Source organism: Phocoena sinus, chromosome 15, assembly GCF_008692025.1.
Source record: "Phocoena sinus isolate mPhoSin1 chromosome 15, mPhoSin1.pri, whole genome shotgun sequence".
Taxonomy (NCBI): Eukaryota; Metazoa; Chordata; class Mammalia; order Artiodactyla; family Phocoenidae; genus Phocoena; species Phocoena sinus.
In genome coordinates this window covers 71,748,707-71,805,733 of record NC_045777.1, presented here as the reverse complement: position 1 = coordinate 71,805,733, position 57,027 = coordinate 71,748,707, and the positions used below count along the sequence as shown (strand labels likewise).

General features: G+C 53.2%; 7 protein-coding genes across 18 annotated transcripts in view; 3 read left to right on the top strand and 4 right to left on the bottom strand.

The window, feature by feature from the left end:
• Positions 1-16,830: 16,830 nt before the first annotated feature.
• Positions 16,831-23,791, top strand: LOC116740517 (keratin-associated protein 10-10). Of its 2 annotated transcripts, XM_032606160.1 has the most exons (6): positions 16,831-16,894; positions 17,134-17,169; positions 17,990-18,133; positions 18,387-18,542; positions 22,981-23,342; positions 23,661-23,791. In XM_032606160.1, exons 2-5 carry the CDS (start codon positions 17,164-17,166, stop codon positions 23,092-23,094), a joined length of 420 nt encoding a protein of 139 aa, XP_032462051.1. In that variant the 5' UTR covers positions 16,831-16,894; positions 17,134-17,163; the 3' UTR covers positions 23,095-23,342; positions 23,661-23,791. The 2 variants fall into 2 exon arrangements, with proteins under 2 accessions (XP_032462051.1, XP_032462052.1); XM_032606161.1 differs by lacking the exon at positions 17,990-18,133 and having other exon boundaries at positions 16,839-16,894.
• A 153-nt stretch (positions 23,792-23,944) lies between these two features.
• ALDOA (aldolase, fructose-bisphosphate A) lies at positions 23,945-29,187 on the top strand. 4 transcript variants are annotated; one of them, XM_032606548.1, is made up of 9 exons: positions 23,945-24,034; positions 26,468-26,594; positions 26,679-26,890; positions 27,363-27,417; positions 27,548-27,708; positions 28,056-28,139; positions 28,257-28,431; positions 28,596-28,795; positions 28,884-29,187. In XM_032606548.1, exons 2-9 carry the CDS (start codon positions 26,483-26,485, stop codon positions 28,977-28,979), a joined length of 1,095 nt encoding a protein of 364 aa, XP_032462439.1. In that variant the 5' UTR covers positions 23,945-24,034; positions 26,468-26,482; the 3' UTR covers positions 28,980-29,187. The 4 variants fall into 4 exon arrangements, with proteins under 4 accessions (XP_032462439.1, XP_032462440.1, XP_032462438.1 ...); XM_032606549.1 differs by having other exon boundaries at positions 23,992-24,107; XM_032606547.1 differs by lacking the exon at positions 23,945-24,034 and adding an exon at positions 24,866-25,134.
• Positions 29,188-31,508: 2,321 nt separating this feature from the next.
• Positions 31,509-39,006, top strand: PPP4C (protein phosphatase 4 catalytic subunit). 4 transcript variants are annotated; one of them, XM_032606384.1, is made up of 9 exons: positions 31,509-31,654; positions 31,886-32,047; positions 35,538-35,589; positions 36,120-36,170; positions 36,394-36,495; positions 37,110-37,283; positions 37,376-37,502; positions 38,289-38,478; positions 38,564-38,960. In XM_032606384.1, exons 2-9 carry the CDS (start codon positions 31,950-31,952, stop codon positions 38,691-38,693), a joined length of 924 nt encoding a protein of 307 aa, XP_032462275.1. In that variant the 5' UTR covers positions 31,509-31,654; positions 31,886-31,949; the 3' UTR covers positions 38,694-38,960. The 4 variants fall into 4 exon arrangements, with proteins under 4 accessions (XP_032462275.1, XP_032462279.1, XP_032462277.1 ...); XM_032606386.1 differs by lacking the exon at positions 31,509-31,654 and adding an exon at positions 34,390-34,494 and having other exon boundaries at positions 31,912-32,047; positions 38,564-39,006; XM_032606388.1 differs by lacking the exon at positions 36,394-36,495 and having other exon boundaries at positions 38,564-39,006.
• Positions 39,007-39,418: 412 nt separating this feature from the next.
• Positions 39,419-44,705, bottom strand: TBX6 (T-box transcription factor 6). Of its 4 annotated transcripts, none has more exons than XM_032606575.1 (8): positions 43,521-43,825; positions 43,204-43,438; positions 42,021-42,288; positions 41,793-41,939; positions 41,645-41,715; positions 40,422-40,495; positions 40,156-40,339; positions 39,419-40,058 (listed from the first exon to the last, which is right to left on the bottom strand). In XM_032606575.1, exons 1-8 carry the CDS (start codon positions 43,636-43,638, stop codon positions 39,845-39,847), a joined length of 1,311 nt encoding a protein of 436 aa, XP_032462466.1. In that variant the 5' UTR covers positions 43,639-43,825; the 3' UTR covers positions 39,419-39,844. The 4 variants fall into 4 exon arrangements, with proteins under 4 accessions (XP_032462466.1, XP_032462463.1, XP_032462464.1 ...); XM_032606572.1 differs by adding an exon at positions 44,144-44,705 and having other exon boundaries at positions 39,446-40,058; positions 41,793-42,288; positions 43,521-43,671; XM_032606573.1 differs by adding an exon at positions 44,177-44,204 and having other exon boundaries at positions 39,446-40,058; positions 41,793-42,288; positions 43,521-43,687.
• Positions 44,706-44,754: 49 nt separating this feature from the next.
• Positions 44,755-47,705, bottom strand: YPEL3 (yippee like 3). The gene is given in 5 exon segments (XM_032606576.1): positions 44,755-45,252; positions 46,995-47,103; positions 47,315-47,358; positions 47,464-47,660; positions 47,663-47,705. Coding segments are annotated over 5 exon segments (468 nt in total). The 5' UTR covers positions 47,691-47,705; the 3' UTR covers positions 44,755-45,162.
• Positions 47,706-49,744: 2,039 nt separating this feature from the next.
• Positions 49,745-55,882, bottom strand: GDPD3 (glycerophosphodiester phosphodiesterase domain containing 3). The gene is made up of 10 exons (XM_032606379.1): positions 55,209-55,882; positions 54,890-54,932; positions 54,519-54,654; positions 54,381-54,426; positions 54,100-54,218; positions 53,931-54,020; positions 53,478-53,611; positions 51,825-51,884; positions 51,673-51,724; positions 49,745-49,943 (listed from the first exon to the last, which is right to left on the bottom strand). The coding sequence occupies exons 1-10, from the start codon at positions 55,345-55,347 to the stop codon at positions 49,806-49,808; spliced, it is 957 nt and encodes a 318-aa protein (XP_032462270.1). The 5' UTR covers positions 55,348-55,882; the 3' UTR covers positions 49,745-49,805.
• Positions 55,883-56,024: 142 nt separating this feature from the next.
• The window catches only part of MAPK3 (mitogen-activated protein kinase 3), a 6,587-nt gene continuing 5,584 nt past the window's right edge, over positions 56,025-57,027 (bottom strand). For both annotated transcript variants that reach the window (XM_032606377.1, XM_032606378.1), the window contains exon 9: positions 56,025-56,616. The gene's annotated coding sequence lies outside the window, so the exon portion shown is untranslated. The remainder of the gene's footprint in view (positions 56,617-57,027) is intronic.

Below are 57,027 nucleotides of genomic sequence, written 5' to 3'. Positions count from 1 at the left end.
GGAGGGGAGGACGGGTGAGAGGACAGAGGAGGGGTACAGGACGAGGAGGATGCGGATGGGGGAGGGGAGGGAGAGAGGCAGGTGGGGGGGGGCTTACGTGGAGAGGCTGGGAGGGCCCGAGGAGGCGGGGTGGGAGGTGGGGGGTGGGACTGTGGTGCCAGCTCTGAAAGGGAGGGAGGGGAGACAGAGGAGCAGCCGGGCAAGTGGTCAGCGGTCAGCACGGCTCTCCCGCCTCTCGCTGCCGCCACAGTCTCCGCGGCCCGGCCGGGAGGCTGTACGGGGCATTATGGAGAGTTCGTGCCCAGCCCCCTGCCCCCTCGGTGGGGAGGGGGAGGGGGACGGGAGGTCACCGGCTTGGGGAGGGAGGGGGAGGGGGAGGGAAATGATGGCACCGACCCAGACACCAAGAAACCAGACCTGCAGCAGGCATCTCCCCATGCAGCTCTGAACCACAGCAGCGGCCTGCGACAGGAGGTGGGGGAGCGGAGAAAGAGGGAGGGGGAGGCCCTTAAAGAGACAGCCGCTTGCGGCAGGCACAGGGGCCTGCCTGGGAGGGTCGGCCTGGGAGGGCCAGGGGAGGGTCGTCTCTCCTCTTGGGGAGGGAGGTGGCCTGGGGCTCCTTGGCCAGCTGGGAGGAGGCCCTGGGCCCCCAGATGGGCCTGACCCCGTTTCCCACCAGTACTTTGCAAATGCCTGCCATTTCCTCCTCTGCCAAGGCCTCTCAACACATGTCCCTCAGCGGCCTTGGGGTCCCAGCTTAGGGGCACCCACCCCGGCAGAGAGAAAGAGGATTCCCTGGAGGGGGGAGCGGGAGAAGTTGGTGCATCTTGATGTCTCTGAAGGATGAGTTTAAGGAACAGATGGGAATAAAAACACCTCAACACAGTATCCTTTGGGCTCAGAGACCCCCACGTCCTTCACCCCAGTGGGAGGGAGGGAAACTCTGAGGTATATATACATGAGGTGCCTCTGGTCCCAACGCCGCCGCAAGACTGTCCTATGATCTCCTCTAACTATTGTAACAGCACTGAGGTAACGACATGTGTCCCCTTTTTACAGGTCAAGAAATGGTCCTGAGGCCTTCAGTGACCCTCCCCAAGGTCACATACTTCAGAAAACGCAAGAGACCACTCATACTAGGCGGCAGGGTTTGAAGAGGGTGGGGAAGTGCTGCTTCTCTGAAAACCCACTTCAAGCCCGGTGACGCCCCTGCCCGTGTCCTTCAGGCCTCCCCTAAGCCCTGGTCACTCTCTTTTTCTTCAGGTTTATTATGCTCCTGGCTCCCCTTCCTCTGCAACTTCACAGCCCAGTTTCCATGTGGGAAAGGACCCTGGGGATTGGCTGATTCAAGCCCCTCATTCCACTGCAAGGAAACCAAGGTCCAGTGACTTGACCAGGGTCCCACTGCAGGTCAGAAGCCCCACCAGAACCACACTGGCCTCTGAGCTGCTTCTCACCCTTTCATGCTGCCTCCCTGGAATTTGGCCTTCTCGTCCTGAAACCAACTGCCCTGTAGACTTCTGCATGACGTGGGGCCCTGCTACCCAAGCCATGCTTTGGTTTTCAAGCCTGTCTTAAGATACGCCTCAACAGTAACCCTACGATTTGCCTTTGCCTGTCCGAAGCCCATGCCATCACCTCCCCAAAGGACTGGGATTTGCAATTTTGTGCTGCCCTCTAGTGTCGTACTGCGGGAACAGACCCTGGCCTTAGGCAGCAAGAGTGAGGGACAATTTTAGAGACAATAGTGGACCTAGCTTCCTGACCTCAGCGCTTCACTTAAGGGGAAAAGGGACCCAACTTCCTGAGTGTTTACTATGTGCTGGGGACGGGGTGCGGTGGTTTATTTCATTCTTATTTAATCTTCCCAGATGGTAGTATCTTTGTTTTATAGACAGGAACCTGAGGCTTAGAGGTTCAAAAAAAAAAAGACAAAAAACCTGCCCAAGATAACCTAGCTAAGAGAATTGGCAAAGCTGGCTTTCAAACCCATGTTTGCATAGCTCCAGAGCCAAAGGTGAGCAAGGCCGCAGGGTGGTGCTGAGTTGTGGGGAGGGCCACAGACCTGGTGAAGGAGCTTTTTGGATAGTGGGCATTAAAGCAGATGGAGATGGGTTTTTTGTCTTCCAGACACCCAAGTAAGTTCTGCCTTCTGCCGGCTCCCTCTCCTCCCTAAGGTTTGGTGATAACTCACAGGTATATTACTAATCGTTGTCAAATAGGCCATAGATTTGCAGCACAAGGGCCCAGGCCAGTCCATAAACATGTTTCGTTTGGCCAGTATGGTGTTGCCAGTATAGTATTTTCTTAAATTCTAAGTTATTTGTCAGTGTTTAAAAATTAGATTTCACATAAAAGCTCAACTTCTTTTAAGAAAAAAATCAGAAGGTCAGACAACATTGGGCCCACGCTCTTAACTCCATGATGTCTGGCTGGAGCCGAGCAGCTGCTGCCCCCACTGGATGGGATGAAAGTAGTCTTCCAGCTCACACAGTCCCCACAGAGCCTACATCTCTTGTGTCACTTGCGGGAGTCTGCAACCCCTATTTTATTTTATTTTATTTTGGCCACATGGCTTGTGGGATCTTAGTTCTCCGACCAGGGATTGAACCCGGGCCCCTGGCAGTGAGAGCACGGAGTCCTAACCACTGGACTGCTAAGGAATTCCCTACCCCTATTCTACAGACGTGAATTCACCTGACCCTCACACAACATCTCCACGAAGAATGGAAGGTGAGTATTCTTATTAAACCCATGGGGTTTACATGGGGGCTCTGAAGTTCAGAGAGGTTAAATGACTTGCAAGAGATCCCATAGCCAGTGTCTTTTGATTCTATATCTCCCACCCACCCACGCTCACATACACACATAGTCTGCTTCTGCTCTTATCACTAGCTCTTCCTGAAAGTCGGAGATCAGCTCCACCAGCCCTGGCCCCAGGAAGGATGCCCTCACCCTGTCCTCTTACTTGGATGCCACCAGAACGGCCTCTGGTCTCTCCATCCGCAGGTTGGAGTGATTCTGCAGACCCCAGCAGAGGAGAGCAAAGCTCAGCGGGAAGAAGATGCAGCCCAGTACAAAGAGCAGGGTCATGCCTGTCTGGGGTAGAGAAGGTGAGAAAAGATGGCTGTGAGAACACCTCAACGCAGTGTCCCTCAGACCCTCCCTTCACCCAAAAACTCAAGGCCTATGGGATCCATCGTTCATAACTATCAAAAGCCATCAGGCGTAGCTCTTCCCCAATCGCTTCGAGATCCTTAATGCACTTTAAATATGCCTCATCCAGAGCAATTGGACATCCTAATTTTTGGTTATCAAGTCCATTTCCTACACTTTTATTCATTTTCGCTGTAATTCCTGAAGCTGGCCTACACCTCCCAGTCCATCTCACACCTTAAAATTCCCTCTTTCTCTTTCAGCTCTTAAGTATGTGCCTGCTCTTTCTTAACTCACCCCATCCCATCCTCTGTCCCCCCACCCCAAGCTCTTTGTGTCACCTCTCCCCTCTCCTAGGTCCTCACCTCGGAGGGGCAAGGTGGAGGCTAGAGAGGGAGGCTGGTGGTTCTCATCAGTGCCCAGAACTCAGAAAAAAAGGAAGCAGGGGTGTTCAAATTGTAAGATAACTGAAATTTTAAAAATAATATTTCTTTAAAAAGAAAAAGAAAACTCAAAGCATTATCCCATTAAAGAAACAAACAAAACATGGGAAAACCTCTGAAAACATATATAATTTACATATATGTTATTTTGTCTGGAAAAGCCTCCCCTCCCATCCACTCCAAGGAGGGGAGGTGTGAGGAAAGCCCAGGAGAGATGTAGGGAGTCAGGGCCTGCCATCCTGCACCCCTTAAGCAGCTTTGAGGGGACCTTCTCAGGATACAAGGAAAGCGTCAAACTTCAAGGGCATGAGGCGGAGGCAGCTCTACAGAGGCAGTTGGAGGGGGCAGGAACATCACCTTCCTATTGGTGGAATGGTGGACGGTTTGGAATATGCCATCTTCCCATTGGCCCACTTCTTGACACATGTGCTCTATCATATGCTTCCCGGAGAGTACCTGCGGGGGGGGGGGGGGGTGCGGGAGGTAGGGGGTACATTGTGGGGTAACCTTCTAACAACAGAATTGACTAATTAGCTTTCGTTGATGGCTTGAAGCACAGCTAGGATTCAGGGGTGGAGCTGAAGGAGGGGACCGGATGAGGAGGTGGGGGAAATAGCAGCTAAGCAGTCATTGCTTTAAAAGCAGTACAGGATAATAGTTAAGACGGCAGTTCCTAGGGTGGGACCATCTGGACTTCAAATTCAGACTCCACGGATAATAAAAGAAACATACTGTATGGCTCCATTTGGACGACGTTCAAAACAGGCAAAATATCTTCTGTGAAAAATCGGAACAGCATTTAACTTGGGGGAGGTATTGACGGAGAGGACACCCCAGGGAGCCTTCTGAGGGGTTGGGAATGCCCTTATATGGATCATGGGCATTTGCACAGGTACGCGTCCTCAAGGCGTACTCTTCTAATGTGTGGAAGTGCGGAGTCTTAACCACTGGACCGCTAGGGGATGCCCTGGAATCTTTAAAATGCTAAACCATCTTAGGCTCTTCCATTCCCTGAGCGGTGGTTGGCCAGTCTCTGTGGGCCTCAATTCTTCATCTGTGAAGTTGGATAATAATAATGCCAGCTCATTAAATGTTAACTATATAGCACTTACTATGGGCCAGACACTGATACGAGTGCTTAAAAATATCAAGTCATTTCCTCACAACAACTTTGTTAATGGGATTATTATTGTACCCATTTTACAGATGAGAAAACAGAGGCACGGAGAGGTTTGGTACCTTGTCCAAGGTTACACAGTCAGGGAGTTAATGAGGTGGGATTTTTTTTCAACCCCTATTTTCTGACTGTATTGGTCTCTCTAATATTAAACAGATATAGAAAACTCGTAAACTCATTTCCTAAAGAAAACTGAATGGTTAAGGAAAAAAAAGAGAAACGAACATTATTGACTACAATTTAGGACACGTCAGCGACATTTTCAGAGCTTATCTCTGTTAACTGTTTTACTTGTTTTCTCCATTTTCTCCCCTCTGGATAGGCCTTTTGAAAATGAAATTCAAGGTTAAATCAAGAGCGAGATAAGACTGTTGAAGATGAGGACTCTGGTTGCCTAACCGGTATCATCCTTATCACTTTCTTTATTTTGTTGGAGACTGAAATGTGCCTACTTAAAAAACTATATTTCCCAGCCTCCCTGGTAGTTAGAGGTCTGGCCAATGTGATGTAAGCCGAAGGACATTATTGTGGGGTTATGAGAAAGCACCTTTTTAAAAGGCAGACAATGCAGTCAGAAAGAAAGAACTATAGGCAGCCTGACTGGAGTCTGCCCTGTTTACCTTTCCTACTCCTGTGTAAGCTCATTTAGAGGACGAAATAGAGAAAACATGGATAAACTTCTTCACACAGCATTCAGGGCCTGTTAGCTGCTGTTATCATGAGCACCTTCAGTATACAGGCACTAAATACTAATATGCTTTCTCTACCTTCTCTCATTTAAGCACCACAACGATCTTACAAATAAGTTCCTCATTTATAGCTGAGAAGACTGAGGATCAGAGAAATTAAATGACTTGTCCTGGGATTTGCAGAGTAAATGGCAGAGCTGGGACTCAGACTCCGTCAACATGACTGCTGCCTTTCACATTGGGAGCAGAGGAGGGGAGGAAAGGGGAGGAAGAGGGAGGAATCTAAGAGGGGAGGTCCCTCTGGTGCTGAGGGCCAGTCATTTTCCTCCGTAGCTGTGGCTTACCCTGGAACAGAGAATGAGGAAGGGGAAGAGTCCTTGGCCATGAGCTGGTAAAGGTCAGGCCCTAGTTTTACTGGAATCTGGACACTCTCTTCTACATTTCTTTCTTTCCTTATCAGGTTCTTCCTGTTCAGAGTAAAATAGTTCGAGCTGCGTGGGCTTGTCTGAGAGGTAAATAATGAGGGGAGAAGAAGAAAATTGTGGTTTAGAGAAATGGCTTGCACCATTTTTTTTACAGTGAGCCTCAAGAGAGACTTTTATTTCGTGACTCTGCACAGGCATGCACGTGCCAAACTGAACCGAAACTTTCTCAGGATACTCTCTTATCCTGATTATGTGCAGCACACACCGTACTACATCATTGTTCCCCTTTATCATTTTTCCTCCCCAAATGCTTATCATGACCCATTAAGCCGATTTCATAATCCACTTATGAGTAACAACCCAAGTTGGAAAAATCTTGGTGAAGAGCAGTATTTCTCAGCTCTCAGCTTCTTTTTAACTATTGCTCCCCAAGCCTTTTTTAGACATTTTGTTTCCTAATCCCCATTTCTCATGAACTTATATTCTATATGTCTGTGCTTTGTATATCTAAAAGATATTTTTCACCCGCCAAGAACCAATTTCTGCCCTCCTGGGGGTGCTATTACCCCTGTTGAGAATTGTACTGGGGACATCATAGCAACTCATTTTCTGAGCCACCTTTACACGCAGCATCCCAGCATCCAATGAAACACAGTCAGTCCCATTCCTGCAGTGAATAAGCTGAGGCTGAGAGGTTATATTAATTACTGAAGACTGAAATGGCTGGTAAATGGATTGGGAATCCAGAGACCTACCAGATCCCAGCTCAGCTGCTTAATTTCTCTTCCCCCAAAGTTTCGTTCCCTCACATGGAAAATGGCGGAATTGGTGCAAAGAAGTGTTCTCTAAACCTCAGGGTTTTTTTCCCCCCCCTATTTGAGCTAATAATAGGAGACATTTTTACAGCATATATACTAGGTGTCAGGCACCAATCTACCCTTTTCACATACATTAATTAATGTAATCCTCACAATAACCCAAGAGGGAGATGCCTATTATTACTTTCTCTTTCCGGTTGAGGGAATTGAGGCACAGAGAGGTTGTGTGACTTGCCCAAGGTCATACGGGTAGTAAGTAGCAGAGCTGGGATTTGAACCTAATAATATGAATTCCAGAGTACCTGCTTTTAACCATGTACGTTAAAAGGAAACTTTTTATCAGTATGGAAAATAGAAAACCAGTATTATTTGTTGTAAATAGAAGGTAACAAAAATAAAATGAAAAAAAAAAAACTTGTTCTTACATTCTCACTAGATATTAGCACGTGCTCAGAATTCTGAGCTGGAGGCCGCCCTCTCTCTCTTTGTTAAAGACAAGATAAGAGAAGCATGGATAGAGAGGTGTCAAAGGGCTTCTGGCAGCGCAATGAGACTTTGTCCTGGAATAATCAGAAGCGTTGAAAGGGAGTTGGAAAAAGAATGGCTTTCAGGGGTGTGTGTGTGGTGTGTGTGTGTGTGTGTGCCCAGGGGCGCGCGGGTGCAGCGCTTTCTTGCTAATGGCTGTACCACCTGAAATAAACCAAGATGGGATGCATTCCACACACCGTGGTCCCTTGTCTGGGGCGTTCCAGGAGGGTCTGAACATCCCGCGGAGGAAGGGAGATGCCAGCCAGTTCTGGCGTGTGGGTGCAGCCCCTGGCTACACGCGCCTCTGGAAGGCAGCCGGCAGCGCCGCGTGGAGACGGGCAGCGTGGGGTGGCGCTGCCCCAGTGCCCGTCCAAGCTCCCACGACTTCGGCCGCCGCTTTCCCGCTCCAGCCTGGCTTCCCAGGTGGGTCTCTCACCCCCAAGTGGACCTCACAGACCTGTCACAACAATTCACCCCGGGCCTGGAGTTTACCGTTTCCTGCTCCTTCAGCCTCCGTTAGGTCCAAATGCTATCTTGCGCATCCTCTTTACCTGTGTGCCGTGCCGGCCGCGGCCCTGCGGAGGTGTGCAGGTGTGATATCATCGAAGCCTGTGAATAAGTAAACGATAAACAGCCAGAAGTGGCCTGTTTCCCACATGATACCCAGGGAAGGGTCCAATTCCCCCTCCCCGTGCTCTGGGGTGTGTCCCTGGACAGTGCGCCAGATCATTTATTATTTAGTGTTAGGTTCCAGGCAAGTTCAGTCACACCCTTCATCTCTACAATAGAAAAGGCCGCCGAGGGGGCACAACAGGTGAGTTGGAGTGAGAAAACTAAGCGTCCAGTCCCTTTTTCTCCCATACGTTGTCTGTGTGACCTCGATCAAGTGTCAGAACCTCTCTGAGCTTCAGCTGAATACACACAAAGTCCCATTGCCTGGACTTAAATCTTAGTTCCGTTACTCATTAGCCAGAAGAATTTGTGCTAGTGATTTAACTCCTCTGAGCCTCAGGCTTCTTATCTATAAAATAGGGACAAGAGCGGTACCTCTACATAGGACTGTGGGATGACTGAATGAGATGTATGTGAACACAGTTCCTATGTGGCCCATTGTAAGTATTCATTGTGACAGTCATTGATAGTTCTTGTTGTTCTATTTTTTAAATATTTATTTGTCTGCACTGGGTCTTAGTTGCAGCTCGTGGGATCTTCATTGTGGCATGTGGGCTCTTTAGCTGCAGCATGCAGGATCTTTAGTTGCAGTATGCAAACTCTTAGTTGTGGCATATGGCATCTAGTTCCCTGACCAGGGATCAAACCCGGACCCCCTGCATTGGGAGAGTGGAGTCAGCCACTGGACCACCAGGGACGTCCCATGTTGTTCTATTTTTTAATGACCCCTGTTCTGTGCCAGCAGCTCTGCATACATTTCCTCTAATCATCACAATGAACCCTGCCAGTCTCTTATGTAATCCCTACTTTCCAGGGGAAGACTGAGGGTCAGGGAGGTCAACCGACTTGCCCAAGGTCACACAGACACATGGTGGCAGAACTAGAATTCAAACCTAGATCTTGCCTGGTTCTAAAATTCCTTCTCAACTAGGTCCTAATTCATTTCTATCTGTAAGTGAAATGATGGCTTCTGCCACTGAGGTCTACTGTTAGGATGAAATAAGATAAAGTCTGTGCACTGATGAAAGAAATTAAAGATGATACAAACAAATGGAGAGATATACCATGTTCTTGGATTGGAAGAGTCAACATTGTGAAAATGACTATACTACCCAAAGCAATCTACAGATTCAATGCAATCCTTATCAAACTACCAATGGCATTTTTCACAGAGCTAGAACAAAAAAATTCACAATTTGTATGGAAACACAAAAGACCCCAAATAGCCAAAGCAATCTTGAGAAAGAAAAACGGAGCCGGAGGAATCAGGCTCCCTGACTTCAGACTATACTACAAAGCTACAGTAATCAAGACACTATGGCACTGGCACAAAAAACAGAAATATAGCTCAATGGAACAAGATAGAAAGCCCAGAGATAAAGCCATGCACATATGGTCACCTTATCTTTGATAAGGAGGCAAGGAATATACAATAGAGAAAAGACAGCCTTTTCAATAAGTGGTGCTGGGAAAACTGGACAGTTACATGTAAAAGAAGGAAACTAGAACACTCCCTAACACCATACACAAAAATAAACTCAAAATGGATTAAAGACCTAAATGTAAGGCCAGACACTATAAAACCCTTAGAGGAAAACATAGGCAGAACACTCTATGACATAAATCACAGCAAGGCCCTTTTTTGACCCACCTCCTAGAGAAATGGAAATAAAAGCAAAAATAAACAAATGGGGCCTAATGAAACTTAAAAGCTTTTGCACAGCAAAGGAAACCATAAGACGAAAAGACAACCCTCAGAATGGGAGAAAATATTTGCAAATGAAGCAACTGACAAAGGATTAATCTCCAAAATATACAAGCAGCTCATGCAGCTCAATATCAAAAAAACAAACTACCCAATCCAAAAATGGGGCAGAAGACCTAAATAGACATTTTCTCCAAAGAAGATATACAGATTGCCAACAAACACATGAAAGGATGCTCAACATCACTAATCATTAGAGAAATGCAAATCAAAACTACAATGAGCTATCACCTCACACTGGTCAGAATGGCTATCATCAAAAAATCTACAAGCCATAAATGCTGGAGAGGGTGTGGAGAAAAGGGAACCCTCTGCCCTGTTGGTGGGAATGTAAATTGATACAGCCACTATGGAGAACAGTATGGAGGTTCCTTAAAAAAACTAAAAGTAGAACTACCATACGACCCAGCAATCCCACTACTGGGCATATACCCTGAGAAAAACCATAATTCAAAAAGAGTCATGTACCACAGTGTTCACTGCAGCACTATTTACAATAGCCAGGGACATGGAAGCACCTAAGTGTCCATCGACAGATGAATGGATAAAGAAGATGTGGCACATATATACAACGGACTATTACTCAGCCATAAAAGGAAACGAAATTGAGTTATTTGTAGTGAGGTAGATGGACCTAGAGTCTGTCATACAGAGTGAAATAAGTCAGAAAGAGAAAAACAAATACCATATGCTAACACATATATATGGAATCCAAAAAAAAAAAAATGTTCTGTGGAACCTAGGGGCAGGACAGGAATAAAGATGCAGATGTAGAGAATGGACTTGAGGACACAGGGAGGGGGAAGGGGAAGCTGGGACGAAGTGAGAGAGTGGCATGGACATATATACACTACCAAATATAAAATAGATAGCTAGTGGGGAAGCAGCTGCATGGCACAGGGAGATCAGCTCGGTGCTTTGTGACCAACTAGAGGGGTGGGATAGGGAGGGTGGGAGGGAGACGCAAGTGGGAGGAGATATGGGGATATATGTATATATATAGCTGATTCACTTTGTTATAAAGCAAAAACTAACACAACATTGTAGAGCAATTATACTCCAATAAAGATGTTTTTAAAAAAAAGATAAAGTCTGTGAAGAGGCTTCTGCTGATGCTCAACTCAGCTCAGCTTCTTGTTCCCCCGGGGATAAGAAGTAATTATCTAAGCCTAGGCCTTTCATTTCATAATAAGGAGGCTGGTGAACCCCTCATTGTCTCTGGGAGGCAATATTATCTGATGTCCATAGGAGGGGGTTGAAAGTATCAGATCAAAATCAGAACTGCCAGGTTGCCTTCCCATATCCAAGCCCAGGTCTGCAGAGGTGTCTTTCATCTTCTTGGTTTTCTCTGCATCTCAGGCCTCCCACCCACCCCACGACGATTAGCACATCATCTTTTACTCTCTTTCCCAGGGGCAGTGTAAAACTACAGGTGAGAATATCTAACATCGCTGGCTTTGAACTTTAGAAAAAAAAAAAAAAAGAAAAAGGGAGATCTTATGGCTATTCAGCTATTGTGAAGTCAGTTTCTCCCTGCCTCCAGCAATTGGTGTGATGTGGGTAGGAGTGGGGCCCTGGCAAAGTGGGGCGCATAATCACCCCTCCTACTGGCTTGCCTTGCAGTGAGCAGACCTGGTGCCCTGTCCACCCTCCTGCATAATGTATGCACCCGTGGCAGGAACAGAATACCACCCGTGGTGAGTCTGGCCACTGCAGGCCCTGGACGTGTCCAGAGGTCTTGCCAAGGCTAATGTCTCTCCGTTGGCAGGAGCTGAAGAGAGGGAGGGGCCACGTGTCACTTGAAGCCTTTCCTGGGGCTGAGGTGGGAACTGGTTTCATCTTGGGTCTCAGGATTCTGCGAAGATAGGGGCAGACAACAGGACAGCCCTAAGCACGCAGTCTGACCCAGACTTCGACTCAACAGAGGTGTCACTGGGGACAGCTAGACTCCTGTTTTCTGGGCTTGAATCCCCCTCTGAGAGGGCTGGGGTGGCAGAGAAGGTGCCTGGGACCTTCTCAGTGTGGCTGCAGGGGAGAGGAGAGATTTGGGAACCAGGAACACAGACCTTGGCAATTTCTGTGGCTGCCTCATGGTGCAGAAAATCCCTGGGGCAGCAGCTGTGGCGAGGTGCACTGGGGTGGAGAATGTGGACAGAAGCAGGTGAACAGTGCTGCTTTCAGGGGAACATGCCAGAATGCAGAAACCATGGATGGAGTCTGAGGCCTCTGTGGGGGAGGTGTGCTTACCCGAGTGTGCGTGTGCGCGCGCGCGTGTGCGTGATCTTGTGTACAAGCGTGGGTGTGGAGAACCAAACAGGTCAGGAATGAAAGTGGGAGGTAGGAGTGCCTTAAGAGCCAAGGGAACCAGGGATCTAGATAACATTACTTCATCGGTTGGATTCTCTTCATTCACAGAATCAGTAAGCACTTAGTGGAGGCCCCCTCGAGGCCAGGCTAATTGCTAGGGCTTGGGATATGGAGATGATTTAGACGCAGGCACCTGTGGTCTAATTGAGGCGCCAGGCAGTGAAATGGAGAATTTAACGACCTTGTGAGAAGTGCTAGAACAGCTGTATGTATATGGTGACCAAAGCAGTCACCTCTGCCTAAGGCAGGCATGTGACTGAGCAGCGGCTCAAAGGATGAGGAAGGTGTTAGTTGGGGTGGAGGCAGTGGGGAGAGATAGGGGAAGGGTGTTCTACGCAGAGGGAACAGCAGTTGTGAAACCCTATGCACTGGTTCAGGAACCTTGAACAGATCCTACGGTGGAAACTTGAATGAGCTGATGGGGCACAAAACGATCTTATCTGTATACATATTATCTGATCCTCTTCCCCCAGTGGAATATAAGCAACACGAGGGCAGGAAATTTGTCTGCCTTAGTCTCTGCTAGAGTCCCAGAGCCTAGAGCAGTGCTTGACACGCTGTGGGATACCTTGTGAATGAATAAACCGAAGATAGGCCCAGGGTGGATGGTGTGGACAGTCAACTAAAGCATTTGGGCTTTATCCTGGAGTCAATGGCGAGCCCTTTGGCGTGGGGTGAAAAACTGAAAGGGCACAAGATCTGGGCTTCCCTGGTGGCGCAGTAGTTAAGAATCCGCCTGCCCATCCTTCTCAAACTCTTCCAAAAAATTGCGGAGGAAGGGGCTTCCCTGGTGGCACAGTGGTTGAGAGTCCGCCTGCCGATGCAGGGGACGCGGGTTCGTGCCCCGGTCCGGGAGGATCCCACATGCCGCGGAGCGGCTGGGCCCGTGAGCCACGGCCGCTGAGCCTGCGCGTCCGGAGCCTGTGCTCCGCAGCGGGAGAGGCCGCGACAGTCAGTGAGAGGCCCGCGTACCGCAAGAAAAAGAAAAAAATAATTGCAGAGGAAGGAACACTCCCAAAACTCATTCTATGAGGCCACCGTCACCCCAATACCAAAACCAGACAAAGATACTACAAAAAAAGAAAATTACAGACCAATATCACTGATGAATATAGATGCAAAAATCCTCAACAAAATACTAGCAGACAGAATCCAACAACACAGGAAAAGGGATCATACACCATGATCAAGTGGGATTTATCCCAGGGATGCAAGGATTCTTCAATATACGCAAATCAATCAATGTGATACACCATATTAACAAACTGAAGAATAAAAACCATATGAATCATCTCAATAGATGCAGAAAAAGCTTTTGACAAAATTCAACACCCGTTTATGATAAAAACTCTCCAGAAGTGGGCATAGAGGGAACCTACCTCAACATAATAAAGGCCATATACGACAAACCCACAGCAAACATTATTCTCAATGGTGAAAAACTGAAAGCATTTCCTCTAAGATCAGAACAAGACAAGGATGGTCCACTCTCACCACTATTATTCAATATAGTTTCGGAAGTCCTAGCCACGGCAATCAGAGAAGAAAAAGAAATAAAAGGAATACAAATTGGAAAAGAAGAAGTAAAAACTGTCACTCTTTGCAGATGACATGATACTATACATAGAGAATCCTAAAAATGCCACCAGAAAAACTACTAGAGCTAATCAATGAATTTGGTAAGTTGCAGGATACAAAATTAATGCACAGAAATCTCTTGCATTCCTATACACTAACAACAAAAGATCAGAAAGAGAAATAAAGGAAACACTCCCATTTACCATTGCAACAAAAAGAATAAAATACCTAGGAGTAAACCTACCTAGGGAGACAAAAGACCTGTATGCAGAAAACTATAAGACACTGATGAAAGAAATTAAAAATGATACCAACAGATGGAGAGATATACCATGTTCTTGGATTGGAAGAATTAATATTGTGAAAATGACTACACTACCCAAAGCAATCTACAGATTCAATGCAATCCCTATCAATTACCAATGGCACTTTTTACAGAACTAGAACAAGAAATTTTAAAAATTTGTATGGAGACACAAAAGACCCCGAATAGCCAAAGCAGTCTTGAAGGAAAAAAACGGAGCTGGAGGAATCAGACTCCCTGACTTCAGACTATACTACAAACCTACAGTAATCAAGACAATATGGTACTGGCACAAAAACAGAAACATAGATCAATGGAAACAAGATAGAAAGCCCAGAGATAAACCCACACACCTATGGTCAACTAATCTATGACAAAGGAGGCAAGGATATACAATGGAGAAAAGACAGTCTCTTCAATAAGTGGTGCTGGGAAACTGGACAGCTACATGTAAAAGAAGGAAATCAGAACACTCCCTAACACCATACATAAAAATAAACTCAAAATGGATTGGAGACCTAAATGTAAGACCGGACACTATAAAACTTTTAGAGGAAAACATAGGAAGAACACTCTTTGACATAAATCGCAGCAAGATCTTTTTTGATCCACCTCCTAGAGTAATGGAAATAAAACCAAAAATAAACAAATGGGACCTAATGAAACTTAAAAGCTTTTGCACAGGCAAAGGAAGCCATAAACAAGACAAAAAGACAACCCTCAGAATGGGAGAAAATATTTGCAAACGAATCAACGGACAAAGGATTAATCTCCAAAATATATAAACAACTCATGCAGCTCAATAGTAAAGAAAGAAAACAACCCAATCCAAAAATGGCAGAAGACCTAAATAGACATTTCTCCAAGGAAGACATACAGATGGCCAAGAAGCACATGAAAAGCTGCTCAACATCACTAAGTATTAGAGAAATGCAAATCAAAACTACAGTGAGGTATCACCTCACACCAGTTAGAATGGGCATCATCAGAAAATCTACAAACAACAAATGCTGGAGAGAGGGTGTGGAGAAAAGGGAACCCTCTTGCACTCTTGGTGGGAATGTAAATTGATACAGCCACTATGGAGAACAGTATGGAGGTTCCTTAAAAAACTAAAAATAGAATTACCACATGACTCAGCAATCCCACTACTGGGCGTATACCCAGAGAAAGCCATAATTCAAAAAGACACACACACCCCAATGTTCATGGCAGCACTATTTACAATAGCCAGGTCATGGAAGCAACCTAAATACCCATCGACAGATGAATGGATAAAGAAGATGTGGTACATGTATACAATGGAATATTACTCAGCCATAAAAAGGAATGAAATTGAGTCATTTGTTGAGACGTGGATGGATCTAGAGACTGTCATACGGAGTGAAGTAAGTCAGAAACAGAAAAACAAGTCTCGTATATTAACGCATGTATGTGGAACCTAGAAAAATGGTACAGATGAACCGGTTTGCAGGGCAGAAGTTGAGACACAGATGTAGAGAACAAACGTATGGACACCAAGGGGGGAAAGCCACGGGGGGGGGTGGGGGTGGGGATGGTGGTGTGCTGAATCGGGCGATTGGGATTGACATGTATACACTGATGTGTATAAAATTGATGACTGATAAGAACCTGCTGTATAAAAAAATAAATTAAATAAAATTCAAAAAAAAAAAAAAAAGAATCGGGCTTCCCTGGTGGCGCAGTGGTTGAGAATCTGCCTGCCAATGCAGGGGACACGGGTTCGAGCCCTGGTCTGGGAGGATCCCACATGCCGCGGAGCAACTAGGCCCGTGAGCCACAGCTACTGAGCCTGCGCGTCTGGAGCCTGTGCTCCGCAATAAGAGCGGTGCGGTAGTGAGAGGCCTGTGCACTGTGATGAAGAGTGGGCCCTGCTTGCCGCGACTAGAGAAAGCCCTCGCACAGAAACGAAGACCCAACACAGCCAAAACTAAATAAATAAATAATAAAAATAAAGGAATTCCCTTAAAAAAAAAAAAAAAAAAAAAGAATCGCTTGCCAATGCATGGGACACGGGTTTGAGCCCTGGTCCGGGAAGAACCACATGCCGCGGAGCAACTAAGCCCGTGAACCACAACTACTGAGCCTGCGCTCTAGAGCCCGCAAGCCACAACTACTGAGCCTGGGTGCCACAACTACTGAAGCCTGCGTGCCTAGAGCCCATGCTCCGCAACAAGAGAAGCCACCGCAATGAGAAGCCCGCGCACCGCAACGAAGAGTAGCCCCCGCTCACTGCAACCAGAGGAAACCCGCGCGCAGCAACGAAGACCCAATGCAGCCAAAAATAAGTAAATTAAATTAATAAACTTATTTTTTAAAAAAGAAAAAAGGCACAAGATCTGACGTGTGTGGGAGGAAATCACTTTGATAATGATGTGAAGGTTGAAGAGACCAGATGATGGCTCTTAAATTTGGGCACTGTCAATAAAAATGAGTGGGGGGTCAGCTTGAAAAATTATTGAGGATAATTCTATACAATTAAGAAGTGTCTCTGAGTTTTACAATATCCCTGGGAGGCAGGCGTTTCCCCGTTTTACAGAGGGGAAAATGGACTCAGTGAGGCGCAGTGATTTGGCCGAAGTCACACAGCCAGTTGGCGGTGTAGTCCGGGGGTTCAGGCTTGCTTTTGCTGCGCCGCAGGACCCAGCACACGATGAGGATCCGAGCCAGGCGGGTAGCGGCGGGAAGTCTCGCCATTTCTACTCGGTAACTGCCGGAAAGCCCAGCGGACATCGACTAGAAAGAAGAGCGGGCGTCCACAGACTGGAAAAGGGAAACGAGGGGCGCGTAGAAGGAGTTTTGGGTCTGAGCGGCCACCGTAGTAGCGGCGCTCTGATCCCCATGACAACAGGGAGAAGCAGCGGGAGGCTTCTGGGCGGTGCAGTAGCTGCGGCCGATTGGAGCAAACAAGGAGCGGAATCCGTGAACTGCCCCCGGCCCCGAGGGCGCAGGTGATGGGGATAGGTCGATGGAGGGAGCCCGGGGTTTGGGGACAACAGTAGGATGTGGCCAGGGTCGGGCTGGGGCCTTCGAAGGAGGCGCTGCCCCGAGTCCCCATCATCGCTGTCCGGACCAGGGACCGTCGTTGGGCCTCAGTTTCCCCAAACGGGAAATGGGAGGAGGAGAATGGGCATCCCAGGCCAATGGCCCCTCTCAGTGTCTGAGGCCCAGGACTTTCTCTCCTCTGCAGCTCCTGGACTGACTGGCGCTGTCCTGCCCAATGGACGTGAGTCCTACCCCTCTCTGGAGCGGCCCCCTCAGCGCCCTCCACTCACCCTGACTTTGCCTGCCTTGGAGCCTGGACCAGAGAGGGGGCTCTTTACCCAACATAGACCCTTCCAGCTCAGGACAAGAGCTGTGAGACAGAAAGAGAGTTGCAGGGACGGCCTTCCCATGGAAGGGCACATCCCACTCTGGCAAGATGAGGAGCTAGCCAAGCAACAGAGAAGAAAAGGCATCCCAGGCAGAAGGAACAGCATGGGCAGAGACGTGGGCGTGAGAGAGAGGCCAGGGCATTTGGGGAACTGCTAGGACTTCAGTATGGCTGGAGTGTAATGGGGGAGAGGGAGAGGTAAGCAGGGCCAGATTGAGGCCTTTGTCGCTGAGATAAGAAGTTTGGACTGAGTCGGTGGGAGCCATTGATGGACCGCAAGGGAGGTGGGGATACGCAGGACAGCTGGTGTGGAAAGGGTCACAACTGCAGGTTGCAAGACAGTTAGAGGCCAGTACTGTGGGCTGAGGGATGGTAAAGTAGTGCAGTGGAAGCAGAGACAATAGATCTGTTTGGAGAGGCATTCTGAAAGGAAAAGCAATAAATCTTGGAAAAGTCTAGAATGACCAACAGGTCCTCGATGGTGCTGAAATGGGGATGACAAGAGAAAAGGCAGGTTTGGGGACAAGACAGTGTAGTCCTATTCACTCTCCTCCCACCACCTGGTGGCTGTTCCTCCCCTTTTCCCAGCCACCTCCCGTGTCCCTCCTGGTATTTCTGTGTCCCTGCAGCCCCTCCGCGTCTCCTCATCACCCCTTCCTCCTGTGCTGTCCAGGCCTCCTCTAGCCCGTGGAATCCAACCCCGGCTCCCGCCAGCAGCCCCTCCCTGCTGCTCCCCATCCCTGCCATTGTCGTCCTCGCTGTGGGCATCTATTTGTTGCTGCTGGGCCTAGTGCTGCTGACTAGGCACTGCCTGCTGGTGAGGGGCCTGGTGGGGGCTGAACGGTGGGCCTGGGGGAGGAGGAACCTGGTCAATTTTTCCCCTCATTTGTAGGCCCTTACCCTGAGACACCTTTGCCATTTAGTCCCCGCATCTGTCCCTTTCGTGGGACCATGAGATCCTCTTCTCGTCCTCAGCTGAACCTTCTCCTGCCCCTCTCCCCAAAACTGAGTCTTGGCTGTACCTCCCCACCTGCCGCCTGGCCCAGAGCTTGAGCCCCGCCTTCTCTTAGGCCCAGGGCTGCTGCGCAGACTGCAGCTCCCCCTGCAGGAAGCAAGGCGCCTCCAGGCCCCAAGACTGTTGCTGGACCTGCGCAGAAGCCTGTGACTTCCCTCTGCCCAGACCAGCCCACTACCTGGATGCCTGCTGCCCCCAGCCCGCCGAATCTGTGAGTTCTCGTTCTGGCCCCTGAGTCCTGATCTTGGTACTCTCTGTGCATTCTTTTTTTTTTTTTTTTTTTTTTTTCGGTACGCGGGCCTCTCACTGTCGTGGCTTCTACTATTGCGGAGCACAGGCTCCGCACGCGCAGGCTTAGCCGCCATGGCTCACGGGCCCAGCCGCTCCGAGGCATGCGGGATCCTCCGGACCGGGGCACGAACCCGCGTCCCCTGCATCGGCAGGCGGACTCTGAACCACTGCGCCACCAGGAAAGCCCTGCATTCATTTTTTGGTTCAACAAAATGTATTACTGAGTACCTATTCTAGGCCAGGCACAGTTCCAGGTACTGGGTCAGGTGGAGACAGCCAAAAACAACATATCACATATTTTCTGGTAATGAAAGCTACTTGGAGAAAGGAAAATAGGGCAGCATCTGGAGAAAGGTAATGTATGTAACATGTAGGGCACATTTCTACTTCTGAAAATGGTAGTTAAAAGAAAAGACAGCCCCTCACAGAGCTTCTTCTGTTTGCAGAGTAAATACGATGTTCTAGATACTGTGCTACTTTATTAACAACCCCGAGAGCTGGATATTTTAAAAAACCTATCTATATGTATTTTTTTAATTACAAAGTGTGCATGTAGAAATACACAGAAAGTACAAGTCACTTTGTAAACTAGCTCTCTAACCAAGGTTGCTACATTTGGTGTATGTCCCTCATATACTAATACACATACAGTACTATCACTGTTGGATTTTACTATTGGTAAAAATGTAGTCATACCACATATACCACACAGACTATTTCCTCACATCTGCCACTTGCCCTTTTTAACGTGACAGCACACCTTGGTTACCTATCCATGTTTTTTTTTTTTTTTTTGTGGTACACAGGCCTCTCACTGTTGTGGCCTCTCCCGCTGTGGAGCACAGGCTCCGGACACGCAGGCTCAGCGGCCATGGCTCACGGGCCCAGCCACTCTGTGGCATGTGGGATCTTCCCGGACCGGGGCACGAACCCGTGTCCCCTACATCGGCAGGCGGCCCCTATCCATGTTTTTATCCTCCTTTTGCAGGGGAATAAATTGGCTCAGGGAAATTTAGTCACTTTTCCAGCATTCCACAGGAGAGTCTCGCACAGCAAATTGCTCCTTCATGTGTTGAAACAGACCCTTCAGGGAGAAGCCTGGCTCACAGAGGACAGGCCATTTTTGCATTTGTGGCTTTAAAGCCACATGTTAAGTGTAATTGACCACCTTCCTAGGCTCTGATGATTTTGGGCTCAGATGTAGACAGAAAAGCTCCTGCCCTTGAAGTGGGGACCTTCCCCAGGGAGGGAAGAGTGAGGGGAAAAGACCAAGCAAATTCATAACTCGGGCAGACTGCAGTTGCAAATCCCTGCAAGATGTTTTGAGTGTCAAAATAAATTATGGGGCAAGGAGTTCTCTTTCAGGTAATCTGCGTCTGGTTTCCCAGGGATAGCCTGGAGATGGGGCCCAGGGCTGGGGCTAGGGGGACAAAGGGGAAAAAGGAGAAGACCCTGGGTCCTCAAACCTCCTATTCTATAAGAAATGCTCAATTGCACAATGATTTCTGGCCCCCTCTCCTGGGACACCACTCCCTTCGCCTTCTGTCCGCGGGGAGGGAAGAGTCAGAGGCCTGCCTTCCTCCTTGAAAGTGAGGTGCGCTGTCAGGAGGGACTGGCTCCTCCCACTGCCGCCTCCAGGGCTGCAGGGCGTCCAAGCTGGAGACCTCAGGTCCTGATCCTACCCGGCTTCTGCCAGAGCCAGGAAGGATTCTAGAATGACGAATGGTCATTCTTTCCTTGAGCTGTCTTTCCACAAAGCACAGTAAGGCCTCGTGTTCTTCAGTTTCCTTATAGTAACAATAGCCACCACAAATATTCCAAAGCTCTTGGCTTCTTCACAGCTGTAGAAACTGAGGCTCACAGAGGCCTAAAGCCTGGGTGGAGACACAAACCCAGGCTTCTCTTTCTCTCAGGGAGAAACCTGCCTATGTTACTTCTTTCACAGGTATGTCATGAGGACCTAATTCATTCATTCATTTATTTATTCACTTACGGAAGGTTTATGGAGTCACTGTTGAGGCACTGTGCTGACCCTTGGGGGCGCAGTGGAAACAAGGTAGACACGGCCACCATGGGGCTTACATTCCCGCAAAGGACAGAGAAATAAGTAGGCAATGTGAGAAATTGCCTCACATTCTGAATCGAGGGTGAGAAATGATGCAATCCAGGGCAGTGGTTGGTTCTCAGCCCCTTGAGTGATCAGAAGCTGGAACGAGGCTTAAATGGGAAGCCAGGCGTCCAGGCCCCATGCCCAGCAGATCTGGAATGGGATCGGAATTTGCGAATCTTTAACAAGTTCTTACACGACTGACACATACCACCAGGGTTAAGAGCTATTGCTAAGGGAAAAGCGCTGTGACAGAAGAGCTCCCTTTTGCTGAGAGCGCCCTCCCTACCAGGCACTGTGCTTCGTGCCTTCCACTGATTCCCCACAGTGACCCTGTGAAGTAGGTGTTATATTTAAAATATATTTCAGAGATGAGGAAACTGAAGCGCAGATCATGAATTAGCCACACCTGGGCCTGAACTAGATTCAAACTCTGAGCTCCAAACAGTAACGATGGCTGGCCTTCACAACCTCAAAGTGACAGAAATCAGAGTGAAAAACTACAGGCCTAGAGAAACACGGGGCTTAACAGTCATGTGGAGCCCTTGTTTAATGTACTTAAAAAGCAGATTCCTTCCAGAAGCCACAAGGCTGCCTGTGAGAGTCGAGATATCCATTAGCTAGTTATTAATTAACAACTAGAGCCAAACCCTTCCAGGGGGCAGAGCCAAAAAATGCTTTTAATACCCTCTTCTCTGAAGTGAGAGCGGTGGGACCTCTCTCAGCCCCCAATTCTGCGCACAGAATGACGGTGCAAGTCCTCCAAAAACCCACAGAGTTGACTTCAGCCCAGACTGGGACTCCCCAGAGACACCCCAAACCACACCCCCATCAAACACAAGGAAGCCACCTCGCTCTCTCCCCTCCACCATGATATACTTCTACCTCTTTCTAGAGAGACAATTCTTTTAGCAGGAACAGATGCCCTCCCCTCACTGGAGCCCCTGGTGATATCTGATCTCACCAGTCATCGGACACTGCACCCCGAAACCTCAGCTCTTCTAAAGGTCATTCCCCTATTCCTGGCTTGGCCCGGTGTCTGATTGAGCTGTGCAACTGTGACTGTCACTAACTCTGCCTCAGGCCTCAAGGAGCCAGCCTTGTCACACATCCTGGGTGGGTCCTATTCCAGCCACTTGGCCTGACTCCAGTCCCTGCCTGCAGCGGTGACAGATCATCCGTGTCCCAGGGCAGAAGAGGAGTGGGTTGGGGTGGACCGGTTCTCCCTTCCTAAGGACTTGCTGCTCCTATCCCCCAAGAGGCAGACCTTCTGTCTCCCCTGGGAGATGAGAAGCCCTCTTCTTCCTTCTTTGCCTAAAGAGGGAAAGATGATACGCTTTGATTGATCCATTCATTCAACATTCATCTGTATCTCAGACACCTGCTGAGCTTGAGTCCCCTGGTAGCTCAGTGGAGACAGGAGATGAACGGTCCCTGCCTTAGCAGACCCTGAAAGAAGCTGCTATTCATGCCCCTGGGAAGCAGTTGGTCAGGGGGCATCTCAGGACTGGAAGCAGGCAGGCCCAGACCCATCCCAGCCCCACTCCTTCGTTGTATTCCTTTGCACGATCACTCCCCTCTCTGAACCTCCGTTTCCTCTTTTGTAAAGAGGCCCTCTACTCAAGGTTCTGATAAATAAAAGAGATGTAACTCCTTTTAAACATTAAAAAATTAAATCTGCAAATTACCATTTTTAAGGAAAACTAGATTTTAAAAATCATTCATGAACATAGTCTGTGCCTGGCACAGAGTAGGTGCTCAGAAATAGAGGATGAATGAGATCCAGCTTGGTCTCAGGCCAAGGGAGAAATCCACAAAACCAACAAGTTGTTTTCATCATAGACAGTGTGTGTGTGCTTTCCCAGTCTAACGACTTGCAGTTGCGTGTTATAAGAGAACCATCTCTGAGCTGAACATTGTGACCTAAGCATGGGTCCAGGGCCAGCTGACCTCTGGTCCTCAATCTCCTCATCCATAAGATGGGAAGAAAGAAAGGACCCCCCTCCCCCCACCGAATGATTTCTTCCAGCTCCTGAACTCAGTTGTTAGGAACATTGCCTCCTTGCTGATTTCTCAACAGCAGAAAGAATTGATTTGTTCCCAAGAATGGTGAATGCCACCCTCTGATCCACTGGGCAAATGGGACTTTGCAGGCCACTCTGTTCCCTTCTCCCCTGAGAAGGAAACAGCTTCAGGCTCTGGTCCCCCTTCCTCCTGCCCAACTCCCTCACCCCGTTCTTCTCTCCCTCAGGATTGGGCCCCTCGCTGCCCTCGCTGCTGCCCGCTCTGTGACTGTGCCTGTGCGTGCCAGCTTCCTGATTGCCAGAGCCTCAACTGTCTCTGCTTTGAGATCAAGCTCCGATGACAAGACCCAGGGTCCCTGCCCTTTGGGGAGCGGCCAGCTCCCAGGGCCCACAGGCCCTGTTCCCTGAGGGGCCTCAGGACACCTTTCTCCAGGCTATTGGAACCACAAATGGCCTACCCAGCTCACCAGCCTGGGAACCAGCAGTGGAGAGCCTGGCTCCCTGCAGAGTGGGACTCAAGGAGCCCTCCGCCAGCTGCATGGCGGCCCCTTTGGAGGGCCAGAAGAGAGAGTGGCTGGTGCTCTGCCAGGTGCCCCTGCCCTCCTCTCCCCCTCCCCAAGTAAATGATCGTATTTGAAGGTGAGGGTGGGGGACACTGCTCACCACAGTGAGCATTATGGGACAAACTTGGGCCTTGAATATCAGGGTGTAGGGGTACCCCAGGCACACCCTGTCCATGGACTCTTGGTTATTCTGAGGTGTGAGTGTAGTGCCTGCATCTGCTCTCCCTCTAAAGACACAGGCTCCGGAGAATCACAGCAGCCAGCAAGAGGCCCGGAGTCAGGGGAGCAGAGGAGGCAGGGAAGGCCACGGATCTGAGTCCCCTACCCTCCTTCCCTCCTCACAGATCCCTGTCCAAAGATTTCTCCTGACAACCTTTTGAGGGCCTCAGTCTGGATTTCCAAGGAAGAAATTTCCTCTGAAGTACTGGTGAGTGGGCAGGGGACCCTCCCCCCACTCCCAAAGAGGCAGGCCCACAGCTTCCTCCCCATCCTTCACTTTAGGCCCCCAGCTGGCATGAATGTCAGGAGCTTCAGGTTTCGCTAAATATAGATCCCCTGCCAGGGGATCTGTGGCGAGGAAAGGGCAAGGGTCACCGGAGAAGGTCGGGGACATTGGTTGGGGGTAGGGCAGGAGCTGCCTTATAACCCAGCGCGGGTGTGGCCTGACTCACTCGCTGCCGACCAGGCTCTGCCCGCTCCTCCGGCCTCCTCCTCGCAGGTGGGCGCCACCAGGACGGAGCGGGGGTGGGGCTGGGCTGAAGGCGTCGGGATTAAGAGGGGAGACCTGGCGGGTAGGATGGGGAGGCTAGAAAAATATCTGGGAGGCTGACAGCTGGGGGACGGATTTTATTTTGGAGAAGGAAGTCAGTGCCAGGGAGAAGTTTCGCAGGGACTCTGGCCCCGCATCCCCAGACTTGCTTGGGCAGAGCGGTAGCCGGCGGGTTTCCGCTGGGTCTGGCTTTCGGGGGTCGGCCCGGGCGGCGGGAGCCAGACCCGCCGGAATGGGGCGCAGATGTCTCCCCGCGGGACGCCCGGAACCGCTGCCGCCTCGCCTCCGCCCCTTGCCAACCCCTGCCGTCTCCTCGCGCTCCCTGTGCGTGCCCTCGCCGCCCTCTCTTCCGCCGGGGCTCGCAGTCGCTTGACCTCTGGGTTCGGTTACAACGCGACGCACGCTGCCTCGGCGCAGCCGGAAGCTGGGGCTGCCCCGGGCCGCTGGACTGGGCCCATGGCGGGGGAAGCTGAGCCTCAGTCTTCTCGGGCTGTGCCACCCGCTTTTCCCCGACCCGACCCCCACCCCACCCCCATCTCTGCCGGTGCCCCAAATCGGCTGAGTCACAGCGCCCCAAAGCACGCCAAGCAGGGGTGGGGGTGGGGGGAGGAGAAGGGAGAGGGAGGGGAGGGCCCCCACGACCCGCGGGATGTGGCCCGAGTCACGTCCGAGGGGGACGGGGCGGGGGAAGGGATCGTGTTCTCGCCGCACTGTCCTCGCCCAAGCGCCGCCTCCGGGCTTCGCTTTTCGGGGGGCGGACTCTCACACAGTCCCTCGCCTGCAATTGGACGCCGGGGCGCCTCCGGCCCCCTGCAAAGGGAAAATCTCCGCGGAGGGTGGAGCGGTGCCTTTATAAGGCGCGGCACCACCTCCTACCCGTCCGCCCCCGCGCGCCCCCGCCTCGGGAGCTGAGTAGGCTGCGTTCCCCTTGGAACGCGCCTCAGAATCGGAGTCTCAGTGACGACTGCCGCGTTCGCTCCCTCAGTCCACTCGCCAGCCCGCGGCTCTCCACCGCTGCACCCCGCCAATCCGCCCCTCTCCTGTGCCAGGTGAGCGCCCCTCGCCACGTGCGAAGGTCAGGGAGAGTGTCGTGGGGAAGGATCCGGAGTGTAGTGGCGGGTCGGGCGTCCGCGCGGAGCCCCCCATCCGGGCCCAGCATTTCCCCTCTCCACCACCACCCACACCTGTGCTCCTAGCCCAGACTCCCCAACTCTTCCAGCTTGAGCTCCCGCGGTTTGCTGCGCAGTCCAAGGGCCGCTCCGCGCTGAGTCACGGCAGGGAGGAAGGAAGCAGGGCGAGATGAAGTACCATTTCCCCCTCCCCTTTTCTTGTTAGGACTCTTGGTGCAAGTATTATGGCCCCTTTGCCTCTGCAGGGATCCTAGGAGGCCCCGAGGGGTGGGGGCCAGCTCATGTACTGCCTCAGGGTTCCCGAAAGCGGGTGGTTGGTCCCTGTCCTGGGAGACGGGTGCCCCCGCCGAGGAGGGGAAACCCCTCGGCAGCTTCTGATGCCCCATGAACACTTTCCCTATTTTTCTTTATCGGGTGACCTTGATTCTGAGCCTGGAACAGCCGCAGAGCAGACATGAGCATTTTTCAGGGGAGGGGGTGGGCGCTTGCCTTTCCTCCACGTTCTCTCACCCTGTACGAGCAGTGAGAGCGACAAACCACCCCTTTCCTCCACCTCGGGCTAGGCTTCCTCTGCGGCCCTTTTCTGGGCTTCTGATGACCCTCCTGCCTTTTTCCTAACACCCTTTTTCTAACAACCTCCCCCCACCGTAGGGGGACAAGCCTGACCTTGGGGTGTCCTTGAGGCCATGGAGCCTGAGCCAGCCCTGGGATCTCTGCAAGGAACACTCCTGTAACAGTCAGAAGATCTGGGTGCTACGCTCACATCTGGCTCTAGGGTTGGGGTGTGGCTTGAAACACAGACCTTTTCTCTTTTTAGGCTCCTTTCAAATGAGGAGGTTGGGCCTTCTGCCTTCTGCACAGCCTCTAATTCTAAAACCCTCTGGTTCGGTTTTGCTTCCAGGCAAGGTGACCCCATGGCAGAGCGCAAGCCAGGAGGGTCCGGCTTCCACGTGACTTGCCTGTCCATGGCTCTGGCCTATTGCCTTTACCCCAGATGCCAGTATACAGCCCCACCCTCAGCTGGGCAACACCCAGCAACAAACAGAGTTAGGAAAGGTACAGGAGGCAGGCCTAGTATAGGGAAGTCAGGTGTAGGGGAGAGCTGGGGACAGGAAGTGCCCCAAGCCCTGCCAGTTGTGGGGCAGGGGAGGTAGGGAACCTTTGCCCTGACCTCCAGGCAAGGGGCCTTGCTTGTTGGGAGACCACGGGAAGACCCTGCTAACTAGCCCTCCCTGCTCTGTCTCCTGCCCAGGCACCGACAGGCACCATGCCCCACCAGTACCCAGCACTGACCCCGGAGCAGAAGAAGGAGCTCTCTGACATTGCTCACCGGATCGTGGCTCCGGGCAAGGGCATCCTGGCTGCAGATGAGTCCACCGGTGCGGGCAGGACACAGTGGGAGGAGGGCCCCAGCTTGGGGGTGATACGCTGATCCCCTTATTCCCACGGATGCTTCCCTCCAGGGAGCATTGCCAAGCGACTGCAGTCCATTGGCACTGAGAACACCGAGGAGAACCGGCGCTTCTACCGCCAACTGCTGCTGACTGCCGACGACCGCGTGAATCCCTGCATTGGGGGCGTCATCCTCTTTCATGAGACGCTCTATCAGAAGACAGATGATGGGCGTCCCTTCCCCCAAGTTATCAAAGCCAAGGGCGGTGTTGTGGGCATCAAGGTGAGGGGGCTAGGCCTCAGGGTGTGAGATGTAAGATGGATCTGGGGGAAAGAAATCAGGAGTAGCAGGCTGGGGGATGAACTTCGGGTCGGGAGCCTGGAGACTCGGGTGGAGTCTGCCCCAGATCACCTCCAAATCGTGTGTAAAAAAGCTAGAAACATATGGGACCTGCTTGGCATTTTTAATCCTTGCAATTGTGAGAGGCAGGTGTTACACTTATTATACAATTGAAAAACCAGATGCTCAAGGCCATGAAGTGTTTTGCTCATAGGGTTAGTAAGTGGTAGGAGCCCCAGCTCTCTGTGTGTGTCCTGCTCTATAGGATCAGATAACAGCGTGACTATGTGAAACATTTGCAAACCAGGAAAGATACTTGAGAGATGAAGTAAAGCTGGGACAGGGCGGGGCTACAGAGGAGAAAAGGGCACTAGAGATCACTTCCCTGTCCTGTGTTGTTGCCCCACTCCAACAGGTAGACAAGGGTGTGGTACCCCTGGCAGGAACAAACGGCGAGACAACCACCCAAGGTGAGAACCGTTTAGCTCCTGGCCCTACCCACCAGCCCACCCAGCTTGGTACCCCTCTGGGCGCCCAGGGTGTGTGGGAGCCACGTGCCCCCTCCTCTGCCATTCTTTGATTCCTCCATCCCCTCTACAGGGCTGGATGGGCTGTCGGAGCGCTGTGCCCAGTACAAGAAGGACGGAGCTGACTTTGCCAAGTGGCGTTGTGTGCTGAAGATAGGGGAACACACCCCCTCCACCCTCGCCATCATGGAAAACGCCAACGTCCTGGCCCGTTATGCCAGCATCTGCCAGCAGGTGGGCCTGTAGGTCCCCAAGAGGCCACTTCCCACCTCTTTCCATTCCAGCGTGTCAGCTAGCCTGCCACCCATGTGTCAGGCTACCTACCTTCCCCAAGGCAACTGCTCCGGATCCTCACCAAGCACGAGGCTTGGGCCCGTGGAGGGCTCTGCAAGCAGAAGAGCAGAATAGGGGTTGTGCAGGTGGATCTGGGGAGATGGCTGATCTCCTGCAATCGGCCAAGGGCTGTGAAGCCAGGGGTCTCTGTCGTCATGGAGATAAGATCTTGGTCAGTGGCTGTGGAGAGCCGTAGGTGGGGCTCTGGGTTAGGAGGCCTCAAGGCTGCCCTGTCTCTCACCCCACAGAATGGCATTGTGCCCATCGTGGAGCCCGAGATCCTCCCTGATGGGGACCATGACTTGAAACGCTGTCAGTATGTAACCGAGAAGGTAGGTTGCCTGCCTGGGCAGTGAGGTGGGCTAGAGAGCTGGGCTGGGGGCCCTGGGGCTGACCCCCGTACCCCTCCCTGCTTCACCCCACCCCACTTTGGTCCCGCCCTGCTGTAGGTGCTGGCTGCTGTCTACAAGGCTCTGAGTGACCACCACATCTACCTGGAAGGCACCTTGCTGAAGCCCAATATGGTAACCCCAGGCCACGCCTGCACCCATAAATATTCTCACGAGGAGATTGCCATGGCAACTGTCACAGCGCTGCGTCGCACAGTGCCCCCCGCTGTCCCTGGTGAGACCCACACCCTCATCTTGACCTCTGGGAGGTAGACAGACTGTACCCATAAACCTTGTGCCCATGTGCTCTAATTTCCAGGTCAGCTTCTAGGGCCTCCTACCAGTCCCCCGGGTCTCTGACTACAGCCCCTACCCCCATTTCACCCCCTTCTTCTACAGGGATCACCTTCCTATCTGGAGGCCAGAGTGAAGAGGAGGCATCCATCAACCTCAGCGCCATCAACAAGTGTCACCTGCTGAAGCCGTGGGCGCTGACCTTCTCTTACGGCCGAGCCCTGCAGGCCTCTGCCCTGAAGACTTGGGGTGGAAAGAAGGAGAACCTGAAGGCTGCCCAGGAAGAATACGTCAAGCGAGCCCTGGTGAGGATGGGGCAGGAGGTGGGCAGGGTGCTGGGGTGGATGGGATCTGAGAAGGAACCTTCTCACTCTGGCTCCTCTCCCCTTTTAGGCCAACAGCCTTGCCTGCCAAGGAAAGTACACCCCAAGTGGTAAGGCGGGGGCTGCAGCCAGTGAGTCCCTCTTCATCTCTAACCATGCCTACTAAGCGGAGGTGTTCTAAGGCTGCCCCCTCAACACTCCAGGCCCTGCCCCCTCCCACACTCACTTTTGAAGAGAGGGGGCCTCGACCAGGGCTCCAGGCTGCTCTTTCCCGTCACTCTTGCCTCCCTCGTGACACTGATGCCTGGTGTTGTCTGTGTACGCTAAGTCCGCCATTTCCAGCCTACTGCCAATAAACAACTATTTAAGGGGGAGTCTGTTGTCCACGTCTGTGGTGTCTAGGGCAGGGGAGGGCTCGGGGAGGTGGCAGAGCCCAGAGGAGAAAGTGCCCTTGCATTATGTTCTTCCTTCTTGAGCAGAAAAATAGGTGAAGGAGGTGGACTTGTTTAATCCTTGCCCAGGGCTTCAAGAGAAGAGCTTGTGAATTTTCTTCCAGCCACCCAGTGCTCTGTTCCTTCTACCAGCAGCATCTGATAAGGCTTACAGTGGGAAGCGCATGTGTAACTGCTGGTCTTAGGAGGCTGCAGCCTCAGCCTCAGTTTTAGGCCCAGAACTCACAGGGGTAGAAGGCCCCTGTCACAAAAAAACAGCCACTGACAGAAACTAAGATTTCCTGAATCTATAGACCATACAACATGATAAGTATTCTACAGGAGTAGGTACTGTTATTCCCAATTTGTCCTTAAGGCGATCTTGCCTCACTGTTTCTTGGTTGAAACAAGATTATTAATGCATGTCTTCTTAATCTGCACTGTTAAGCTTGTTTGTTTTCCCATCTTAAAAGGAGATGGGATTAGAACTGACTTCTTAGACTCTGGGCTGTGGAACCCCTTGAAGAACCTGGAATCCTCTCTGACATCCACTTCAACAACACAGACACACACACACAGAACTGTGGAGCTCAGGTTCCGGGTTAAGAACTGAACCTCTGTGGCTTCCGCATTCCATGAAGCCAGAATGAGGGCCCTGCACTTCCCTATACCGTGCTTTGAACCCTTCTCCGTTCACCCAGGCTGGGGTGTAATAGTAACTATATCAGATCTTTTTGGGTATTAAAGATCTTAGTCATAACCAACGACATAGTCCTGCCACTTCCCAAATTTCATGATGTGGACCATTTCCTGTCTGAGCTCTCCTCTAGAGGGGAAAAAAAAACTTCACCTTTCTCATCTCTGGACCTACTGAATCCCTATAGTCACTGCATAGAAACTTAGTACCTTGTAGGAATTTAAGAACTTAGTCCTTTACCTTTCTCTGCACATTTGCATCTGTTGCCTACATCCAAAACAGAACTGGTGTCTAGTGCCCCTTAAAACTGTGGCCTCACTTCTGTGCCTAGCCTCACTCAGCTCTCTGTGAAACAGTCTGAAGTAAAGCAACTAGAAATTGAGGGTCCATAGAAGATAGCAAAAAGGACATTCCAAAAGGACTGTGACACCAGGAAGTTTGTTTAAAGACCAATCACTTCCTCCGCGTGCAGCAAGAGACTAGGGAAGCAGAGGACATCAAATGTCAGTTTGGGATGTTTTATAAAGTTTCTAATGACAAAGCGCCAGAAAGAGTAAGTGACAGAAGAAGAAACTAGAACTGAGGACATAGCTTTCCTGGGTTCAGATTTCAACTTTGGGGACTTCCCTGGTGGTGCAGTGGTTAAGAATCCACCTGCCAATGCAGGGGACACGGGTTCGAGCCCTGGACCGGGATGATCCCACATGCCGCGGAGCAACTAAGCCCGTGCGCCACAACTGCTGAGCCTGCGTGCGCCCTAGAGCCCGCAAGCCACAACTACTGAAGCCGGCGTACTGTGCTCCACAAGAAAAGCCAGCGCAATAAGTCCGCGCACTGCAATGAAGAGTAGCCCCTGCTCACCGCAACTAGAGAAAGCCTGCGGGCAGCAACGAAGACCCAACACAGCCAAACAAACAAAAACTTCAACTTCCATTCAAACCCAAAGTTCTTAGCTATGCAACCATGAACAAGTTACTTAACCTTTTTAAGCCAGTTTCCTCCTCTAAAAAAAAAGTAAAACTGCAGACAATAAGCAGCTGAGGGGTTTCAAAGGGACCATTCTGGAATCGGGGAGGTCATGTTAACTGAGGTATAGACTTGGTGTGGGGAAGGTGGACTCCTCCACTTCTAATTTCGGAGGTCCTCCACAGCAGAGACTTCTGTGGGGCCCTGGAAAGAGATCCGGACTGGAATTCCTTCACCATTGAACGAATACTTCTGTATGCCAACTGTTCCAGGCCTTGTTCAAAGTAAGCACTGGGGCTGCAAGTGTTAACAGGGCAAAGTTCCATCCCTCAGGGATTGTAATGGGGGAGGCCTGCTAAAACAGGTGAACAAAAACGTGTAACTTAAAGTTACAGGGTGGCGTCCCGGCTCAGCTCCAGTATCCCTCACTGAGATGGGTGGACAGGACTGAGGTCCCCAACATCCCTCGCAGCGCCAATCGGCTTAGCCCACAATCACTTCCGTCCGCTTGTTGCCGACATCCGGTTCCTTGGGCTCATTTCCATTCCCAGGCTTGAGGGGGTGGGGTAAGGGCGCGGCGTGGGAGGGGGAGTGTGTGTATGACGCCACGTCCGGCACGCGGCGGAACTAGTCTTCCTCTGCTTCCGCGGCGGGGCCGGAAGTGGAAGCGGTGGTGGCGGCGGCCCAAAGCGGAGGGAAGGAGGAAGACAGGGACCCCCGGGAGCCGGAGCCGGAGTTGCCGCGGCGGTAATAGTCTGAGACCCCTCTAGGCCACCGTCCCCAGCGCGGGCCCTTTGGGCTCGACGGGAGTTAGCGGGGGTGCTGCCCGGCCTGTGGGACGCTGGGGGCCCGGGAGCCGATGTGAGGGGAGGCGGGAGTGGGGAGGCCGGGCCAGCTCCAGAATCGAGTTGCCCCCGACCCCGACCCGGCGCCCCCTAGGGACACTCTGATCCGCGGGCTTGTCTTCGCCTTCCCCAGGAGACCCCTGTGCGGTGCGGAGGGGGCGGCGGCCCCGGCTCTGACCCGCGCCGGGGGGTGGGCCATGGCGGAGATCAGCGACCTGGACCGGCAGATCGAGCAGCTGCGGCGCTGCGAGCTCATCAAGGAGAGCGAAGTTAAGGCCCTGTGCGCTAAGGCTAGGTGAGTCCTGTGGCTCCGGGGAGGAGAGGCCTGGGGTTCCGGCCTGGGGCAAATCCAGCTGAGAACTTTGGGCCTGGCTCCTCCTGGAAGCTTTCCTGGAGGAAGCGGAATAGGGCCTCTTCTCTCGAGGAGCAGCCAGCCTGTTGGGGGAAGACAGACCTGGATGAAGTCACTTGAAGTATTAGATGATGTGTTTTCAGTGGAGTTAGTTACAGAAAGTACTTAGGAAGCTCAGGGAAACAACCCTGTCTGTCTGGGGGGGGGAACAGAGAACGTTTCTTGGAGGAACTTTGGGATAGACCTCGAAGAATAAGATGATAAAAGGGAGTGTCAGCAAGAACAGGAGTTCAAGGCAGAAAAGCTAAAGACTCTGTGGTTTACAGTGTTCTTTTAATTCCAATAACAACCCTAAAAGGTGGATGGAATTGATCCTGTCTTACAGGTGAGGACTCTCATATTCAGCAATTAAGGGATGGATCGTGAAGCCAGTTCTCCATGTCCTGTCCCTTTTCGGGCCATAATGCAAGAAAGTGGAGTTGGATCACTCTCATATTTATTGTGGGAGCCTAGGAAATAGTAGCCAATAAGCCAGAGTAGAATTAAGCAAGGTGTGGAGGGAGGCCCAACTCAGTTCTGTGGCAAGTAGGGTGATGTAGTGATTAAGAACCAGGTTCGGGAATATGATGGCACTAGGTTGGAATAAGCTCTGCCAACTTCCTCGCTGTGTTGGTGATGTTGAGGTCTCTGAGACTCCGTTTCTTCATGTGGGGATAATAGTACTCTATAAGATGGTTGGTGCTTGGGGTGTGCTTAGCATAGGCTTTGGTAAAATGTAAGTGCTGGACAAACGTTGGGTGTTACTGAAATTATTTTGTAGGAAGAGGGCAATGCTGGTACGGACAGAAGTTATTAGAGAAGGATTGTAAGAGAAGGTGGCCTTGAAAGGTGAAAATAATTTGGATGGCTGATGGGGGCAGGCCCAGTGAGGAAGGGCATTCCTAGCAGGATGAGAATAGGAGTGGAGCCCTGAGATGTGTGGGCAGCGGTGAGGAGACCAGTTACCTGCCTCCTGAGGAACTTTCCGTGGCTTCCACCATGCTGGAGAATTGTGGGGATAGTGCCAGCAGAACTACCCCACATTGATGGAACAACAGGCCCACTGTTAGCCTGGCCTTATACTGGCAAAGAACTTATATCCATTTCCTTCCCACAGCCGTCCTGTGAGGTTGGAATTATTAGGCCCATTTTACAGAACAGGAAGCTGTGACTCCTTGAAGCCTAGTGATTTGACCAAGGCCAGCCAGAGAGAAAGTGGCCGTCGGGCTCTTTGCTTGGCTTTGCCCCATACAAACCTGTAACAGCCGGACAGGTCCTGCATGGATTTGGTGAACAGGCAGGGCCTGCTTTTAAATGCTCATCTGTGGCTCGTCATGTATTCAGTCTTCATTGCTCTTTGCAGCCCTGTGGAATAGGCAGGGCATGGGGTGAGTTTTTCACAGAGAGGACACTGAGCCTCAGAGAAGATAATGTCTTGCCCCTGGTCTCACAGCTGATGGGCGGGGAGCCTGGTTTTGGATCCAGGTCTTTGACTCCACGCTCACTGACAGCCAGGCAGACAGACATTTAGACTCTGTGAGAGGCAGCAGGGGGCTACTGAAGGGTGGAAGGGTCCTGCCCAGCTCCTAAGATGGAGCTTGGAGGTATTAGGCTCAGGCCTGAGGTGGCCATTGTTATCCCAGGCCCAATCTAGAGGAGGACCAACTCTATCACCTGGCCATGGCCTCCTGAGGACCCACCAGGGGCCCAGGCTGAGGCTGGTCGTGTCAGGAGCTTTTGCTTGCTCAGAGGGTATGGAGGCTCAAAACCTTGGAACTACAGAGGCCTGGGAGCTGAATTTGCTCTTGTGAAAAACATCAGCACATTAGAACGGCCGAGGGTTTTGAATCGGGGGTGGTCTTCGGTATGAAGTATAGCCTTGTCACCTATAAACAGTGTGACCCTGGTCAAGTCACTCTACATCTCCAAGTCTTTGAAATCCTTACGGAGCCTGCATGAGATTCTTCATATCCAGGGTCAGGGTCTGGCGCTTTGGTCGGCAGTGTTCGTTGTGGAAGTGAAGGTGAGCAGGTGTGAGCCCTGCGAGGGCTGGTGATGTGCTGCAGGTAACAGAGCTGGGGCCTGGTTCCCACGCTGTGCTGAGGCCTTGCTGGCACTGAGGTAGGTTGCAACCCAGAGTCTGTGGAAGGGGCTGGTATAAAGTCTCAGGAAATTGGGTCCCTGAGGTTCCAATTCAGCCACTCTCCAGCTTTGTGACCTCGATTCTGCCCCTTTTTTCTCTAAAGCCTCAGTTCCTTTGTCAGATGAGGATGGAAAGAACCTCCCGAGTCAGTTGGAAAGGTCCTAATGAGCAGTCACGTGGCGGATGTTTGGCACAAGACGCAGTACAGGTGGGAGAGCCTTGCTGCTGTTTGGCCCCTTGGGCCACCGCCAGTGCCTCCTGCCACTCCTGGAAACCGAGGCACACCTCCCTGGAGCCACCTTAGTTGTACAGAGCACCCTAAGCCCAGGGAACTCCTGGTCTTGTGGGAGGGAACTGGCAGAGAGAGAGGGCTGAGCAAGTGCCTCCCACGTCAGACTAGCTTGGTAAGGGCCACACTCTGGAGCAGGCTGCCTAGGTTCAGTTTCTGCCTGTGTGACGGGCCGCTTTCTTCATCTGAGCCATAGGAGTCATCACAGTGCCTGCCTTCGAGGGTGGTGGTTTGATTACCTGCCTCATCTGTGCAGAGCTCTTACTACCGTCCTGGCACGTGGTATGAACTGAAGTGTTCACGGCTGCTGTGATCATCAAGGACAAAATCTAGAAACACGGCACTACTTACTATTAGGTGTCTGTAACGGACAAAGCAATTTCATGTCAAGCTCACTCAGGTAGAAGTTGACTGCACTGCAAGGAGAAAGGGAGGACAAAGTCCTCACTTCCTCTAAATAAATAATAGAAAAGCATCAACAGCATATCACTTTGAAGGTGCCTCCGACGGCCGGCCTGCCCAGGGCACCACCCCTATGACTTGGGACAGTCCGGGAGGAGGCCCCTGTGGTGGGGAGAGAAGGGCTGTAAGAGCTCAGCCAAGGGCACGGTCTCTGAGCAGAGGGCCCTGTGGAGAGGAGGAGGAGGACATCTGTTTTCTGGGAGTAAGCGCTGGCTGTGTGAAAGGGAGCAGCATGGAGGGTCAAGGTCGGGAAAGTCCCAGACTCCTTGCAAAGGCTGAACAAGAGCTTGGGCTTTGGCCTGTTGGCAGCAGGGAGCCACACACAGAAGGGTCTCGAGCAGTGGGGCCGTGGTCAGGCTATCCTGGGGAAATTGCACACCTCCGACCTGCCCCCTAGAGGTTCAAGGACAGCCTCATATCCTCCCCTACCCCGCAGAAAAGGTCAGGAATAGGGTTGGGCTGGCTCGGCTTTGGTGACCCTGGTCTTCTCCTGTCTCCAGAGAGATCTTGGTGGAGGAGAGCAACGTGCAGAGGGTGGACTCGCCAGTCACAGTGAGTACCCGCTGTCCCTCCACAGCCTGGCTTGGTCTTTTAGGCACGTGGTCATTCCCGTTAATCTTGTGGGCTCTGAGGTCTACCCCTCATCCCTGAGAGCCCCATCTTCAGGGGAGCTTTGCTAGAAGAATTGGCTGTTATGGGCAGGGTCTTTGGAGTCGTTGGAGGGATGCTCTTGACCAGGGCAGAAGAACTCAGTTTGGTGAGTGATGACTCCATGTGTTCCTATGTGTTATTAGTGACTTTATTCTGGGTGCCTGGTGGGGAGTAGGGAGAGGAGGGGGCCAGGTCCTCTGGGAGCTGCAGGTCTAGCTGGAAAGAATTGGCTCTAGCTCTTACCCCCAGAATAGTTGGCACTCAGTGCGGGATGGGGGGATTGGAGTAGGAGAGTAGATTTTTGGCCCTGAGAAGCAGAGGCTTAGCCGAGAGAGATAAGGATCTTCTCAAGCAGTGGGTGTTTTGAAGGATAGCCCCTGGTAGCAGAGGCTTTCGGACTGTTGAGTTTCGACCTGCTTTCTCACTTCCAGGTATGCGGTGACATCCATGGACAATTCTATGACCTCAAGGAGCTGTTCAGAGTGAGTGTGGGGAAACAATGGGAAAGGTGACCTGGGGGATGACTGGAAGACCTCTTTAACTGAGAGTGGAAACTTTCGAGTTTGGTGAGTGGAGTGGAGGCCAGAGGCCCCTAGTCAGGTGGGCCCATTGTGAAAGAAGGGCCTCGACTTGACTGGAAATGGGCCACCACAGTGGGTCGGGGACAGTTTAGGACCAAGCAGAACCTTCTTCCTCCCTCCCCAGGTGGGAGGCGATGTCCCTGAGACTAACTACCTCTTCATGGGGGACTTTGTGGATCGTGGTTTCTACAGTGTCGAAACGTTCCTCCTGCTGCTGGCACTTAAGGTGGGACCCCCCGACTTCTGGACCCCAGACCTGGGCCACCTCAGGCCTGACCTGTCTGCATCCTTTCTGCCCTCATCTCCTGCCCATCCACCCCCAACTCTTGAGCTGTGCTGCTGGTGACGGACACATTCTGCTTGGGTGGTCAGAGAAGCTTTCCTTGACTTGGGGACATCTGATTGGGCCCCGGGAGGATGAGGTCAGAGGGACGGCATTGTAGGGGAGGAAATAGAGGCTCATCCAGTTCAGGAAGTGGCAAGGAGTTGAGTTCAGCTGGGTGCATTATCCATTGGGGGAGAGAGGCTGTAAGGGACCAGATGACAAAGTGCTCTGAGTGTCTCGCTAAGGGCTTGGTCTGTACCTGGTGGATGAAGGAGGGGCCATTAGGTTTGTAGTTGATGTGAGGGGGGCAGGAGGTGGGAGAGGATTCAGCTTTGCATCCTCTGGAGGAGGGACTGGGAGTGTGTGAGGTGGATGTAACACAGTTCAGGCAGAGGTGACATGAATCTGGGCCACGGCAGTAGTGATGAGGATGGAGCGGGGCTGGCAGATGTGAGGACATCTAGGAGCATGAGACAGAGCCTCGACCCCAGGCCTGGCATGGTGCCTACCTCCAGGTTCGCTATCCTGACCGCATCACCCTGATCCGGGGCAACCACGAAAGCCGTCAGATCACCCAGGTCTACGGCTTTTATGACGAGTGTCTGCGCAAGTACGGCTCGGTGACCGTGTGGCGCTACTGCACTGAGATCTTTGACTACCTCAGCCTGTCGGCCATCATCGATGGCAAGGTAGGCCCGCCACACAGCTCCCGGGGATGGGAGAGATGGAAGAGGCGCTGGGCCTCAGCCTCCCTTCCCACCTGTCTCGCTCTCCCCTGTAGATCTTCTGTGTGCACGGGGGCCTTTCCCCCTCCATCCAGACACTGGACCAGATCCGGACAATTGACCGAAAGCAAGAGGTGCCTCATGACGGGCCCATGTGTGACCTGCTCTGGTCCGACCCTGAAGGTGAGGGCAGGAGCTCTACTCCTAGTTTAGTGGGTGACTGAGGGGGTCCTGTGGTTAAAGCAGGTGCCTTGAAGGGACAGCCCGAGCCGGTGAGTTTGGGGCAGAGCAGAGCGGGGCTGGTCCTCACTGGCGTCCGTGCTTGATGGCCAACTGGCTGGCACCCTTGAGGAGGAGGAGAACATGGGGAGCTGGGTGCTTTGAGCTGGGGGATTGGTGGGGATGATTGTCATTGCTCAGGGGCTTGTTGAGGACAAAATCATCGGCTCCCTGAATGTGAAGGGGCTTCCGCAGAGGTCAGACTCCCAGAATGGTAGCCCCCTGAGGACCCCCCACTTTGTGGGCCTCCTCAGCTAGTATGGAGCAGAGCCGGGATGAAAGCCAAGCCTCCTCATCCCCGTCTAGGGCTCTTGTGCTGTAACAGCAGCCCCTCGCTGCCCTGTTACTACCTCCCCGCCGGCTGGGCAGCCCGGGGTCACAGGTGCTGTCCTGGTGTGGTTACCGTCAGCACCTCCTTTCGCTCTTGTGTGTACCTGTTTGGACAGTAAATTACATGGTCACCCTGATGGTGAGGTGGCTCAACTATCAGGAAATTCTTTCTTCTTTGGAGCTTATCTGCTTCAGCATTTGCTGTCCTGCCCCCAGGCTCCCTCAACGCATTTGGGCCCTGTGCTCCTGCTGCACAGGCCTAACTGGGGGAGGGACAGGGCACTCTCCTGCAAAGGGCCGCGGATAGCCACTGATGCCCTGAAGACACCCTCTCGGCATCCCTACCCTCATCTGCCTCAGACACAACAGGCTGGGGCGTGAGCCCCCGTGGGGCTGGCTACCTATTTGGCAGTGACGTGGTGGCCCAGTTCAATGCAGCCAACGACATTGACATGATCTGCCGCGCCCACCAACTGGTGATGGAAGGTTACAAGTGGCACTTCAACGAGACTGTACTCACTGTGTGGTCGGCACCCAACTACTGCTACCGGTGAGCTGCCTGGGCTGGGAGGTCGAGGGGGGGATCTAGGCTGACCCGACCCGCTCCTTTAACACTGCTGCCCTCCGACTTCCAGCTGTGGGAATGTGGCAGCCATCTTGGAGCTGGACGAGCATCTCCAGAAAGATTTCATCATCTTTGAGGCCGCTCCCCAAGAGACACGGGGCATCCCCTCCAAAAAGCCCGTGGCTGACTACTTCCTGTGACCCCTTTGGCCCCTGCCCCCTCCAGCCCCTCTGGCCCCTGGACCACTGTGACTCTGCCCTCTTCAGACGAAGGCTGGGGGGCTGTCCCCGGCTATGGTGTCCCCCCAAAAGAGGGCACTTCGCGGGTGAGGACTTTTCTGGAGAGGCTTGGAGCCTTGGCTCCATGTTCCTCCTCCTGTGTCTCCCCACTTGAACCGTGAAGTTTCCAATAATTTTTTTTCTTTTTTTTCTTTTTTTTTGTTTGTTTTTAGATAAAAATTTTGAGAAGAAAAAAAAAAAAAAAGAAAAAATCTAATAAAAGAAGAAAAATGGTCTTTGGGTTTGTGTCAGAATTGATTGGGGATGAGCAGTGGTGCCAGTGCAGCCTGGTAGACGTCAGGACATTGACTGCCCTGGAACCCCAGTCCTGCCAGCAAGGTGTGGCTCAGGCCAGTCAACTTGCCCAGAGCATCCTGGTCTCCATCCAGTGACAGTGACCGCTCCCGAGGGCTTCCTGAGTGCTAGGTAGAGGGGCGGGTTCTCAGGCAGCCCTACTTAATTCTCAGAACATTGAGTGTCAAGACACTGATTCCCCCGTTTTCCTGAAGAGGAAACAGGCCCAGAGTGTTGATTTACACGCACAAGGTCAAGCAGCTGGAAATGACAAGTCTAGACTGGGGCCTGGGTCTCCTCACAGAACCTGTGCTCACACAGCCCCACTCGGGCCGAACACCATCAGCCCAATGTTTCCAGAACACTGATGTCTTCTGAGTTTTATTAACAAAAGATACTCTAGTCCTGAGAAGAGACCGGCGTGGCTTGCACTGGGGCGAGGGGGTAGAATTTGCCGGGCCCAAGGGTGAGGCTGGGAGGTGGGAGTGCTGGTCCCAGGTCCCATTTGGCCAGGCAGAGCCTCCCTCCATTCACACTGAGGTGAGAGCCGGGAAGGGGAAGCTGGCCCCAGCTGGACTCCCAGCGGCTTAGCCAGAGCTTTGAAGCCAGAGGGGGGTAGGAGTGAAATCAAAGTGTGAAGTGGGGTGGGGGAGGCCCGAGGCAGCCATTTGGCTTGGGGGATGGGGCCAGTGGAAGTGAGGGGGCAACAGGCCTGGGGGAGGGGAACTGGAGGTTTGTGATGGAAGATGGGGAGGGAGGCAGAGGGGCTTAGCAAAGGCTCAGTACATTGGTTTGGAGCCCACATCCAGGTAAGCCCCAGGCCCAGGGTAGGGCAGAGGGAAGGGGCCGCCTTGGAGGAAGTGCGAGGCAAAGGACGCTGGGGGTGCCGCTGCTGGGTATCCTGAGCCTGGTGGCCCGGGCTGCAGCTCCAGGAAGGCAGCTGAGTAGGGGGCTGGGCGCCCAGAGTCTGGAGCCTCAGGGAAGCTGGGGTTCCTGAAGTGCAGAGGGGAATCAGAACAGGTGAGAGGGATCCCCAGCCTGGAAGAGCCCAGCCCGGAAGAGCCCAGCCCTGTGCCCTTGTCCCACTCACCTGGTCGGAAGGTGACCAGGGGCCCCGTGGAAAGCTGCAGGGTGCAGAAGGTAGGCCTCAGCACTGGGGCCACCACAGGGAGGAGCTGGGGCCGGGGCAGCTTCCCCGGGCGCTGGGGCCTGCTCTGGATCTGACTCACGAGCGTCCCCACCCAGTGTGGAATCACAGGGACCACCCGGTGCATCTGGAGAGACAGAAGGGACAGTGTGGGCTAAGGAGGATCAGCATCTCAGGCCTGGCCCCATCACCACTGGGCCTACACTCACCTCCACTCCCATAGGTCGCTGTGGCTACTGGCTCTGGGCCCCGCAGTTTCCTCTTCACACGGGCGTCTCGCTCCCTGGGGAACAGTGATGATGATGATTGATGATGATGACGATGACGATGATGATAATGGTGATGGTGATGATGGTAATAAGAGCACTTACCAGGTGCCAGGCATTTCACCCAGGGACCCTATCAGGTAGGTGCCACTTTATACCCATTTTACAGAAGAAATGGAAGGCCAGAGAATTAAATGACTAGGAAATAGCAGAGCTGGGATTTATTCCCCACTTACAACTTTCTAATGGTTTCCTATTGCATTTAGAATCCATGGAGACTCCTTCCCAAGCAACAAGGCCAGGGCACGGTCTGATCCCAGCTCATGCCACCTTGTTCACTCTGCCCATCTCCACTAGCTGCCTTTCAGCCACACTCTGGAATCCCCGTCTGTCCCCTCTTCACCTGCTTTACTCCTCCTTGTCTCAGTTCAAGCATAACTTCCTCAAAGGAGCCCTCCTGACTTGCCACGGCACCACACGCCCTCCCTGATAACCTTTGTCGAGAGTGATACTGTTACATTTGTTAGGGTGATCCTTGAATTAATATCTATCTCTTCTGCCTGATTCTAAGTGTCTTGAGGGCAAGGGCCAGCTCTGAAGGGGTTAGTTAGAAGCCAGTGTCCTAACGAATGAAACCTTTACAGCCCACCATAACCTGGCTACCCATCACCTCTCTCACTCCACACCCACCGTACCGCAGGCACGCTCCCACCTCAGGGCCCTGGCATGTTCCCAGATATCCACCTGGCTCCCTCCCGTACTTCCTCCGAGTCTTTTCTCAAATGTCCACTTCGTGAGGCATTTCCAGGCCTCTTATCTAATAAATACCTCTCTCCAGTCCTTCTGATCCTCGCTTGCTTTCTTTTCTCCTTAGAACTTACTCCTAACATATTATATATTTATTTCTCTTGTCTACTCTGCCCACTAGAGTATCATCAGTTCCATGAGGGCAGGGGCTTTGGTTTGTTCACTATTGCATCCTCACTGCCTAGAACTGTGCCTGGCACATAAGCTGGTGCTAAATAAGTATTTGTCAAATCAGTGAGTGAATACATGCTTTTACTTACATTGTGTTCCTGGCATCCAGCACAGTGCCTGGCACACAGTGGACGATTAATAAACATTCGATGAATGAACGAGTGAATGAATGAATGAATGATGCCCACCTCTTACAGTTTCTGCCATTCTCCCGGAAGCCCTTGGCAAAGGGGTTGGCTGCGATCTTCAGTTGAGTGATCTGGGGGTGCACATCCAGAGTCAAAACTCCCACAGCCTGGGCAGGGCACAGCCACCCCCTCAAGCAGGATCACTCACCCGTGGGTTCTGGTAGGCTGTCACGGAGATGAACATGGTCTCGGGGAAGCGGAAGGAGGCAACGCCCCCCCAGTGCTGGCTGCAAAGCTGGGCGGCCCGCACCAGGTGTATGCGGGGCTGATACTTATGCATGGAGTGCAAGATCAGCTGGGAGGGAAGAAACAGGAGTGACCCCCTACCCTGGTCCCACCCCCAACCCTTATCCGGGGGTCCCAGCCTGGGCCTCACGTGGCCATGGGGGTCCAGCGTGCTGTTGGTGAGCTTGACACGATGGAAAGACACAGGCTGCCGCATCCAGTGGGCACCGGTGGCAGGAGAGTCAGGATGAATGTAAACGCGGTCAGGCAGGCGGGGCTCTGCCTTGCCGCTGGGCTCCCAGCGCCGGCCCTGCCAGCGGTAGCGAGCCCCGTCCACCGGAACCACATCCAGAAGAAACAGGTAGCGGGCCTCGGGGTCCAGGCCAGTGACTGATACTCGGCAAGCAGGGAACATGCGCCTGCACAGGGGAAGAGATGGGAGAGGCCTGGAGCTACCCAGTGGCCAGCGGTGGGCACAGCACTCACAAGAAGGCATAGCCACTGGCTCACGCAGTTGTCACAGAAAATCGAGGGATGCGGAATCAGAACTTAGAGGGCAGGATCTTAGAGCTATAAGCTTGTCTCATCCCATTTTACAGATGAGAAACAGGACCAACGGGGTCAGGTGATCTGACCAGAGTCACACAGCAGGTTAGGAGCAGAGTCCGGACTCCTGACCCCTGGCCCCTCAAACTCCATTTGCAGAAGCAGGAGTGACACACTTTTCTTCTGGAAATCTTGCCAGGAGCCTTCTGCTCCCCACCCTGGTCTCCTCACTTCATCTCCAGCACCAGAATCTACAGCTGATGGACAAACTTGCTTCAGAGAAAATAAAAAGGGGACTCACCACGCTAGTGCCTGAGCTCCTGGCCTATATAAAGACTGCACACTGACCATATCCCTGCCTCCAAGGTGACCCCCTGATCCTGGCCAGACTTCCCTGATGCTGGTCAGTGGCTGGCCCTTGACCCCAGTCATAGTCTGAATGCTGACTCTAGGCACAGACTGACCCCTGATCTAGGCCACGTACTAACTCATAACCCAGCCCGACCTTCTGCCCCTGGCCCAGACTGACCTAGGACCCTTGCCATAGGTTAGTCCCCAAACCAGCCACAGACTCCACAGACTGACCCTTGACACTTGCCACAGAATGACCCCTGGTCCAGCCACAGAAGAACCCCTGACCCAGGCCACAGTCACACTCTGAACTCAGGCAGAGCTCTAGCCTCCCTAGGAATCGCCACACATAGCCCCATCACCGGGGACTCTGCCTTTCCCAAGAGACCCCCACCAGGAACACACTGGGTCTTCGGACCCTGGCCCAGACCCCTCACCTCCCAGCTTTGGTGATGATCATCTCTGTTCCCACGGAGTTGAACTCTTTCCACAACTCCCGGTTGTCCAGGCTCAGGCTGACTCCGGGGAGTGGATGAAGGCTCTCTGGGGCTGGAGGAGGCGCCTCAGTGCCCAGGGTTGGGGGCAGCGGGGGTAGAGGTGGGGGAGCGGCCAGAGTTCGGGGAGCAGCCTCAATCCCGGAGAGGAAGCAATCCAGTTTGGGAGTGTCCAGATCTGGAGATGGGAGGAGAATGAGCCAGCCGAGGGCCACAGCCTCCACCCCAGTTCCTACCCAGGAGCTGCTCCCACTGCTCACCGGGGTAGCGGTAGCCCTCTGCCAGGGCAGGCGGAAAGCTGGAATCTGCTCCGGGCTGGGGGGCCCCTAGGCGGTAGCCGGTCCCCAGGGAGGGGTACAACTCTCGTGGATGGTACATGGAGTAGTCCTGTCTGGCCTCAGGTCACGCTGCCTAGAGTGCCCCAGTGCTGAGAGATGCCCCCTTTATAGCTCACAGCTCAGCCCCTTCCAGACCCAGGATCACAGCCCCTCCCCTCTTTGGGGCCCTGGAGTTAGGCTGGGGTGGAGACCCCTGGGGCCTGGAAGGGGTCCGAGAGCGGGCCGGATACCTGGGTACCCTCCCCTCCCCCCCAGGCTTCATTAGCCCCGACCCCCTGCCCCCTCATTACATAATTAACTCCTCGGCCTGATTGATCCCCGGGGCTCGACAGGGACGCAGTTTGGCGCTTCCGGCCAGCTGGTCCCCGTTCCCACGGGGGGAGCCCCGGCTAGGGATAAGCTACTGAGGGGCGGGGCCTGGACCCTGGGGCAGACCTTGGCGCCCCAGACTTTTCTGGCAGGTGACCCCCCCCTTCACTTGGAGGATGAGACTTGGAGGGACGAAGCATGACTGGAGGGAAGGAGCAGGGCTGGAGGGACGCGACCAGAGCTTGCTGTTAATGCGGGGCACCGGGGACCTCGAGGAGTCCGCAGACGAGGCCTGAACTCTGGAGTCCTTCCCGGTTCCCATTCTGAAAAACCTCCAGCCTCGGCCAAGTCTCAAAAGTTTAAAGACGCCGACAGCTCGACGATCTCTGACCGCTGACGCCCGGGTTTCCCAGAAGGTCCCGCGTTGGGGAACCCTCGGAACTACACTTCCCAGCAGGCCCAGGGCCGAGGTTTGGCACGAAGGAGACAGGCAGGGGCCGCTGGGGCCGCTGGAAGTTGTAGTTGGGACGAGGGGGGGCGGTGAAACCCGCGGAGCAGTTGCCTCTCAGGAGAGCTGCCCCTAGGCGGCGTCAAAACGTTTAGGCTGAGAAGATGCAGATCAGCTGAGGTCAAGGCCTAGCGAGCTAGAGTGGGCGCGGGAATCTCCACCTGCAGTGAGATCCACCCCCGGTGTTAGAGAAGGTAGCTGAGCCCCAGGAGCGAAGGCTCCCAGCTTTGGCCGCCGTGCCTACCACCCCATGTTTCTGGGACTCAAAGGGAACAGGTCTATAGAGGCAGGCACCTGCATTTGCGTCCCCCCCTTCCCGGATTCCACGTGAGCCTGGGGCTGTCTCCACTCCATGGTTTTATTATGTACAAACGCTACAGAACAAGGGGAGCAGACACGTGTGGGGTAAGAGGTGCCCGGTGGGAGGAGAATTTCACAGGGCAGATGGTGCACTGGGGCCAAGAGAGAAGCACACAGGCCATATCTATAGGGCAGGCGGGGCAGGAAGGGGTTAAAAATGAGATCCAAGCCAGCCAGATCGCAGGGAGGTGCGGGGGTGTCGTCCACCTTGTCCACCTTCTGATCTCCCCCCAAGGTCACAGTGCATGCAATAAAATATATGTACAGGAGCTGGATCCTTCCTCTGCAGAGGCCCTGATGGTCCAGAGCTCCGTTCGGGTGAAGGGAAGCCAGTGGCGCCCCCTGGCGGCCAGACAGGGCTGGAGCCACATGCATCAGGAGCAGGGGTCAGTCCCAGCCATTGTCTTTGATCATGTGGTTGAGTTCAATGATGTACTTCCCCTCTTTGTACTTCTGGCTGCTCTCGAAGGCCTGTTCCTGAAAGGAGGGGAGAGGCTGTCATCCCTGGAGCTAGGGCCTTACCAAAAGGAATAGGGGTTGGGGAGTGGATATGATTGGCCTCATTTTACATATGAAGAAACTGTCAGCCAGAGAAACCAAGCCACCTGCCCACAGACACAAAGCTGGTAAATGGCAGGGCCAGGTTTCTCACTAAGAGGGGATAGACAGAACTCTCTGAATCCTAGGTACTTTTTAAGTGCTAATGTTGGCTCCAACAGAGAGGATATGGAAGGTTCTGAAAGATCCAGGGATGGACTTCCCTGGTGGCACAGTGGTTAAGAATCCGCCTGCCAATGCAGGGGACACGGGTTTGAGCCCTGGTCCGGGAAGATCCCACATGCCACGGAGCAACTAAGCCCGTGTGCCACAACTACTGAGCCTGTGCTCTAGAGTCCGCGAGCCTAGAGCCCTTGCTCCGCAACAAGTGAAGCCACCGCAACGAGGAGCCCACACACTGCAACAAAGATTAGCCCGCCCTCGCCGCAACTAGAGAAAAGCCCGTGCACAGCAACGAAGACCCAATGCAGCCAAAAATTAATTAATTAATTTAAAAAATAATCATAAATAAATAAAAGATCTAGGGACTACAAACTGGTAGCCTGAGGGCCAATTTTGGCCTATACATGTGTCTTGCTTGGCCAACAGAGAGTTTAATAAAAATAACTTTCAAAGAGTAAAATACGGGGCAGGCCATGCTCATTCCAGTTTGCCAGACTGACCCCCTCTCCAGATCTATGTTGCCCCTTTTGCAGATCCACAGCATCTGCTTGGCCCTGCAAGCACTTGAGTTTTTGATCTCTGCATCAGGCTACTTCTTTATTTTACTGAGGTCCAGAGAGGCCAAACCACCTGTCCAGAGACACAAAGCAAATCTGTGGCAGGGCCAGGGGTGAACTCAGGTCACGGTTCTGTCTCTGCCTGGGGCATCCACCTCACAGAGGCACCACAGCTCCAAAAGATGCCTGAGGATTCCTGTCACTTGCAGTTTCCCAAGAGCATCTTCTTTTGCTGCATCTAATCTGATCCCCGTAACAATTTTGGGTGCCAGGTGGTGGCTTTATCCTCCACTGCCAGATAAGGAAATGATGCTCAGGGTGGTGAAATCAGACCCTGAACAACAGCAGTGGCAATGAGGGCAGTGGAAAAGGAGGCTCATGGACCCAAGCTCCATGTTGCTGTGGGGTCTTGGGCAACTACTCTGATCCTCTGAATGGCAACAGAAGCTGGGGGTCAATGGTTTGGCGTTAAAAAAAAAAAAAAGACAAAACGAGGATTCTGGTCCCTATTCTGTTACTTACCAGCTGTGTGACCTTGGGGAAGTTACCTAACATCTCTGGGCCTTCCTTTCTTCTTCTGTAAAGTGGAGATAATAACAGACTACCTACAGGATTGCTGTAATGAGTGAATGAGATAAGATATGCCAAGTACATAACAGTGCCTGGCACATAAGCATTCAATAAATGGTAATTCTCATTATATATCCTCATCTCTAAAATGAGAATGTTTGTGCCTGTAAGGAGAAGGATGAGTTAAGAGAAAAATTCTAAAAGCCCTTGCAGGATGTGAGAGAAGAGAACATGGTCTGGGGATGAAAAGACAGTTTGACTTGGGTGAACTGGGCCTATAAAACCTGAAAGACTACCACATGACTGCTGTGAGGAGGAAGTGATATGAGGTCAGGTCAAAGGCTACCCTGGGGTCAGAGGTCACTGACTCACATATTTCCAGCCCAAAGTGGTCTTGCAGTTTTCGCAGTGGATGTCAGCAACAGCATGGAGGCCTGTCAGCAGCACCCGCTCCTCGGCTGGCCCGCAGCCCACGTTCACCCTGTGGGGACACGGGGGCAGTCCCAGGGAGGGTCCCCACCATCACAAAGCCCGCCTCTAGCTTGTATCCTACTGTGTCTGTCCTTAGCATCCAAAAGAAAGGCGATCAAAGCTTCCTGCCCAAACCAGGGGACTCTGAGAGTCTCAGTATGATGCCAGGGGTCACAAGTCACAACAGAGGTCAGGGAAAGAAAGGGAGATTGAATACTCACACAGAGTTGAAGAGGTAGGCACGCCCCTGACTACCCTGGAAGGACTAAAGGGTGGGAGGGAAAAAGGAGAGGATGTCAGGGCTCTTGGTGGGGAGCTGCCAGGCAGCCCCTCTAGCCTCCCAGTCCAGCCCCAGCTGTGACCTGGTTACCTTGGAGATGAGGTCGTCGTGGTTGGCCAGGTGAGCACGGCAGTGGGCACAGCTATACCTCCGGTGACAATCATCCAAGTAGGCCTGAAACGTCTTGGGCTTTGAAATCCGCACCATGGCGGGGGCCAGGGGCAGTGGCCCCACGCGGGGAGCGGCCCACGGGGAGCAGAGGGAGCCCAGTGCCTGCAGCGGAGGGAGTGGGCTGTCAGGACCCGGGCCACAGACATGCAGGCATGCCCTGGACCACGGGGACTCTCTCTGTCACACTTGGCTGCTTTCTCCTCTCCCCAGAGCCAGCAGCCTCTCCAGGGGCCAGAGCTATCTGAGTTTTGACTCACTGAGGAGTGCTCAAGTTGCATCAATGGGGAAACTGAGGCTAGGAGGAGCCCAAGATGAGTCACCCACCTACTTTCAGCCTCACCCCCGCTGACCTGGCAACTGAAGCTGGAGGAAGGGGCTCTAGAGTGGATGAGCTGTCAGTTCTCCGTTTAGGGGGAACATGGAGGGGGTTAGAAATTGTATGGTCCTTAAGACCTCAGCTGAACTGCCGGAGGTGGGGACGACTTCACTTGAGGCACAGGGAGTTCACCTGGGGAGAGGATGCCTCACCCTCCTGGAGAAGGCAGGAGGCCTCAGTGAAGGTGGAGGGTCACCTAGGAGGGGACGGGCTCTTAACTGGGGGCGCTGAGGCCTTGTTTATGCCGAGGGGATCTTACCTGCATCGCGGAGCCTTACCTGAGACCCTGGGGCTCACCTGGGGCGCGGGGACGAGGGGCGGGCGCCGGGAGGGGGAAGGGGGCAGTGCTCGCCGCGGGAGCGCAGGGCGACGCGCAACCCTGACTTTGCGGGCCTCACCTCGCCTGGGCGCGCGGGGGTCCAGTCCGCCGGGGTGGCCTGGCCTGCGAGTGGGGGGCGCTCCTGGTGGGCGCCGTCCCCCCCCCACCCCGGCCCGGGTTCGCAGCCTCCGCGACTTGTTTACACCGAGACCAGCTGCTGCCGCCGCTGCGGCGGGAGGGGGAGGGGGACAGCCTCTGGTCCCGGCGGCCGCTGTGGCCAATCGGCGTGCAGTATGCAAATGAGGGGGCGCGTCACACAGCGGCCAGCGCAGGCCTGGGCTGCCCTTCCCCCCCTGCTCCTGGCTCAGGCCGGCCCGGAAATGCGGCTGCGGCCCGAAACCCAGGCGGCTGGCCCCACGGCCGGGGCCTGGTAGCCCCCTTTTCCTCCCGCGGTCCTCGAAGGGACGAGAATCTGAGGTACCTGACCTGACGTAGGGTTAGGAAGGAGATGGTGTCTGGACGCACGACCCCAGGAAATAATAGTCATAATTATCTGCGTTTACCCACCGCCCGTGCCCCACTCCCTTAATCCCCACAGCAGTCCTAGGAGGTAGCTTCTGCTATTGTCCCCATTTTACCGGGAAACTGAGGTCCACAGAGGTCTAGCAGCTCTCCAAAGCTTATCCAGCTGATAAGAGGTAAAGCTGAGATTCTCACTTTGGCCCGATTCCATGGTTCGTGCCACAGCACCAGGCCCAGGTTCTTGGATGGGAAGAGCTAAAGGTATCCATCCGTGTTAGAACCCTGGGAGCCAGAGCCTCAGAACAAGCCGATTCCTACTGTTGTGCATCACCTCCTCCTGGCAGTCTCCTGATGTCCTGCCCATCCAGGCTGGGTTAGGCGTCTTTCCCTCTCACCTCTGAACTGGGTTGAAAATGACAATGTCCATTTAAACACGTGCCTGCCATGCTAGGCTTGTCTTGTTCCCTGCACTGGCCCCAGTACCCAGCCTGGCCTATCGTTAATAACTTCTTTGTTTAATATGTGATTCATTAAATGAATAAGGTAGTAGGGCTAACGAGGGTTGAGGAATTCGAGAAGCTTCTGGAGTGGGACACCTGGTAATGGAAGGTTGGAATGGCTGAGGTAGCAGATGGGCCAGCCATGCCCATCCTCTGAAGCCAGGTGATGTGGCTTACAGGGGCAAGGCAAGTCTCTTGCTGTGTGCTTGGGGCTCTTAATGTCCTCAGGAGAGTGGAACCATTGTCTGTGGCTCTGAAGGGGCAGGGGGCCTTGCAAGGGACATTCCTGAGGAGAGTGGAGGCCAGGTTGGCACAGGGTGTGGCATTACTCTGGGTCTGGAATGTGGTAGAACCAGTGGGTCAGGGTGGTTAGGGCCTCAGACTCTAGCCCTCAGCTGGCCTCTTCTGCCACAAGCTGCCATCTTCGTAGTCTTCTAGGATATAACCCCTCACACCTTCCCCGACTCCCCAAGCACAAAGACGTGACTGAAAAGAATACATTTATTGGGGAAGAGAAATAGAGGAGAGGGTGAGCACCTCTGGGTTAGGAGGCCGGGGCAGGTGGTCCATGGTTGTCCAGGTAGCGCCTCAGGGCTGTCGGGTAATCAGTTATGACGCCAGTGGCCCCCAGGCGGAAGGCCACTTCAAAATCTGACTCTTCATTAAGGCACCAAAATACCACCTAGTGGGGAGGGAGGGGCTTGTAGTTTCCCAACAAGTTTACCTAGCGCTTCCCCTTGTATCCAGATGCTGGGAGCTCTCCTCCTCTGTGGAGACCTCCCAGCAGTGCTATGCTGGAGCTGACTGTCACATTTTCAGGAATTTTGAAAACTGGTTATTAAATACAGTCATTATTAAGTATTACATTACATAAACATACAATTCAATAAATTATATTAAAAACAAAGGTGATAAATACTCAAAACTCATCACTTCCTAATTATTTTACCACATTTTACTGTTACCCATGTTCTGGAGGTTATCGACATCTATCGAATGTATAAGACGGAAATAGTATATAATGGTGTGCTACCACACCACACATCTCTTCCCAACTCTGTTCTGTGAATTCATGTTGGTAGCCTGAAATTAGCCAAGGTGGGAGTATATACAACAGGGAAATTACCTAATGTTCAAATCAAGGGGTTTCTTTCCCCCTGGGACAGCTGGTAGTGGAATGTTTACCAGCCTGCCTCCCAGCCTGCCCATATCCTGCTGCTCTACATCTTCCCTGCCTTCTGAGTCCTCTCCTGTGGGCACTGAAGTAGGCTGAGCTGGTATTTGTACCCTGGGCTAAGTCACTGGATGGACATCTCAGTTTCTTAATTTCACAAATGAGAGTGATGGTCTATCCTCCCAGTGTTACGGTGAAGACCGTGGAGCAGGAGGCCTGACCTGAAAGAGCTATGTCATCCCCATGCCTTGCTCACCCCAACATCCAATCAGTGGCCGAGTCCGGCCTGTCTGTGACTTAACCCTTCCATCCATCCCCGCTGCTGCCACCTACGCCTCAGTCCTGTCAGTGGCATCAGGCGCCTAGTGAGCCTCTGCTTCCACACTGGCCCCCACAGTCCCTTCTCCACGTGGTGGCCAGAGTGACCCTCACTCGACAAGGCTTAATTGAATCAGGTCTCTCGCCTGCTTAAGGCCCTCAAAAGCTTCCCTCTCCTTTGGGCTGAAGTCCAGGTTCCTTACTGAGGTTCACAGGCTGCCTGCCGCAGCCTCTCCTGCCTTCTCCAGCTCCCCTGGTGCCACTTCCTCCAGACTGCAGCCTGGTGGGACCCCTCTCAGTTCCTCTGCTGGCCTCTTGCTTCTCGTGACCTTCCCACATGCTGAGCCTCCTGCTGAGATGCTCTCTCTTTCCCCTCCCTGCCAGCCGGCTCCTCACTGCTTCTAGAAGGCCTTCTCTGACCCCATAGACCACAGCACTCTTCTTCCTTTCTGTCCACTGGCTGCCCCTGCGATGCCTGCTTTTCCTCATCCTCTGCCCCTGATGGTAAGCTCCCTGCTCCTTCCCCGGGACCACAGTGCCTGGAACTGTGTTCTCAACACACTCAGTTCCCAACAAAGGTTTGCTAATTAAATGACCTGGTCAGAGCTGATGCTCGGTAGGTTGGAGGAGGGGGGGTGGCCTGGGCTGGTCTTCCCCTTTTCTGGTCTCTTCCCAGCCCCTCTCATCAGGGATCAGGACAGTTCAATACATCATCATTATCTAACGGCTAGCCTTTATCAAGCCCTTACTAAGTATCGGCTACATATCCAGAAGAATTAAATATATCATTATCCCCATTTTACAGATGAAGAAACTGAGACTCAGAAGGTGATCTGTCCAAGTGACCCAGCCAGTTAATAAAAGAGCTGTGACTGGAATGTCGTGCTGGGCCCACACTGTGAACAACCCACTTGCTCACCTGCACCCCTCGCTGCTCCAGGTGCTGGATCAGACTTTTCCTCATGATGAGCCTGGTGGGGGGCGGGGTAGCAAAGGCTGTGATGAGAGGGGACTAAGGAGAAGGGCGGGTCTCTGTGGGATCCCTCCACCTAGCCTTCTCGCCCACCTCACCATTTGGAAACCACAGCCGCCAGCTGATTCAGCCCAGAGCAGGAAAATGGGAAGTAGGTCCTGTGGAGAGGTGGTGTCGTGGTCAGGCCCTTGGGTCTCTCTCTGTCACAGGGGTGGGGTGGGGGTGGTAGTGACCGCCCCCCCCCCCCCGCCCCAACCCGTATAACCCTACTCCCTCTAGAAGAACCTTTGCGGCTGCCCAGAGGAACAAGTCACCCATTGCTCAGTGACTTCCTACTCCGGTATCCTTGACTCCATGCTTTGAGGGTGTGCCCCTCCCCTCACCGTTTTACAGAAGAAGAAACTGAGTCTTGGAGAACTAAAGTGACTTGCCCGAGGTCACACAGCAAATCCATGGTGGGGCCAGGGCCAGGACCCAGCTTGATTCCCAAACCGTATACGCAGCTAGAGGTCCTCCTGGTTAGGCCTGACCAACTTCCTGAGACCATTCTTCGGTCGGCTACTTGTCCCTAATTGTTCCACTCCAGAGTCACTTTATTTATGTTTTTTTAATGATGAATTTTTTGTTGTTGTTGTTATTGTCGTTTTTTGTTTTGTTTCGTTTTGTTTGGCTGTGCTGTGAGGCATGCGGCATCTTAGTTCCCTGACCAGGGACTGAACCCGTGCCCCCTGCAGTGGAAGAGTGGAGTCCTAACCGCTGGACCTCCAGGGAAATCCCGGGGTGACCTTAGAGGCTTTCACAGTGTCCCAGGGCAGGCTCTGCTGTGTGACCTTGGGCAAATTACAGAACCTCTCTGAGCCTCAGATTCTCCATGGGGGTCATGATTCCTGTTATCTCCTGAGGGTGCTGCAAGGTAAGGCTCAAATAAACTAAAGGATGTGAAAACACCTTGCAAACCCCGTATAAAAAGTTAGGTATACCAAGTTTGTAGTATAATGATCTCTTTGTGGCAAGGGATGATGGGGGTTGGCTGGGAGCTTCCCTCAGGACGACAGAGGGGAGCAGAAAGCACTGGGGCCGCCACAGAGGAGGTCTCAGAAGGCAAAGGGAGGGTCCTGGCCTGAGAGCTGGTGAAGTATCCAAATTCCTGATACTTTGCCCAGCTGTTACTTTGTTAATCCTTGTCCCCAAGCAGGAAAATGCTTGCCTTTCTGTTTGAGAATCAGAGTGATGCTGTAATTAATAAATATTTGTCTTCCCACCCAGACTGTAAGCTCATGAAGGGCCTCTCCCCACCCACATTGGTCTTATTTACTAGTGTAAGTGCACCTGAAACAGAGTAGGCATTCAATAACTCTTTGTTGGATGACTAGATGAACAAATGAACCCTTGTCCTAAAACTCCACCCACATCAACGCATATTTGCATAGGATTTCAGGGGGTTCGTGTCCCCTTTAGTATTCATGAATGCTTGGTGAGACCACTGTCTTCAAAGGACCCCGGATGGGAGATTATCCTTGAGGGTAGCCAGGGAGCTGGGGACACTGGATCTCCTGCTCCACACGGGACCCTGCACAAGGGGGTTTGAAGTGGGGGGTGTTTTTTGTTTTTTTTTTAAACTTTTAATTTTATGTTGCAACATAATTGATTAACAATGTTGTTTTAGTTTCCGGTGTAGGGTGGAGGGGGGTGTTTTTGAGGACAGAAGTCTGGGGGAGAATGAGGAAGGGAGACGGGGACCCTGTAGGTACCTGTTGATGATGGTGGGCAGGAAAGAGATGAGGAACCTCTCAGGGATCGAGATGAAGGGCAGCAGCCCCAGGTAATAGAGCAGCAGCACCCAGAATCCTCGGCTTATTGTGAAGGCGGTGGGCATCTCAGGGTTCTGGAAGCCAAGGGCAAGTGAGAAAGGGGATCAGTCTGCTCCTGCGGAAGCGGAGAGGAGGCTTGGGCCGCAGAGTTTTCAACATTCAGGAAACCCTACTACCTGCAGGATCAAAGCCACATCTTGGCCCAGCGTTCCAAGGCCAGAGCCCGCTCCTGTCCCTCTGGCATGCCTTTGCTCACACACCTTCCCCACCTCCCCCGCTCTCCAAATCCCACCCCTGGAGACCCTGCTCAGGGCTCCTGCAGAACCCCCAGACCCCTCTGGCCTAAGCCCGTTTGGGAGGGGCAGTGGGCGCAGGGAGGGATACGGGACTCACAGCGGCCTTGCACTTCTTCATGACTGAGCTCTTCTCCGAGGCCCAGATGGTGATTTCATCGCGTTCATAGTGCCTCACCAGGCCCGCTATCTGGGAGGAGGAGGAGGTGATGGGGAGTCAGGCCTCCATCCAGCCCTGGGCCCTCGCCCACCCCTGCCCACAGCACCACCTTGCAAATGAGCTCTTCATTTTCCTCTTTGACCTCCACGCTCATGGGCATCCGCGGAAACCTCCGGAACACGTCCTCCAGACGCACCATGTGCCTGTCTGACCCGTGTGCAAAGTGGCCTGAGGGGTTGTGGGAAGAAGGATCAGAGAAGGATTGCTGGGGTGGGGGGCTGCAAGCCCGGGGGGTAGGCATGGGTCCCAAAGGGGAAAAGAGGGCAGGAGGTTGAGGCCGTGACCCCACTCCAGCTGGCTCAGCCCGGCGCTGACAGCCCACACGCTCACCCGGGGAGAAGTAAACCTCCAGCTCTTCCTTGTAGAGGGGCAGCTCCTATAGGGAGAGCAGGGAGCATGTCACCAGGAGTCACGCGTGGAGGCACGGTGGTTCTCTGGGCACGGTTGGGGTGCTGGGGCAAGGCCCACCTCAAAGTCCAGGCTGCCCACATCCCTGTTCACGCCTGACTGGCGGGACAGGTTCTTGTCGTGTGACACCACCACCACGCCATCCCGAGTCAGCTGGCAGTCGAGCTCCAGGAGGTCGGCTCTCTGGGCCACGGCGCTACGGGAGCGAAGGTCAGTGAGTGGCCGAGGGATAGGGGATGCACCAGACAGCAGGGCGGTGGGGATGTTTAGGGGAACGTGAGGCAGTTCTGGCCGGATGTGCAGGCTGTGCCCTGCACGACTCCAGGGGGCTCCAGTCACCCAGAGCAGGAAGCGAACGGCGCCCCTTAGCGTCACGCCTCGCACAGCTGGCACAACCTTACCCGGCAGCTTGGCCAGGCAGGTGGACTCACTTTTCCATGGCCTCCATGGTGTTCTCCAGGCGCTCTCCAGATCCTGTGTGGGGCATCCAGGGTGGGTTCCCGCGGCCGGGCCCCGCCCCCTGGCCCCGCCCCCTGCCTCATCAGCCCCAGGCAGGCCGGGTTGAGCAGCCTCTTCTTCCCTGTTCACATCCTGCCCTGCCACCCGGCTCTCCGCCCACCTCGAACTCTGCCCTCCTTTAACATCCTGCCCTTTGGACCTACCCCTCTCTGCTGTCCACCCTGGCACCTGCCTTGCTATCCTCACTCCATCCTCAGAAGCTCCCACCCCGTCTACCCCAGCTCAGCTCACCTCCCCGGTGGGCCCCCAGGCGGGGACAGAAGGCTGAAACCCACGGCGCATGCAGCAGGCGAGGTCGGCGCAGGAAGAAGATGGAGAGCATGACATAGCTGCTCAGGGCAGGCAGGGCGTAGTACAGCAGAGGGCTCATGGCCGCGCCGCTGCTTCAGGCCCTGGCTGCCGCAAGCTGAGCCATTCCCGATGGGCTGTGTTGCCTCGCTGACTGCCCGGCTGATGTAGGCTGGCTCCACCAACGGCTGCCACCACACCCCTTGGGACCTGCTGAGCCTGCTTCTGGCCTGAGGCCAGACTGCAGGGCTCAGCTGGGGTTGGGGTAGAGGCAGGAGTAGAGGCCAGGCAGCTCTGGCCCGCGTACCCCCAGGCCCTTCACACACCCCAGAATCCCTCTCTCCGTGGCCACACTGGGGAATCAAGTCCCCCCCCGCCCCCCACCAGCTCTGCTACAACACTCCCCCTTCCCACTGGTATGTGCGCCCAGGGTATGTAACATGCCACCCCTTGCCATTTCCAGAGAAGCCGGGGGTGTATAGTGTGTCCCTGAGTCACTCCAGAATCACCCCCAGCCAGATAAAACAGGAAGCCATTAGAGTGAGGACAGAATAGTGACTAAGGGGGAGACTGACCCCACTCCGTCTAGGAGTCTGGGACTCCTTACACTCCCAGCCTCAACCCTGGCCAGCAGGGGAGCCAAAGGCCACCAGCTCCAGGTAAAGCCACAGGTGGGAAGCAGCGGGGCTGGAGACTCAGTCCTCAAAGCAGCAAGGATTACGGTCAGGGCATCGGCGAACACAGACAGAGCCAGGGCCATCCATAGACACACCTCTATGTTTATATATTAGATACAGGCACGGGGTGGGCAGGGGCACTGGGCTCTCCACGTGCCCCGCCTCCACTTCTGTTCACCCACACACAGAAGCAGCGGGGACGTTAGATGTGGCAGTTTTGTGGGGGAGGGTTTAGGTCTGCTCCTCAGGGACACTAGTCCTTGAGCCTTAGGAATGTTCCTTCAGGGAAAATGGGGTGGGGTTTTAATGGGCTGAGTGGGGCAGGGCTGGCCCTGAGTCCCCACTCAGTGTCCTCCATGTCCCTCCCCCACTGCCCCTCAGTAGGTCCCGGGGCAGCCAGAGCCCTTGAATTCCAGAACTACCAGAGACTGGGAGAGCCGGGCAAACGGTGGCAGAGCAGCAGAGGGGAATTTGCTTTGGGGCCACCTGAGCCCCTCGGGTCCTCAGGTGAGGGGGGAGGGCGCGTTGGCCTGCCTGAAGCAGGATGCCTGAGCAAAGCAAAGGGAGGTGGCCAGGCCTGCCCTCTGCCTCGACCTGGGCTGTCGGGGTCTGGGCTGGGCACAGAGTCCATTTTCTAACAGTCCGGCAGGGGAGGGGCAGGCAGGAGGCAGGGCCTAAACAAAAAGGCAGGCAGGAAAGGAACCATTAGCACCCATGAGCGGACCTGCCAGAGCCCCGACCTCCACTTCCCTCATTTCGTCCTCACAGCCTGGCCTCTACGCCTGCCTCACGGTGAGTGTGATGCGGCTGGGTTTCCTCATCTGTGAATGCGGATGACATTAGTACCCATTTCAAGGTACTGCTATAAGAACTAAGTGAGTTAATACATGCAAATCTCTTACAACAATGCTTGGTGCTCGGGAGGTGTTTGCTCTCATTATCAGGACTGTGTCCAGGAAACTGAGCTGCAGAAAGGTGAGGTGTCTTGCACAATATCACACAGCCCTTATTGAGTATCAGAGCCCGGCTTTGAACCCAGGTGTGTCTGCCTTGCTGCTATCAGGCCACAGCTGGCCAGAGACAGA

Bases quoted from the DNA above. Each gene is read 5' to 3' on its own strand.
- LOC116740517 (XM_032606160.1), top strand. The intron at 18,134-18,386 runs GTGAGGGGCCTG...GCCTTCTCTTAG, and splicing joins TGACTAGGCACTGCCTGCTG to GCCCAGGGCTGCTGCGCAGA. The intron at 18,543-22,980 runs GTGAGTTCTCGT...TCTCTCCCTCAG, and splicing joins GCCCCCAGCCCGCCGAATCT to GATTGGGCCCCTCGCTGCCC.
- ALDOA (XM_032606546.1), top strand. From the start codon at position 26,483: ATGCCCCACCAGTACCCAGCACTGACCCCGGAGCAGAAGAAGGAGCTC. The intron at 28,140-28,256 runs GTAGGTTGCCTG...GCCCTGCTGTAG, and splicing joins GTCAGTATGTAACCGAGAAG to GTGCTGGCTGCTGTCTACAA. The intron at 28,718-28,941 runs GCCTCTGCCCTG...CGGGGGCTGCAG, and splicing joins CTTACGGCCGAGCCCTGCAG to CCAGTGAGTCCCTCTTCATC.
- PPP4C (XM_032606384.1), top strand. From the start codon at position 31,950: ATGGCGGAGATCAGCGACCTGGACCGGCAGATCGAGCAGCTGCGGCGC. The intron at 37,503-38,288 runs GTGAGGGCAGGA...CATCTGCCTCAG, and splicing joins GCTCTGGTCCGACCCTGAAG to ACACAACAGGCTGGGGCGTG. The intron at 38,479-38,563 runs GTGAGCTGCCTG...TCCGACTTCCAG, and splicing joins GCACCCAACTACTGCTACCG to CTGTGGGAATGTGGCAGCCA.
- TBX6 (XM_032606572.1), bottom strand. From the start codon at position 43,638: ATGTACCATCCACGAGAGTTGTACCCCTCCCTGGGGACCGGCTACCGC. The intron at 42,289-43,203 runs GTGAGGGGTCTG...TCCCCTGTGCAG, and splicing joins ATCATCACCAAAGCTGGGAG to GCGCATGTTCCCTGCTTGCC. The intron at 41,716-41,792 runs GTGAGTGATCCT...GTGCACCCCCAG, and splicing joins CAGCCTACCAGAACCCACGG to ATCACTCAACTGAAGATCGC.
- GDPD3 (XM_032606379.1), bottom strand. From the start codon at position 55,347: ATGAGCCCTCTGCTGTACTACGCCCTGCCTGCCCTGAGCAGCTATGTC. The intron at 54,219-54,380 runs GTGAGCGTGTGG...ACAACCCCTCAG, and splicing joins GGAGGTTTACTTCTCCCCGG to GCCACTTTGCACACGGGTCA. The intron at 51,725-51,824 runs GTGAGGTGGGCG...GCCCCCCACCAG, and splicing joins GCGGCTGTGGTTTCCAAATG to GCTCATCATGAGGAAAAGTC.